The following is a 72089-nucleotide window of genomic DNA, read 5'->3' as shown; positions in this document are numbered from 1 at the left end:
CCTATCAAAAAGCCAAGGCAGTTTCTTTATTAACCAATGAGAGTCCTCCATCAGTGTAGATATTATCTTGAATCTTCCATCTCAGACTCTAAATGTCTATGTCTGCTAGTAATGTTGAGACTGAAAAACACTGGTACTTTGGAATCAACAGCCTTCATTTGAATTTGTTAGAATATTTCTGCCATCTTTACAATATAAATATATGAATGTTTCAAGTAGGTTAAAAGACATGAAATATTAGAACATAGTACCACACAATGTCTTATTTTTTATACAAAGATCTTCCCTGTACATGATTATATTATTTTCTACCTAGTGCCAAAGAACATATCTGGTAAGGGTCAAATGATGTTCAGATATATGAACATATTAATATTTAATTAGGACTCAGTTTTTCTTCCATTTAACCCTGGAAGAATAAAATATATTATTTTTATGTATGTCTGTCACCATTGTAGTCTTAGATTTCCTAATCATTATGACTGATTGAGTAATGCTTTCCATCATATAGTCATAAAAACAATATTTACTTGATTTATCTCCTGTTTTTGGGCTTTTATGATAAAAATATATCTGAAGACTTCTTTCTGTTTTCTCTTTTTCAGTCATGTAGCTAATGAGAGTGAAGAATTTTTGTCATGCTAATTTCAGGATTAACCTGTCATTATAGCACAAGTAGTCAATCCCATTTAAAGTACAAATAGTAGTGGGTATGTTAACATTCTATGATGATGAAAGTATATAGGATCTTCCAAAACAGGTTCTTTCCAAAATACTGGCAGTTGTAAGCATATTTTTTGAAATTGTCTGTCAATCTCCAGTTTTGCATTTATAGCCATAACTTTAAACAATAAAAATTTGAAATAATACACTACATGGATCTGAGTGTGAAAAAGCTTGTATCCCTTCATACTATATGGGGTTGAGTTTTACAAGCTCTCTCTTAATATAATATAAAGAAAGCATCTCAATTACTTTCAAATATATATATATATGCTTATGCATGTGTACATGTTTGAGATTGACAACGCATAATTATATTTATACAAACATATGCATGTATGAGTACACTTTCATAATGTAGTTTAGAATTTCATACATGAGTACTGTATTTATGTTATTTCACACAGGGAGTAAGAATTCCAGAACTCAGGAGCTGGGAGTATAAACCAGAAGTTATATAAGTTGCCACAAGGCCATTAAAATAATTTTGGGATATTCCTTCCCACTAATGGTCTTAATCATAATCCTTACAGGTACTTAATTTTCTATTGATTTTTTGACTGCTTCGGTGAAAATATATCTGAAGACTGCTCATTATTTTTCTTTTAGGGCAAGTAGCTCATGAGAGTGAGAAATTCTGTGCCTGTAAATTTTACTCTACTAACAAGATAATTATTGTTACAGGATTATTCTATTATATCACATGTAGTCAATTCCAATAAAGGTCCTAAATAGCAGAGGGATTTCTATTCTATGATGACATAATAACATGGAAAATTCATAATTACTATAAAAATATGTTCTTTCCATCAAATTGGGCAGTGTAAGCATATTTTTAAAATTATCTGCGAGGCTGCACTGGTTCTGTAGTCATGCTTTTGGCAAAGAAGCCAGCCAAATAGTACAATATGGCTACCTGAGTGAGAAAGTTCTCATAACACTTCATAGTATAAGGGTTCAGTTTACGCAATATCGCTCCAAATATGCAATGATGCATTTCAAGTGCTTTCAAATAATCTTATAAGTTTTTGTACATCTCTATGAGTTTGCTTATACACATGTGTAATAAACATATGTAATATGCATGTGCCTACTAGCCGACCATACTTTAATATTTCATACATGAGCAGTGTATTTAAATTATTTCACACTTATTTGCTTCCTCCTTCAATAAAACATTGGAACAAAAAATGTTAAAATAAATATGAGTAAATATTAAAATCGTTGTATTTTATTATACATGAACAAATGTATACATAACTATTCCAAATGATGTACAGAATGTGGTGGTTATATAACCAATTTTAGAAGAGGGAGGAAGGGGGTATGGGTGGAGGGGAGGGGAGGGAAAGGGAGGAGGAGGGGAGGAGATGGAAATTTTTAAATAAAAAAATTAAACCGTAAAAAAATAGAAATGACTTAGGGGGAGCTGGGAGGACCTTGGACTTAACATAGTGAAGGGAACCCTGATGGCTCTTTTTCTTGGAGAGGGGTGGAGTGGTGGTATGGGTGGAAGGGAAGGGAGGGAAGGGGGAGGAGGAGGGGAGGAGATGGAAATTTTTAATAAAAAAATGTGATACAAAAAAAAAGAAATGACATTTTGTACTTGAGTAGTTTATCTGTGTTAGCGAACTGCAGAAAAGGATCTAAATTCTTTGCTACCTCACCTCTGTGATGATTCAGTCCCTGTTGACATGGAGCAGCATACTGCCCACTAATCACAAACCCATTTAACTGGTTTGTTTCTCCCAGCAATGTCGAATTATGGTTTCCCTTCCTAAGTTTATACTGACTAGCTATAATCCATTAAGCTTTTTTATTAATCAATTCACAGTTACATTTATTTACCCTGTGTAAAGGAATATTATTGAAAACTGAGGACAATGTTCATAAGACAAAAAAGTGCCTGAACATAATTTTTATCACATTCTGAGGTCTTGTATATGGAGACTCCTCAGCATTGCTGTTGTTCAATGTTTGTGATACTGTAGAAGAAAAGCAGAGGTAATGGTATGGGTATTTGTCTGAACACACTGTAATCAGTCTAGAGGTTTTATTTTTTTAATGTCCAGATCATTCTTTATTGAAATTGAAAATGAGACAAATCTTAAACTGCTATGTTACTTGCAGATTAACATGGTTTTGCTTAGTGCATGTGCTGGTGCATGGAAATGGGGTCTGTATGCTCCTCTTGGCTCGCTAAGACCCTTGCTTCATGGCTGAGGTATCAAAGAATGATGTTTGCTACCCCACCTTTGTGATTATTCAGTCCCAGGTGACACAGAGAAGCATACTGACTACTTATCATAAATTCTATTTAACTGTTTGATTGGAGAGCCTCTTAAAAAAACCACTCCCCTGTTATTCTCAAGCACTCAGCCAAGAAGTCCTCGCTTCAAGGAGCCCTTCCTCTGTTTGCACTAGCATTATTCTTGATATACAAAAGACAATCATCAGGAAGCCCCATTTGACTCCATTTTAGGTGCTTAGAAATGTTTTAAAAGAATTATAAGTCGTATGTGAAAGGTTTGGCCCCCAATATGTATGCCAACAAGTAGGCTATTTGTTTTTCCCACCAGATAATTTAAAAATAGCCACACACATAGCTGTTATTAAGTAAAAGTTATCAGTCCATGGCTCAGAATTATTAAAAGATAACTCTTACTTCTTAAATTCAGCGATATGTCTTTTCTCTTCCCTGCCTTTTCAAATGTTACCTTTTCTTAATATAACAATTTCATCTTTTTCTCTGTTTCTTTTCATGATTCTGAGACTCCTCTTTTGTTCTTGTCAGCTACGTTGAAGTAGGTTCTCCTGCCTAAGCTTATAACGACTAGCTATAATCCATTTAGTTTTTTTATTAAACAATTCACAGTGATATTTATTAATCCCGTGTAATGGAATATTCCATATAATCTTTTTGAATTTTCACCACATACCACCTTCTTATTATATTCTCTTTATATCCTAATGGAGACATATATTTCCATCATTTTCATTTGCTTAACAAGTTTTATGTTTAAAATCTATTCAGGAAAATATTTAGGAAATTTTACTTATTTGTATGTTCAGTCTAATATGTCTGTACTGATTCCTTACATATTTCAATTATTAAGCAGGCAATTCATCTTGAATACTCAGGCCAAGAAGCTGAAAAACAGCCACATGGACAGGGAAGTTAAATCTGCTCAGGTGTTCCTTAACTTTTTACAACAGTATTGACTGTGACCTACACCTGCCTTAAGGTAATTTAAACCTATTAACAGGTCCCTTTTTTTATGATGCTGTGTTCCCATTCTTTAATGTGATGCAATCAAATCAACACAATTTCCAAAAACAAAAGCACTCTATCCCTATGACATAGAAAATCTCATAAAGGGAACTATGCCAGTATTCATTTTTTCTTTCTAGTACTTGCAAATATTCAAAAGCAAAATTACAATTACCACACCAAGTTATATTTAAAAGCTCTCTTTTCATTGATGTCTGGTTTCCTTCTAGCATAAAAGGACAGACAGATTAACAGAGGAAATTTCATTATACCTTTATTTTATTTCATACACACCATGTTTAGGTCCATTGATTTAATCTGAAATTCTTTCTTACTGTTGTACTATTTCATGGAATGTTCAGGCGTATCCTCTAGGCTGTTCTTTTTTTTTTTTTTTTCTGTGTCAGGATGATATAGATATAGGCCAGGGACTTGCTGATTTTCTGACATTAATATTTACTCTTCAGAGAATAGAATTTAAAAGTGAAGGAAAAGAAAGCACTACATGATGGTTAGGGAGCAAGTAGAACAAACTGACCTGTAGAGTGACTATCAGTGTGCTGTTTGAGTTATTTTCACTTTACTATTGTTTTATGACTATTCTGAGAAAGGAGAATAAGAAGTCCAATTCAACAGTCTACTTATTTGAAAATTTGGAAATCTATAGTATATTTTTAGATCACTCATATTTAAATGGTCATATAATGTATTACACATTTCCAGGACATTTGAGATGGTATCTGAACATACTTGGCCAGTTAGACTGGCAAATTTCATGTCCAAAGAGAAAACCTATCTAAAATCAGCGAATTTTATAAAAGTCTGCAACAAATCAGTATTTGTTTGATAGTTAGCACATCTGTACTCTTGAATTTCCAACAATTAGAACTAAATACATAATTCTTGTAGTATATCCAGTGCTCAAAAAAATCCCAGTGTAAAGAACCCTACACTCATTGGAGTCACTATTTGATTTAAGGTGCTAATTGAAAAGGAGAGCTAGGCTCCTTTTTAAAGAATGTCTGCCATGAGGAACTATTTTCGTTCTAGTAGATGGTTGAAGGGGAAGCCTAGCCAAAAACCTTGTTTTTAGACCAAGGGGGACACGCCTTTAGACCAAGGGGGACACGCCTTACAAAACAAGGTTTTTGGCTAGGCTTCCCCTTCAGATGGTGCCATACTGATGGACATAAAACTGCATTAAATGAACTTAGCTGTTACTAGAGAGTGAAAAAGATATGTTCTTCTGATGCTACAGTGGTATTGGAATCTGAAGAAGAATTTTAGTATTGAGAATATGGTAGGCTTTTTCAAAACACAATTTGTATATATACATATTAAGAAGATATATAATGGATATTAGTTACACATGAGAAACAAAATTATGAAGACCACTTTCAATGTTATCTGTGCAATCACAAATAATTCTATAAAAATGTCAAAAATAATTTATCATTGTCTTTTTTCTTAGTAGTTGGTTTTTGCTTTCCTTTTTCTCTTTTTCTTTATTGTATATAATCTGTCTGATTCTTTAAAAATAATAAACACAAACCAAATCAGCAAAATCTCTTCTGAAAATTGAGCACTGATTGTATATACCTTAGTGAAAACCCCTGTTTGAATGAGCTTATAGGATGTAACCCATCTCCTATGCATTTACAGTGGGAGTGAGCTTATGCTCACAAATCAGATGCCTGCCACCAAGATGCTGAACTCCTGGCTGGGAAGCCCAGTGTAATAGAGAGCAGTTATCTGGAAGAAAGAGAACACTTTTGTAAATTGCAAATCATGAGAAGAAATCTGAGATCATTGAATTCCATGCAGACATTTTCAAAGTAGTTTGGATAATTTCTGGGAGAAAATACTTTTCAAATGATAAGAGTATCTTCAGAGCAGTTAAGCTAATTAAAAATTTACTATATTACAAAGAAATTAGAGTATGAGTTGCATATGGACCAGTAATGGAAAGGATCCATTTCAGTTACAGTGTTTCACCCTCAGTGGAAGGCAGGTTTTTGTCTAGAAAAGAAAACATTTTACCTAGTTAAGCTGATGCAATGGTAACTAAGTTACAATGAAATTATATCACTAGAAAGAGAGTTACCATTGTTCACTATGCTGTTATGGTACTTTTGAGAGTACCAAGTAAAGTTTCTGAGAAGGTACTGGTTCTAGGGTATGGCTGAATGGCAAGAAGAATCATGCCTGTAACATGAGGGCTGGCTTTTTGGGGTTTCTGTCCTGCTCAGTTCCCACAGCCGGCAAGTCCCAAAGAAAATCACACAAAGGTCTTCATAAGTTATAAACTAATTGACCATTAGCTCAGGATTTATATTCGCTCTTATAACATATATTAACTCATTATCCTTCTCTATGTTAGCCAGATGGTTCAGTACCCTTTTCAGCAGAGGAGGTCACCTCCTGCTTCTTTGGTGATCTGGGCCAGACTGTAGAGGAAAGGGTTTCCTCCTTCCCAGCATTCTTTTGTCCAAACCTAATTTTTCTTAACTCAGAATGAATCCACAGCCTCTCATTTCCTGTGGAAACAAAAGCAAAGTCTCTTCTCCAAAGTCACATACCTTTTGACTTCAATTTTGAAGTCAACATATTTTCAAAATACCTATCTAAGATTAATTCAACAGCATTTATCAGCAAATATCTTTTAGTAGGTCTTGTTCCTTTCTCAGCATTCAAACAATTCAAAGAGAGGACTGAGAAACCAAGGACAATGGCAATGAACATGAACTCTACAGCATGGACGGGCTCACTGTGAGATTTGTCAGTTTGGTTGCTCACCTTCCTGGACTTAGGGGGAGCTGGGAGGACCTTAGACTTAACATAGTGAGGGGAACCCTGATGGTTCTTTGTCTTGGAGAGGGGTGGAGAGGGGGTATGGGTGGAAGGGAGGGGAGGAAAGGGAGAGGAGGAGGGAAGGAGATGGAAATCTTTAATAAAAAAAATGAGGAAAAAAGTAATAACATAGAGTATCAAAAGTCTCTGAGTGTTTTCCATCTTTATGCAACTTTATTTTAAACTCTATTTCATTTTTTAATTTTTTTTTGGCTTTTTGAGGCAGGGTTTTTGTGTATCTCTGTCCTGGAACTCACTTTATAGATCAGACTGTCTTTGAACTCACAGAAATCTGCCTGTCTCTTCCTCCCTAGTGCTGGGATTATAGGTGTGTGTTACCACACCTTGAAGTCACAGATATCTGTCTGTCTCTGTCTCCCAGGCATTGGGATTAAAGGTGTGTGCTACCACACCTTGAAGTCACAGAGGTCAGCCTACCTCTTTCTCCCAAGTGTTGGGATGAATGGTGTGTACACCCAACTACTCTCTTTCTTTCTTTTTTATTTTAAGGACTTAAACATTTTTTTTCCAAGCCTGCATATATTTTTTTGTTTCCAGTTTATTTATTTTTTATTAAAAATTGCCATCTCCTCCCCTCCTCCTCCCCCTTCCCTCCCCTCCCCTCCACCCATACCCCCACTCCCTCCCTCTCCAGGCCAAAGAGCCATCAGGGTTCTCTACACTATGTTGAGTCCAAGGTCCTCCCAACTTCCTCCAGATCCAGGAAGGTGAGCAACCAAACTGACAAGGCTCACACAGAGCCCATCCATGTTGTAGAGACCAAGCCCATCGCCATTGTCCTTGGCTCCTCGGTCAGCCTCCACCATCAGCCACTTTCAGAGAGTCCAATTTGGTCACGTGTTCGATCAGTCCCATTCCAAGTGGACTTGGTGGTCTCCCATTAGTTCTGTCATGCCGTCTCAGTGGGTGAACGCATCCCTCATGGTTCTGACTTTCTTTCTCATGATCTCTCTCCTTCTGCTCCTCATCAGAACTTTGGGAGCTCAGTTTGGTGCTACAATGTGGGGCTCTGTCTCTATCTCCATCCATCGCCAGGTGAAGGTTAAAGCTCACAGTGAGCCCTTCCATGCAGTAGAGTTCACATTCATTGCCGTTGTCCTTGGTTTCTCAGTCCTCCTCCACTGTCAGCCACATTCAGAGAGCCCGGTTTGTTCCCCTGTTCCATCAGTTCCATTCCAACTGGACTTGGTGGTCTGCCGTTAGATCTGTCCCACCATCTCAATGGGTAAACGCACTCCTCATGGTCCTGACTTTCTTGCTCATGATCTCCCTCCTTTTGCTCCTCATCGGGACCTTGGGAGCTCAGTCCGGTGCTCCTATGTGGGGCTCTGTCATTTTCTCCATCCAATGCCAGGTGAAGGTTCTATGGTGATATGCAAGATATTCATGAGTATGGCAATAGGATCTGGACATTTCTGGCACCCTCTCCTCAGCTGCCCAAGGACCTAGCTGGGGGTGTCTTCCTGGACACCTGGGAACCCCTCTAGAGTCAAGCCTCTGCCAAACCTAGAATGGCTCCCTTAAGTAAGATATATAATTCCTTGTTCCCATATCCACCCTTCCTATATCCCAACCATCCTATTCCCCCAAGCTCTTCCCATCCTCAACTTCACACTTTTCTCGCCCCATCCCCCCTTCCCACAACCCACCCCACCCCTATGTTCCCATTTTTTGTCCGGCAATCTTGTCTACTTCCAGTATCCAGGAGGATAACTATATGTTTTTGTTTGGGTTCACCTTCTTATATAGCTTCTCTAGGATTTTAACGAATTATAGGCTCGATGTCCTTTACTTATGGCTAGAAACCAATTATGAGTGAGTACGTCCCATGTTCGTCTTTTTGGGCCTGGGTTACCTCACTCAGGATGGTGTTTTCTATTTCCCTCCATTTGCATGTAAAATTCAAGATGTCATTGTTTTTTACCGCCGAGTAGTACTCTAATATATATATATATATATATATATATATATATATATATATATATATATATATATTCCACACTTTCTTCAACATTTCTTCCACTGAAGGGCATCTAGGTTGTTTCCAGGTTCTGGCTATTACAAATAATGCTGCTATAAGCATAGTTGAACAGATGCTTTTGTAATATGATTGGGCATCTCTTGGGTAAATTCCCAAGAGTGGGATTGCTGGGTCCTGGGGTAGGTGGATCCCAAATTTCCTGAGAAACCTCCACACTGCTTTCCAAAGCGGTTGCACAAGTTTGCATTCCCACCAGCAATGGATGAGTGTACCCCTTACTCCACATCCTCTCCAGCAAAGGCTATCATTGGTGTTTTTGATTTTAGCCATTCTGAAAGGTGTAAGATGTATCTTAACGTTGTTTTGATTTGCATTTCCCTGATTGCTAAGGAGGTTGAGCATGCCCTTAAGTGTCTTTTGGCCATTCGCACTTCTTCTGTTGAGAATTCTCTGTTCAGTTCAGTGCCCCATTTTTTAATTGGGTTCATTAGCATTTTAAAGTCTAGTCTCTTGAGTTCCTTATATATTTTGGAGATCAGACCTTTGTCTGTTGTGGGGTTGGTGAAGATCTTTTCCCAGTCAGTAGGCTGCCTTTTTGTCTTAGTGACAGTGTCCTTTGCTTTACAGAAGCTGCTCAGCTTCAGGAGGTCCCATTTATTCAATGTTGTCCTTAATGTCTGTGCTGCTGGGGCTAAACGTAGGAAGCGGTCTCCTGTGCCCAAATGTTGTAGAGTACTTCCCACTTTCTCCTCTAACAGGTTCAGTGTGTTCAGATTGATATTGAGGTCTTTAATCTATTTGGACTTGAGTTTTGTGCATGGTGATAGACACGGATCTACTTTCATTCTTCTACAGGTTGACATCCAGTTATGCCAGCACCATTTGTTGAAGATGCCCTCTTTCTTCCATTGTGCGCTTTTAGCTCCTTTATCAAAAATCAGGTGTTCATAGGTTTGTGGGTTAAGATCTGGGTCTTCTATTCGATTCCATTGGTCGACTTCTCTGTTTTTATGCCAATACCAAGCTGTTTTCAATACTGTAGCTCTGTAATAGAGTTTGAAGTCAGGGATGGTAATGCCTCCAGAAGTTCCTTTATTGTATAAGATTGTTTTGGCTATCCTGGGTTTCTTGTTCTTCCATATAAAGTTAATTATTGTCCTCTCAAGATCTGTGAAGAATTTTGATGGGATCTTTAAGGGGATTGCATTAAATCTATAGATTGCCTTTGGTAGTATTGCCATTTTTACTATGTTGATCCTCCCAATCCAAGAGCAAGGGAGATCCTTCCATTTTCTGGTATCCTCTTCAATTTCTTTCTTCAAAGACTAAAAGTTCTTGTCAAATAGGTCTTTCACTTCCTTGGTTAGAGTTACCCCAAGATATTTTATGCTATTTGTGGCTATCGTGAAAGGTGAAGCTTCTCTGATTTCTTTCTCTGCTTCCTTATCTTTGTATATAGGAGGGCGACTGATTTTTTGGAGTTGATCTTGTAACCTGCCACGATACTAAAGGAGTTTATCAGCTGTAGGAGTTCTTTGGTGGAGTTTTTTGGGTCGCTTATGTACACTATCATATCATCTGCAAATAATGAAAGTTTAACTTCTTCCTTTCCAATTCGAATCCCCTTGATCCCCTTTTTTTGTCTTATTGCTATTGCTAGAACTTCAAGTACTATATTGAAGAGATAAGGAGAGAGTGGACAGCCTTGTCGCGTTCCTGAATTTAGTGGGATGGCCTTGAGTTTCTCTCCATTTAATTTGATGTTAGCTGTCGGCTTGCTGTAAATAGCCTTTATTATATTTAGGAATGACCCCTGTATCCCTAATCTCTCCAAGACCTTTATCATAAAGGGGTGCTGAATTTTGTCAAATGCTTTTTCTGCATCTAATGAGATGATCATATGGTTTTTATCCTTCAGTTTATTTATATGATGGATTACATTGATAGATTTTCGTATGTTGAACCAGCCCTGCATCTCTGGGATGAAGCCTACTTGATCATAATGGATAATTTTTCTAATGTGTTCTTGGATTCTATTTGCCAGTATTTTACTGAGAATTTTTGCATCGATGTTCATAAGTGAGATTGGCCTGTAGTTCTCTTTCTTGGTTGAGTCTTTGTGTGGTTTAGGTATCAGGGTAATTGTAGCTTCATAAAAGGGATTTGGCAATGACTGTTCTATTTCTATATTATGAAATACCTTAAGGAGTATAGGTATTAGGTCTTCTTGGAAGTTATGGTAGAATTCTGCATTGAACCCATCAGGTCCTGGGCTCTTTTTGGTAGGGAGGTTTCTGATAACAGTTTCCAATTCTTCGTGACTAAGAGGACTATTTAGAGCATTTACCTGGTCCTGGTTTAACTTTGGTATATGGTACTTATCTAAACAAGTGTCCATTTCTTTTACATTTTCCAATTTTGTGGCATACAGGCTTTTGTATGTATGTAGTAAGATCTAATGATTCTTTGGATTTCCTCTGTGTCTGTGGTTATGTCCCCTTTTTCATTTCTGATCATATTAATTTGTGTGTTCTCTCTCTGCCGTTTGATTAGTTTGGCTATGGGTTTGTCAATCTTGTTGATTTTCTCCAAGAACCAGCTTTTTGTTTAATTGATTCTTTGGATTGTTTTCTGTGTTTCTTTTTTGTTGATTTCTGCCCTCTGTTTGATAATTTCCAGTCTTCTACTCCTCCTCGGGAGTATGCTTCTTTCGTTTCTAAAGCTTTCAGGTGTGCTGTTAAGTCTCCAATGTGTGCTTTCTCCAGTTTTTTTAAGTGGGCACTTAGTGCTATGAATTTTCCTCTTAGCACTGCTTTCATAGTGTCCCATAAGTTTGAGTATGTTGTGTCTTTATTTTCATTAAATTCAAGAAAGACTTTAATTTCTTTCTTTATTTCTTCCTTGATCCAGCTGTGGTTCAGTAGTTGACTGTTCAGTTTCCATGAGTTTGTAGGCTTTCTGGGGGTAGCATTGTTGTTGAATTCTAATTTTAATCCATGGTGATCCGATAAGATGTAGGTGGTTACTAATATGTTTTTGTAACTGTGGAAGTTTGCTTTGTTACCGGGTATGTGGTCAATTTTCGAAAAGGTTCCATGAGCCGCAGAGAAGAAGGTATATTCTTTCCTGTTTGGGTGGAATGTTCTATAGATGTCTGTTAAGTCCATTTGGTTCATTACCTCTATTAAGTCTCTTAATTCTCTGTTAGATTTCTGTCAAATTTACCTGTCCATTGGTAAAAGAGGAGTGTTGAAGTCTCCCACTATCAGTGTGTTTGGTTTGATGGCTGTCTTGAGTTCTAGTAATGTTTCTTTTATATAAGTGGGTGCTTTTGTATTAGGGGCATAGATATTAAGGATTGAGACTTCATTCTGATAGATTTTTCCTGTCATGAGTATAAAGTGTCCCTTTCCATCTCTTCTGATTGATTTTAGTTTGAAGCCAACTTTGTTAGAAATTAGTATGGCCACACCGGCTTGTTTCTTAGGTGCATTTGCTTGATAAACCTTTTCCCAACCCTTTACTCTGAGTAGATGTCTGTCTTTGTGGCTGAGGTGTGTTTCTTGTAAACAGCAGAATGTTGGATCCTGTTTTCGTATCCAATCTCTTAGCCTGTGCCTTTTTATAGGTGAATTGAGTCCATTGATATTAAGTGATATTAATGACCAGTGCATGTTAACTCCGGTTGTCATTTTTTATTTGGTAGTAGAGATTGTGTGTTTCCTTTCTTTGCGATGTGCTGGTGAAGGGTTGCTAGATGTCTGAGTTATTTTGGGCAATGCTGGACTCCTTTGTTTGTGAATTTCCTTCTATTACTTTCTGTAAGGCTGGATTTGTGGCTATGTATTGTTTAAATTTGTTTTTATCCTGGAATATTTTGTTTTCTCCATTTATAGCGAATGAAAGCTTGGCTGGGTATAGTAATCTGGGCTTGCATCCATGGTCTCTTAGTTTCTGCAAAACATCTATCCAGGACGTTCTGGCTTCCATGGTTTCCATAGAGAAGTCAGGTGTTAGTCTGATAGGTTTACCTTTATATGTTACTTGACCTTTTTCCTTTGCAGCTCTTAATATTCTTTCTTTCTTTTGTATGTTTTGTGTTTTGAATATAATATGGCGAGGGGATTTTTTTTTTGATCCAGTCTATTTGGTGTTCTGTAAGCTTCTTGAACCTTAATAGGAATATCATTTTTTAGGTTTGGGAAGTTTTCTTCTATAATTTTATTAAATATATTTTCTGAACCATTGAGCTGTATTTCTTCTCCTTCTTCTATGCCTATTATTCTTAGGTTTGGTCTTTTTATTGTGTCCCAGATTTCCTGAATGTTTTGTGATGAGGATTTGTTGGATTTGCTGTTTTCTTTGATCAGTGCATTTATTTTCTCTATGGTATCTTCAGAATCTGAGATTCTTTCTTCTAGCTCTTGTATTCTGTTGTTTATGCTTGTTTCTGTAGTCTCTCTTCGTTTACATAGATTTTCCAAATCCAGTTGGCCCTCGGGTTGTGTTTTCTTCCTTGCCTCCATTTCAGTTTTCAAGTCTTGCACTGTTTCCATTATCTGTTTGATTGTTTTTTCTTGGTTTCCTAGGATATCGTTTATGGATTTACTCAGTTCTTCAAACTTTTTGTTATTCTTCTCGTCCATTTCCTTAAGGGAGTTTTTCACCTCCTGTTTAAGGGACTCTATTACTTTTATAAAGTCAATTTTTTTCTACTTCTTCTTGCTTAGTGTGTTCAAGTCCTCCTGTTATAAGTTCGCTGGGTTCTGGTGCTTTCATGTTTTTTTTCAAATTGTTGGAGGAATTCTTGCATTGGCGCCTGCCCATTTGTTCCTCTGAATAATCCCCTTTGGGTCTTCTTTTAGAAGTTCAATTCACCCCAATGAATTCAATTCACTCACCCCAATGAATGATGGATCCTCTGGCAGACTGTCAGGTCTCCTTGCAGGCCAAACAGCTCACTGACAAAGGGCCTACCTTGCTGCAGGCAGTCTAATGAAGGAGGGGACCTCCCAACGGCCTGGGTGCACTCAATTCCAGGTCCCCAGCACCCAAACAGGCTGAGCTGTGGGATTTTGTGGCCCCAAAGACAGGAGGATGAGGGGGGGATTCTGAGTGCAAGCTGGGAGGGGACAGGAAGAGAGAGGCAGTATCCGGGGAGAATAACCCCTGCAGGAAGAGCAGGAAGTGTGCTGGTGGCAGGGGGAGTTGTGGAATGTCAGTGTTCCCTCTCTGGGCAGCTACCGTGGTTCGGGCACTCACTCCTCACTCACCCCAAAGAATGATGGATCCTCTGGCAGACTGTCAGGTCCCCTTGCAGGCCAAGCAGCTCTCTGACAAAGGCCTATCTTGCCGCTAGCAGACTAATGTAGGAGGGGACCTCCCACCGGCCTGGGTGCACTCAATTCCAGGTCCCCAGTGCCCAAACAGGCTGAGCTGTGGGATTTTGTGGCCCCAAAGACGGGAGGATGAGGCGGGGTGAGGGGGGAAGGATTCTGGGTGCCCTTTGTTTCTTTTTTGACAGGGTTTCTCTGTAGCTTTGGTGCCTATCTTGGAACTAGCTCTTATAGACCAGACTGGCCTCGAACTCATAGAGATCCACCTGCCTTCTGCATGCATATATTTTTAACACACTGTAAACATTTAGAGGTTTGCTTCATCTTTGAATCTCTCTTTACTGTATATATCTCTTTTTCTGACTACACAAGTATTTAATTTTCCACATAATATAGGTAGGATTAAAGCCCTGGCTTTGACTAATGGATCCAGTCCTTCCTTATCTTTTTGAGATTCTAGGCTCATGGTCGAGGTACCAGCTTGAGCCATGTTTATTGCCACAACTCTATGGTGTTTCATGGTCCTTGCCAGCAAGCAAGATGCAACAGCATGTCCACAAACAACACTCAAATGCTCTTTGTAGTAGGATCACCTGCCTCAAAGAGTCAGAGTTTGCACTGGCAGGACAGCCCAGAAAGCTGGCATTTTAAAACAGTGCTGCAGCTTTTTTCTTCTGAGGCTGAAAACCGAAAGGCATACAGTCAGGTTTTTATCAACACTATTTAAGTGTTTCTTGGCAGAACCTTTTAAAAGAGCTGCAATGCTTTACAGCTAAAGCTAAGTTAGGAAACTTCTCATAAATGAGAGCACATGGTTGCCTCTAGGAAGCAGAACAAACCCGAGAAATAGCTACTACCAAGAAACCATGAATAATGCTACTATTTTTTTTCTAGAATTACTTGCCAAGCGGTCTCAGGCTTTATTTGGATGCAGTTGTCCACAGATTGGCACCATTCTGTAACTTACAGGCCAGCTTGTGGGGGGTTTCTGTCCTGCCCCATAGCCTGTTCCCATAGCCAGTAAGCCCCCCCCCCCCAATCACACCGAGGTCTCCATAAGATTATAAAGTGATTGGCCCCTTAGCTCAGGCTTCTTTGTAACTCTTATAATTTATATTTAACCATTATTCTTATCTATGTCAGCCACATGGCTCGGTACCTTTTTCAGCAGGCCTGGTCACATCCTGCTTCTTTGCTGGTATGGGCAGGACTGGAAAGGAATGAGCTTCCTGCACCCCAGCATTCTCCTACTTTCATTGCACCACCTCTACTTCCTGTCTGGTTTTCCTGCCTGGACAATCAGCATTTATTTAAAGCATGATTGACAGAATACAAACATTTCTACTGCACCACATGCCCACTGTGACTGACACACAGACAAAACACAAAGGTTGATAAATAAAAATTTTAATATATTTTAAAAGTTTTCTACAACATTTTATCACAAGATTATAATTATAAATAATGACCCATAAAGAAGCAATTTAATGCTAATTTATAAGTCTGAATCACAATTTTTCTTATTTTTCCATTTTTGCTACCTTTTTATAGAATCCTGTTGTAGGCTAGTGTCTCCTCCCTGCTTTTCTTTCAATGACTTTTAGTTTAACTTTAATTAATTTCTTTTTTATATTCTGACATGACTTCAACCTTCACTCCACATCTATTTCCTCTCTTTCATTTAGTCTCAGCTTTCACTCTGCTCCTCCACAATATTCTCACCATATGATGCAACTTTCTCATCGGCACCAGCAGAGCTTGGCATTAGGAGTTGCTATAACACCAGACACTTCAGCTATACTTTTTGGGGATAGTAATCCCATATGAGGAACAAATTTCAAAGTATCACCCAAAGCCACCTGGACAAATTATTCTCCAACTGCCAGTTCTTTCACACATTAATCCATTATCACAACTGTCACAAATAAGCAGAGGGTCTACGTGGGTCTTAAGAAGCCACAGTGGATGTTGGTATATTTCCCAAGAATTACTAATAGTCACTCAAGGTTTGCCATATTTCTCCTTAATTTCCAATTTCTGAGGTTAAATTTCTTTAATATAAAACATATATCCCAAATATTAAAAGACAGCTGTATTTGTGCTTTCTTTGGTGCAATAAGAAACCCTGCAATTCAGGACTCTGCTGAAGCTGACAATATATTTAAAATAAACTTAATTCATTTATATGGACAAGCAAGAAATCATCTATTAATGGATGCTATAAAATTATGAAAACTGATCTCTAATAACTTATATAAACTGAGCCACAGAATTCTGAAATAATATTACATATTTTGCTATACCCTGAGGCAAGACATTCCAATGATGACTTCTAACTGGTTCTTTAAAATTAACTGATGAAACACTAAATGAAATCTTTGACAATCTTGGGGAATTGAGGGCATAATGTAAAAATAATCTTTTATATATAAAATAATGCTTTAGTTATCTTTGTTATGGAAGAAAGAGAAAGCAATGCAAGCTGTTAAGCTCTGATTAGATCTTAAGTTTCTTATATCAAATTTTATATTCATCTCCATTTTCCAGATTTCTTTGTGGGGAGAGATTATCTTTAACTGTTTTTCCATGTAAAGCAGAAGTCATAGTTAGTCCCTGGGTATATGATCAACCAATATCTGAATAAATTCAAATATAATCAGAGATGCTAACTGTCTTTATAAAAGGTCTCCAAGAAGCCTGAAATACTGCATTAAGATTGATGAAGGCTTGCTTTTTAACATTCAAAAGTCCAGCTTTTGCATCCCATATTAATCTAATTGCTGACTGCATCATCCTGAAACAACTCATCAGGTCCCTGCAATACTGGAAATAAGTCATCATTTTGCTATCCTGAAGAGAGAATTGTATTACAAGCATTCTTATAATTGCATGAATTTGGGTGCATGCTGTTATTTCAAAATTTAATTGCTGATCTCTTTCTCTATGAATGCCTTATGTAGGTGTGTCTTCTATCTATCTGATGATTTCATTGGTTAATTAATAAAGAAACTTTTGCCCTGATAAGTTACAACATAGTTTGGTGGAGTAGACAGAACAGGATGCTGGGAGTGAGGCAGATGCCTCAGGCAATCGCTATGCCTCTCCTCTCTGAGAGAGATGCTATGAAGCTCTGACCCAAGATGGACATAGGCTAGAATCTTCCCGGTAAGCCACCCCTCGTGGTGCTACACACATTACTAAATATGGGTTAATCAAAATGTGAGAGTTAGCCAGTAAGAGGCTGAAGCTAATGGGCCAAGCAGTGTTTAAGTGAATACAGTTTGTGTGTTGTTATTTCGGGGCATAAGCTAGCCAGGCGGTCGGGAGCCAGGTGGTAATGCAGCCCGCTGCAAATCACTACAAATGCCCTCAATGGTAAGCATATAAAAAGAAAAGGGAATTTGTTGAACCTGATTTCTCTCATCTGTGGCATGACTTTGTTCTGCATGTTTGGTTTTCCACAACAGTCTCCTTTTGATAGGCAAGCTTTGCTCATCTATTTGTACTTCCCAGGAAGTAAGGCTTCTAAAATTCCTTTACTCTGCCAACATTTGCATAAAAGGGCATTTGGGCCATCCTGAGCTTGGGTTGCATTTAATTCTTTGAGTTGTTTGAATGGGCTCAGGGCACCTAACCTATTATTTTTTCTGTGTATCCTTTTGCTCTGTTACAAATAACTTTTGAAATGCTTGCCCTTTCTCTCCTCAGCTTGTACATTGTACATTCTCTGAACCTAGCTGGCTTGGAGATGCACAACAAATTCTGATTATCTCTGTAGGTCGGGGAAGTTGTTGGATCAGTGCCGACTACTATTAGACTGTTTCCCATTGTTCATTAACCTTATTTAAGTTTTCTATCAAGAACCTCATAAAAGAGCTATACATGTGTTAGTTAGAAGCACTCAGCCTAGAAGCTGGCTCTTATAAGAGCCATTTCTCTGTTTGCCCTTAGGAATGAGTTTAGCCAAGGAAAGTTGTCATCAAGAAACTTCTTTTGGCTCCAGTTTTGTTTGGTTTGTCTCTTTCTTAATAGTTTTTTTAATGTCTTATGTTGAATGTCTGGCCCTTAGTAGGAGTGCCATTTGTAGGTAGAATATTTTATCCTACCAGATGGTTCCCAAATAACCATAAAGAGACTGTTATTAATTATAATTGCTCTTTTATTGTATTAGGTTTGTTCCTGGTTCCACCCTAGATTGTAAACCCTCCTTTTCATATTTAGGCTATGCTATGTGAGTTATTAACTTTCTCAGCATAACTCGTTCATGTCCTTGTCTCTGTAACACCTCACAATACTGAGACTCCTTCCCTTTTTCCCCAGGAGACTATTATTCTGGTTCTCTCAACTAATTTTTCATTCCTAGGTATGAGCCATGAAGCTTATTTATTAAACCTGTCCATGAAATATATGTTCACACTTTTTAAAGGAATATTGCTCACCATGGTCCTGACTTTTTCATGCACATGCCCTTTTTATTGAATTATATTTATAAGCCTACTGAGACATACATTTCCATTCTTGCCTCTATTTAGCAAGTTTTATGATAAAATATGTTTATAAAAATACTTGGGTAATATTTTATGCATATGTTTATTTTAAAATGTCTGTAATTATTCCTTAAGTATTTCATTTATCAAGCAGTATATGCTAAATTTTATGCTACAGGTTTAAACTCAATCTAGAGCTGCCTTAATATATAGGATGAAATTTGGATTATATCATGTTCATTTGGAAGCATATCAACATGAAAAATTTGCTATGTACTCTCAAGATATTATAAATATCACTTTACTTTATTTGGTAATGAATATAAGGAGGATAGTTGCCTCTGACTAAGAAGCTTTGAACAAATCAGTTTCAAATGACTTTGCACTTAGATGCTATGCTAAGTTTCATTGAAGAACCAATGTTTTAACTATATACATAAAATTGCTATGTGTAGTTTGAACTCAAAATATAGCAACATTTAAAATATGCATTTATATTCCTCAACATTTATATCAAATGCTTTCTCTTAAAATGTCCACTAAAATCTTTTATCTTAGTCATGCTGCCCCACCCATTTTGTAATATGATGTAAACACAGCAACACAATTTCAAAGAGTAAAATTCCCCTGATGATAAATATATAATGAAATAAAGAAAACCTGGTAACTGAAAAAAAAAACTGTCTAACTCCTTGAATTATGCAAGGAAATCACAGTTCAATAACAGAAAGGTGTATGAAAATATTGTTTTTGGCTTTATATGTGGTTTACTTGGTACTTTAAAATGACACACAGATTAACACAGGTAATAATATTCAATATGTGCATGCCTTAGCTCCATTATTAATTACCAAAATTTATCTGATTCTGAGTTGGCTTATAGGGGAGTTTACTTTATATCATTCTTTGTCTATTGAATGTGTAGGGATGTTTAAGGAATAGTACTGTCTTTTGCTCATTTCTGATATTTGTACAGCTACTATTCAGAAAATAGAATTGAAAACTGGAGGAACACAGAGGACCATATAATAAATAAGAAGGAAAGATAATACAGTGAACTTCAGAGTAAATTGTAGTGTTCTATTTGGGTTATATTCAAGAATGCTATTTTATGTTTTGCTTTTAAGGATTTACTTTGGACAGTAAGGCAAAGTCCAGTCTTTAATATTCTTATTTGAAAATATGTAAGCCTAGAATATATTTTTATAACACACATATTCCTAGGCATGCATGTCCGATTCCAGGACACAAGAGCACTATGGTAACAGGAAGTTCTCCAAGCATACACTATCAGCTAGGCTAGACTGGCAAATCCCAGCCAAAGGAAAAACAAACATACTCAAATCTTATAGTTTCAATAAACAACTGCATCAAACTAGCTGTAAATAAACTATTTTTGAAAAGCATCTGAGCCGTGCGGTGGTGGCGCATGCCTTTAATCCCAGCACTCGGGAGGCAGAGGCAGGCGGATCTCTGTGAGTTCAAGGCCAGCCTGGTCTACAAGAGCTAGTTCTAGGACAGGCTCTAAAAAAAAAAAAAGCTGCAGAGAAACCCTGTCTCGAAAAAAAAAAAGAAAAAAAGAAAAGAAAAGCATCTGCATCAAACCAGTATTTTAATGATATCAAGGTCTCAGGTTCCTGGCTGACATGTTTGTCCATACTTTAAAGAAATGGTGAAAATTAAGATAGAAATCCACAAGAGACAACAGATAGAATTGGGAGGTCATCCTGTGAATATGTGATCTGCCTGAAATATATTATTCAAAGTTCTTATGTACCCCAGTCTAAAATGGAGAGAAGAAGAATGCAAGAGACTTACTTGCCATGATACAAAGAATTAACAAAATAATCTTCTCCCTACAACTTCAAATATCAAGAAAAAACACCTTAGATCAAACTTCAGTTTTGTCTTAGCAAAACAGTCACCACATTGTAGGTCAAAAAATGCTGTTGTGTAACCTTGAAGAAGCTAAACTCAGTCTGAACTCTTTTGAATTTAATTAATAATGCAACAGGACAAACATCTGTTTGTGTTTTAGTTTGTCTTCTTCAACATTATATAACTACCCATCATTGGTACACACATTCTGTCATGTATGCCCTTTCTTGTTTGCCTAGATTGAGAGATATTATCTATCATTTATTACCAGACTCTGTTTAAAAAGGGTTAAGGGAGAATGTGTAACTTCATTTAACAACCATCTGAGCCAAATTTCCTTTGAGATTTCACAAATATCTTGATAAATATAGGCAAGCCAATAATGCCTCTCAATACAAATATTTCTATACCTATAATACCTTCAGCTTCTCATGGCTATAAGAAAAACCTGAATGTACATTGTCCCAGGAGAGGCAGAGTGTTCCTGACATATGTATGAGACAGATCCCATGGAAATTAGAGAAGTCAAATATTTATAAACAATATGCACTAGAGGGTTTATTTTATTATTTTTTATTATTATTACATATTTTCACCTAATCCCATCCTCCCATTTCCCTCCCCCTTCCCCCTCAATCCTCCTCCTCCACCTTCTCCAGTCCAAAGAGCAGTCAGGGTTCCCTGCCCTGTGGGAAGTCCAAGTTCCTCCCCCTCCATCCTGGAGGAATGGAGGAAGTTGAGGATCCAAACAGATTAGGTTACCACACAGCCAGTATATGGAGTAGAATCATAACCCAGTGCCTTTGCCCTTGGCTTCTCAGTCGGCCCTCCATGTCAGCCACATTCAAAGAGTCCGGTTTGATCACATGCTCCATCAGTCCCAGTCCAGCTGGCCTTGGTGAGTTCCCATTAGATCGGCCCGACCATCACAATGGATGGGCACACCCCTTGCAGCCAGGACTTCCTTGCTCATGTTTTCCCTCCTTTTGCTCCTCATTTGGACCTTGGGAGCTCAGTCCAGTGCTCCAGTGTGGGTCTCTGTCTCTATCTCCATCCATCGCCAGACGTAGATTCTATGATGATAGGCAAGATATTCATCAGAGTGGCTATAGTATAGGGCCAGTTCAGCACTAGAGGGTTTAAATAATGTAATCATATGCCATTTTTATTATCAATGTTACATATGCTGTTGTTTCCTCCTAAGGCCTTCACTACATTGTTTTTTGTTTTGTATTGTTTTGTTTTATTTTGGTCATACTTTAATTATATACTTTTTCCTTGGTAATTTGGTTTTGCTTTCCTCCTTTTTTCTTTTTCTATGTTGTGTATAATCAGTTTGATTCCTTTAAAAGTAAAGACCCCAAACAAAAGCATCAAGATCTCTTCTGAAACCCCGAGGACTGATTGTGTACAACTTTATCCTAAAGCCCTGGCTGAAGAAGCTTATATGATGTAACACATTTCCTATGCTTTTCTGGTAGACAGTGAGCATATGCTTGAAAATTCAGATGCCTGCAACAAGATGCTGAACACCTAACTGGGAATCCAGGGTAGTAGAGAGCAGATATCTGAAGGAAAGAGACCATTTTTGCAAATTATGATGCATGGAGAGAAGAATGTGAAGTTTTTGAATTCCATGCAGATTGAAGAAGATACAAATTAGTAGAGATAATATCTGGCTGAAAGTACTTTTCAACTGTAAAGAGTATATCTAAGGCAGTTAACATAATTAATCCTTTACTACTTTACAAGTAAATTAGAGTATGAGATTCATGTGGACCTGTAATAGAGGAGCAATTTCAGTTACAGTGTTTCTTCTTCAGTAGAGGCTGATTTTTGTCTGGGAAAGAGAAACTTTAACCCTAGTTAAGCTAATGCAACCTTAACTAGGCGACAGTGAAATTATAGCATTAGAAAGAGAATCACCATTGCTTAGAATGCTGTCAAAGTCCTTTTGAGAATTCCAGGTAAAGTTTCTGAGCAGGTACCTGTGACAGCATAAAGAAGAAACATTCCCACAGTGACTGACACAAAAACAAATCAAAAGGTTCACAAATAGAAATTAGTATATTTTACAAGTTTTCTTCATCAATATATCACAAAATAATCATTATAGTTATTGGATAATACTAAGAAATTTAATATTGATTTATAAGTCTGAATGACTAATTTTTATTATTTTACCATTTTCACTATCTTTTTATAAAATCACTTTTCTTTCTAGTGTTTCCTCTCTATATAGCATTCCCTCATCTTTATTTAAATTTAATTAATTTCTTTTATTATTTTCCAAACTGACTGCATCCTCCACCCTGCCTCCTCTTCTACTCCCTAACTGAGGCGCACCTCTTACTCTGTTCCTCCACTCTATTCTCACAGTATGAAGGAGGCTTCTCATGGACGCCAGCAAAGCTTGTCGTAACAACTTGCCATAGCACCAGCACCTCGCCCTATATCTAGGCAGAGAAATTAAATCGTGAATGAGGACCAGGTTTCTAAGTATCAGCCAAAGCCACAGGGACAAATCATTCTCTCACGGCCAACTGTCTCACAAATAGATCAAACATCACAAATGTTACAAAATAAGCAAAGGAATTGGTGGATCCCATGAAGCCACAGTGGGTTTTTGTTTTTTCCGCAGTAATTTCTGAAAGTCATTCAAATTTGTCATCTTTCTCTCTTGATTTCCAATTTCTAAGTCTTAATTTCTTTTGGATACAATATATATTCCAAATATTAAAATATGGCTTTATTTTTATTTTTATTTTTTACTTTCACTGGGGTAATTACTAGCCCTGCAAGGACAGGATTCTGCTGAAGCTGACAATATATTACAAACAAACTTACTTTTATTTATATGGACAAGCAAGTCACCATCCTTTAATCGATAATGTAAACTTGTTGCACTTGATCTCTAATTATTTTTTGTAGCCTGAGAAACAGATTTCTGGTATAATGTAAAACTTTTTGCCATATCCTGAATCAAGATATTCCAATGATATCTTCTAATTGGATTTTTGAAATTAACTGATGAAACACTAAATGCAAATCTTTGACTATTTGGGGACCCAGGGAAAGGTATAAAAACAATCTTTTATATATAAACAATATTATAGGTATCATATTTATGGAAGAAAGAGAGGGAGTGTAAGCAGCAATTAACTCTACTTAAATATTATATCCATCCAATTTCCAGAATTCGTTGTTAGGGATAACATCTATAACTATCTTTTTCCTGTAAAATAGAAGTCATAGCTAGCCACTGGCTACATGAGAGTCCAATCTCTGAAGATATTAAAATGTAATCACAAACATTACTTTTCTTTCTAAATGGTCTCAAAGCATACTTAAATACTGCAATAGTATTGTCATGGGCTTGCTATTCATCTCTCAGATGTCTAGCTTCTGTGTTTCCAGTTAATCTGCTTGATTAGTACGTCATCGTGAAAAAATTCATCATGTACCTGATTAAATTTATAGAAGTCTTCAGTCATCTTACACCTGTCAGATTGGCTAAAATCCAAAACACCAATAATAACCTTTGCTGGAGAGGTTGTGGGGTAAGGGGCACACTCATCCATTGCTGGTGGGAATGCAAACTTGTGCAACCACTTTGGAAAGCAGTGTGGCGGTTTCTCAGGAAATTCGGGATCAACCTACCCCAGGACCCAGCAATTCCACTATTGGGAATCTACCCAAGAGATGCCCAAGCATACAACAAAAGCATATGCTCATCTATGTTCATAGCAGCATTATTTGTAATAGCCAGATCCTGGAGACAGCCTAGATGCCCTTCAGTGGAAGAATGGATGAAGAAACTGTGGAATATATACATGCTAGAATACTACTCAGCGGTAAAAAACAATGACATCTTGAATTTTGCAGGCAAATGGATGGAAATAGAAAACACTATTCTGAGTGAGGTAACCCAGACCCATAAAGATGAACATGGGATGTACTCACTCATATTCGGTTTCTAGCCATGATTAAAGGACATCGAGCCTATAAGTTTGGGATCCTTGAGAAGATAATAAGAAGAACCTCCACCTGACGATAGATGAAGAAAATGACAGAGCCCCACCTTGGAGCACCGGACTGAGCTCCCAAGGTCCTGATGAGGATCAGAAGGAGAGAGAACATGAGAAAGAAAGTCAGGACCGTGAGGGAACCTCCAGCTGGCGACAGATGGGGAAGGTGACTGAGCCCCACATTGGAGCACTGGACTGAGCTCCCAAGGTCCCGATGAGTAGCAGAAGGAGCGAGAACATGAGGGAGAAAGTCAGGAACGAGAGGGGTGCGTTCACTCATGGAACGGTGGGACAGAACTAATGGGAGATCACCAACTCCAGTTGGAATGGGACTGATGGATCATGCGACCAAACCCGTCTCTCTGAGTGTGGCCAACAGCGGGGGCTGACTGAGAAGCAAAGGACAATGGCTCTGGGCTCTGATTGTTCTTCATGGACGGGCTCTGTGGGAGCCTTCTCAGCTTGGTCGATCACCTTCCTGGACCTGGGGGGAGTTGGGAGGACCTTGGTCTTAGCATAGAGTGGGGAACCCTGATGGCTCCTTGGCCTTGAGAGGGAGGGAGGGGAGGTATGGGTGGAGGGGAGGGGAGGGAAGGGGGAGAAGGAGGGGAGAGAAAGGGGAGAAGGAGGGGAGGGAGGGGGGAGGAGGAGGGAAGGAGATGGAAATTTTTAAATATAAAAAAAATAAACCATGAGAAAAAAAAAAAAAACAAAACAAAAAAAAAAAAAAGAAGTCTTCAGTCTGCTATTCAGGAGACAGAGTTTCTTTCAGGCATTCTTTCCAATTGAATTAACTTCGTCATATGCTGCTATTTCAAAATTTAATTGCTGATTTATTTTTCTATGAAGTCCCTCACCAGTAAGTATATAAAAAGGGAAGGGAATTAGTTGGGTCAGATTTCTCTCACCTTTGGCCCAGTATTTTTTCTGCATGTTTGGTTTTCCACAACAGACAGTCTCCATTTGAAGGCAAGCTATGTCCAGGTTACTTTTAATTCTTTGGGTTGTTCTAATGGGCTCAGGGCACCTAACTTATTTGTCCCACACATATCTTTGCTCTATTGCTAGTAATATTTTTGCTTTCTCTCCTCAGCTGGTACCTTCTCTGAGACTAGCCTTTAAAACAATATCTATAGTAAAACTGTCAAAATAAATCCTGCTACATAATAAAATCATTGTATATTATTAGGTAATGCAATTGTATACATCAGTATTCCTACTGAGTAAACACTGTTGTTATTTTGTATAACCAATTTAGCATTTATCTTTTCTATCTCAATGGCCTAACTATAACTATACAGTAAAAAATGATCCTTTCTCTCTTAGACTCCAATATTTGTTAGTGGCTCGTCTGCTAATTGTGTTACTTTTAGAGAGTTTCCCACCGTTTTTGACATTTCAATAAGGGATGTTATTACACTAAGAATTTTTCCTTGTTTCTTTGCTTTTATTTGATTTTAATTGGCATTTAAGATTTCTAAAATTTTGCTCTTTAATACCTTAAATTTATCTTTTTTATTTTTTTCTGGAAGTTAGAGCCAATACTTTTTGTGGGTCAATGGACAATATATTTAGGGCAGAGTTAGAAACGATATTCATTCAGATGAAGTTTCTGGTTTTGTTATTACTATCTCACTAAAAATATAGAGTAGGCTCGATTGTTGCAACTGGCATATTTTTCATTCTGTCAATTATATATCTACATTTCCTAAAAAATCTAAGAGCAAAAATTTAGGCTTGCCTATGAATATTAAACCAGTAATATGCTGTGAAGTGTTAATTTTGACAAATTATGACATTTGAATTAGCTGAAGACATCATGCATTTTACCTTGATATGTTGTAGTACTGTTAGTTGTTGGTTTGACTTTAACATAATAGGATGAATATAATTATAGCTATATTAATGGTTTAAGAAACTGACTCTAAGATCTAGATCGTAATAGTGTAAAATATTGATCAAATACCTTATTTTTTAGATATACACCAAAACATAAATTTATTAATTCTTTGTAGGTTTGTATGGGAGTCTACTAAATGTTGCTCTTCTTTGATATATTTGTGGATTATATAAAACATCAAAAACACTGTAGTAATCCTATGGTTTTAGTTAAATCTGTAGCGATGCAAATTATACAATCATAGGAAAGAATGTAGTAGTTAGTTACATATAAAAACATCAGTGTCTACTCTAAATAATAACCCTTATGTTATTTTCTGCTTTTATGTTCAAAAAATTTACAGACTCATAGAGAGCTCTGTCCATGAACTGGTACTTTGAAATATTAACAACTGGATCTATTTCAAATATATACATCTGAAAAAACTGGTATACAACATTATTATGTTTTCCTAGTATATTAAGCAGATACAGTGAATGAAGGAGCTATGAGATTTATTGCCTGTTTTCATACCACATGTGGAAAATTCAGGGCTGTGGCATGATATTATACATTATGTATATGTACACAAAAACAGAACTGAATGCAGGGAGAAAAAAAGCAGAGGAGAGAGCTGCCATGGAGCCACCAGAGTCAGCCATGCTGAATTTTTCCTGGTAAGCCACTGCCATGTAGCAATACACAGATTGATAGAATTGGGTTAAATCAAGATATGAGAGTTAGCCAATAAGAGGATAGAGCAAATGGGCAAGGCAGTGTTGTAATTAATATAATTTCTTTTTGGTTATTTCAGGGCTAAGCAAGCCAGGTGGCTGGGATGAACAAGCAGCCTTTCCTTGAAACAATTGGTGATCAATGTGATCAACTAAATCAATAAAATATATGAACTACATAAGGTCTGAATAAAACAACTGCTTATTAAAGTTATTTTATTTGTTGCAAATAGAAATGTATACATAACTAACTCATACTCTATACATACTGCAGGAATTATATGTTTCCATTTTCATCATTATTCTTGTGAAATTGAAAGACTATCAAAGTTATTGTAGTTTAGAATCAGATTATTTCTATTCTGAATCTGGTATTTGTTTTTGGCTCTTCTCCTAAATGTAGAAAATTGAGAAAGTTCTCCATCAGTGTTGAAATTACAATTTGTGATGTCATTGTGATAACCTGTTGAGTTATTTATTTTTTTTTTTTTTTACTTCTTGGTTTCATTTAAGACTTCTGAAATTGCTTTTTAATACCTTGTTCTTATTAGAAGACATTGTTGTCACACAGATATCTTATTTCTTATGACATAAAATTGTGTCTGACCTTTACTGGCAATATTTTTGACTGTAAGAAAAACGGTGATTTGTTTGGTTTGATCTGGTAAAAATGGAGGAAACATTGAAATTTTTTTCTATTTGAAAAGATGGAAAATTTTGCAATATTACTATAATATCATGGGATTTTTTCTGGGAAGTAGAGCTAATGTTGCCTGTGGGTAAAACAAGAAATATTTATAACAGAGTGAGAAAGCATATTCCTTCATAGAATTGACTGTTGAAATATTGCTTGTTGACTCACTATCTACTTGGCCACATAGATTAGGTTAGCTTATTAGTTTGGGCATAGATTGCCTTCTTGTCCATGATATATATCTGCATTACTAGAAAAAGTTAGAGTGAAATTTGAAGATATCTTTTGGTATCTAACCAATCATACCCTAGGTAAGGATAAATATTGATAAATTATGACTTTTGAAGGAATGGGTGAAAGTAACAAAATTGAGTTGATATTTTATATTCCAGTTACCTGAAGTTTTGACCTTAAGAATGTAGGATGATTAGAATGAGATAATAACTATATTAATGGGTTAAGTACCTGTATCTAGGATACTAATAATATAAGAAATTGCTGTAAGTCCCATATTTTTTTTTATTTTTTATTTTTTATTTTTTTAATATTTAAAAATTTCCATCTCCTTCCCTCCTCCTCCCCCCTCCCTCCCCTCCTTCTCCCCCTTCTCTCCCCTCCTTCTCCCCCTTCCCTCCCCTCCCCTCCACCCATACCTCCCCTCCCTCCCTCTCAAGGCCAAGGAGCCATCAGGGTTCCCCACTCTATGCTAAGACCAAGGTCCTCCCAACTCCCCCCAGGTCCAGGAAGGTGATCGACCAAGCTGAGAAGGCTCCCACAGAGCCCGTCCATGAAGAACAATCAGAGCCCAGAGCCATTGTCCTTTGCTTCTCAGTCAGCCCCCGCTGTTGGCCACACTCAGAGAGACGGGTTTGGTCGCATGATCCATCAGTCCCATTCCAACTGGAGTTGGTGATCTCCCATTAGTTCTGTCCCACCGTTTCCATGAGTGAACGCACCCCTCTCGTTCCTGACTTTCTCCCTCATGTTCTCGCTCCTTCTGCTACTCATCGGGACCTTGGGAGCTCAGTCCAGTGCTCCAATGTGGGGCTCAGTCATCTTCCCCATCTGTCGCCAGCTGGAGGTTCCCTCACGGTCCTGACTTTCTTTCTCATGTTCTCTCTCCTTCTGCTCCTCATCAGGACCTTGGGAGCTCACTCCGGTGCTCCAAGGTGGGGCTCTGTCATTTTCTTCATCTATCGTCAGGTGGAGATTCTTCTTATTATCTTCTCAAGGATCCCAAACTTATAGGCTCGATGTCCTTTAATCATGGCTAGAAACCGAATATGAGTGAGTACATCCCATCTTCATCTTTATGGGTCTGGGTTACCTCACTCAGAATAGTGTTTTCTATTTCCATCCATTTGCCTGCAAAATTCAAGATGTCATTGTTTTTTACCGCTGAGTAGTATTCTAGCATGTATATATTCCACAGTTTCTTCATCCATTCTTCCACTGAAGGGCATCTAGGCTGTCTCCAGGATCTGGCTATTACAAATAATGCTGCTATGAACATAGATGAGCATATGCTTTTGTTGTATGCTTGGGCATCTCTTGGGTAGATTCCCAATAGTGGAATTGCTGGGTCCTGGGGTAGGTTGATCCCGAATTTCCTGAGAAACCGCCACACTGCTTTCCAAAGTGGTTGCACAAGTTTGCATTCCCACCAGCAATGGATGAGTGTGCCCCTTACCCCACAACCTCTCCAGCAAAGGTTATTATTGGTGTTTTGGATTTTAGCCAATCTGACAGGTGTAAGATGATATCTCAAAGTTGTTTTGATTTGCATTTCCCTGATAGTTAGGGAGGTTGAGCATGACCTTAAGTGTCTTTTGGCCATTCGCACTTCTTCTGTTGAGAATTCTCTGTTCAGTTCAGCGCCCCATTTTTTAATTGGGTTAATTGGCATTTTACCGTCTAGTCTCTTGAGTTCCTTATATATTTTAGAGATCAGACCTTTGTCAGTTGCAGGGTTGGTGAAGATCTTTTCCCAGTCAGTAGGCTGCCTTTGTGTCTTAGTGACAATGTCCTTTGCTTTACAGAAGCTGCTCAACTTCAGGAGGTCCCATTTATTCAATGTTGCCCTTAAAGTCTGTGCAGCTGGGGTTATGCATAGGAAACGGTTCCCTGTTCCCATTTGTTGTAGAGTACTTCCCACTTTCTCCTCTATCAAGCTCAATGTGTTCAAATTAATATTGAGGTCTTTAATCCATTTGGACTTGAGTTTTGTGCATGGTGATAGATATGGATCTACTTTCATTCTTCTACAGGTTGACATCCAGTTATGCCAGCACCATTTGTTGAAGATGCCCTCTTTCTTCCATTGTGTACTTTTGGCTCCTTTATCAAAAATCAGGTGTTCATAGGTTTGTGGTTTAAGATCCGGGTCTTCTATACGATTCCATTGGTCAACTTCTCTGTTTTTATGCCAATACCAAGCCGTTTTCAATACTGTAGCTTTGTAATAGAGTTTGAAGTCAGGGATGGTAATGCCTCCAGAAGTACCTTTATTGTATAAGATTTTTTTGGCTATCCTGGGTTTCTTGTTTTTCCATATAAAGTTGATTATTGTCCTCTCAATCTCTGTGAAGAATTTTAATGGGACCTTGATTGGGATTGCATTGAATCTATAGATTGCTTTTGGTAGAATTGCCATTTTTACTATGTTGATCCTCCCAATCCACGAGCAGGGGAGATCCTTCCATTTTCTGGTATCCTCTTCAATTTCTTTCTTCAAAGACTTAAAGTTCTTGTCAAATAAATCCTTCACTTCCTTGGTTAGCGATACTCCCAGATATCTTATGCTATTTGTGGCTATTGTGAAAGGTGATACTTCTCTGATTTCCCTCTCTGCTTCCTTATCCTTTGTGTATAGGAGGGCGACTGATTTTTTGGAGTTGATCTTGTATCCTGCCACGTTACTGAAGGAGTTTATCAGCTGTAGGAGTTCTTTGATGGAGTTTTTGGGGTCGCTTATGTATACTATCATATCATCTGCAAATAATGAAAGTTTAACTTCTTCCTTTCCAAATTGAATCCCCTTGATTCCCTTATGTTGTCTTATTGCTATTGCTAGAACTTCAAGCACTATATTGAAGAGATAAGGAGAGAGTGGACAGCCTTGTCGTGTTCCTGAATTTAGTGGGATAGCCTTGAGTTTCTCTCCGTTTAATTTGATGTTAGCTGTCGGCTTGCTGTAAATAGCTTTTATTATATTTAGGAATGACCCTTGTATCCCTAATCTCTCCAAGACCTTTATCATAAAAGGGTGCTGAATTTTGTCAAATGCTTTTTCAGCATCTAATGAGATGACCATATGGTTTTTTTCCTTCAGTTTGTTTATATGATGGATTACATTAATAGATTTTCGTATGTTGAACCAGCCCTGCATCTCTGGGATGAAGCCTACTTGATCGTAATGGATAATTTTTCTAATGTGTTCTTGGATTCGGTTTGCCAGTATTTTATTGAGAATTTTTGCGTCAATGTTCATGAGTGAGATTGGCCTGTAATTCTCTTTCTTGGTTGAGTCTTTGTGTGGTTTAGGTATCAGGGTAACTGTAGCTTCATAGAAGGAATTTGGCAGTGACTCTTGTGTTTCTATATTATGAAATACCTTAAGGAGTATAGGTATTAGGTCTTCTTGGAAGTTCTGGTAGAATTCCGCATTGAAACCATCTGGTCCTGGGCTCTTTTTGGTAGGGAGGTTTCTGATAACAGTTTCTAATTCTTCGCGACTAACAGGACGATTTAGAGCATTTACCTGGTCCTGGTTTAACTTTGGTATATGGTATTTATCTAAAAAACTGTCCATTTCTTTTACATTTTCCAATTTTGTGGCATACAGGCTTTTGTAGTAAGATCTAATGATTTTCTGAATTTCCTCTGTGTCTGTGGTTATGTCCCCCTTTTCATTTCTGATCTTGTTAATTTGCGTGTTCTCCCTCTGCCTTTTGATTAGTTTGGCTAAGGGTTTGTCAATCTTGTTGATTTTCTCCAAGAACCAGCTTCTTGTTTCATTGATTCTTTGGATTGTTTTCTGTGTTTCTATTTTGTTGATTTCTGCCCTCAGTTTGATTATTTCCAGTCTTCTACTTCTCCTAGGTGAGTCTGCTTCTTTTTTTTCCAGAGCTTTCAGGTGTGCTGTTAAGTCACCAATGAGTGCTTTCTCCGTTTTCTTTAAGTGGGCACTTAGTGCTACGAACTTTCCTCTTAGCACTGCTTTCATTGTGTCCCATAGGTTTGAGTATGTTGTGTCTTTGTTTTCATTAAATTCAAGAAAGACTTTAATTTCTTTCTTTATTTCTTCCTTGACCCAGGTGTGGGTCAGTAGTTGACTGTTCAGTTTCCATGAGTTTGTGGGCCTTCTGGGGGTAGCATTGTTGTTGAATTCTAATTTTAATCCATGGTGATCCGATAAGACACAGGTGGTTACTAATATTTTTTTGTAACTGTGGAAGTTTGCTTTGTTACCAAGTATATGGTCAATTTTCGAAAAGGTTCCATGAGCCGCAGAGAAGAAGGTATATTCTTTCCTATTTGGGTGGAATGTTCTATAGATGTCTGTTAAGTCCATTTGGTTCATTACCTCCATTAAGTCTTTCAATTCTCTGTTAGGTTTCTGTCTGATTGACCTGTCCATTGGTGAGAGAGGAGTGTTGAAGTCTCCAACTATTAGTGTGTGTGGTTTGATGGCTGCCTTGAGTTCTAGAAGTGTTTCTTTTACATAAGTGGGAGCTTTTATATTAGGGGCATAGATATTCAGGATTGAGACTTCATTCTGAAGGATTTTTCCTGTTATGAGTATAAAGTGTCCCTTTCCATCTCTTCTGATTGATTTTAGTTTGAAGTCAACTTTGTTGGAAATTAGTATGGCCACACCCGCTTGTTTCTTAGGGCCATTTGCTTGATAAACCTTTTCCCAACCCTTTACTCTGAGTAGGTGCCTGTCTTTGTGGTTGAGGTGTGTTTCTTGTAAACAGCAAAATGTTGGATTCTGTTTTCGTATCCAGTCTCTTAGCCTGTGCCTTTTTATAGGTGAATTGAGTCCATTGATATTAAGTGATATTAATGACCAGTGGTTGTTAACTTCAGTCATTTTTAGTAGTAGAGTTTGTGTGTTTCCCTTCTTCTAGTTGTGCTGGTGAAGGGTCGCTAGATGCTTGAGTTATTGTCGGCGTTGTTGGACTCCTTGGTTTGTGATTTTCCTTCTATTATTTTCTGCAAGGCTGGATTTGTGGCTGCGTATTGTTTAAATCTGTTTTTGTCCTGGAATATCTTGTTTTCTCCATCAATGGTGAATGCAAGCTTTGCTGGGTATAATAGTCTAGGCTTGCATCCATGTTCCCTAAGTGTCTGTAGCACATCTATCCAAGCTCTTCTGGCTTTCATGGTTTCCATTGAGAAATCAGGTGTAATTCTGATAGGTTTCCCTTTATATGTTACTTGACCTTTTTCCTTTGCAGCTCTTAATATCTGTTCTTTATTCTGTATGTTTTGTGTTTTGATTATTATATGGCGTGGGGATGCTTTCTTTTGATCCAGTCTATTTGGTGTTCTGTAGGCTTCTTGTACCTTCATAGGAACATCCTTCTTTAGGTTGGGGAAGTTTTCTTCTCTAATTTTGTTGAATATGTTTTCTGGGCCTTTGAGTTGTAATTCTTCTCCTTCTTCTACCCCAATTATTCTTAGGTTTGGTCTTTTCATGGTGTCCCAGATTTCCTGAATGTTTTGTGTTAAGAATTTGTTAGATTTGTTTAGTTCTTTAATCTGTGAGTTTATTTCCTCTATAGTATCTTCAGAGTCCGAGATTCTTTATTCCATCTCTTGTATTCAGTTGGAAATACTTGTCTCTGAAGTTTCTGTTCGTTTACTCAGAGTTTCCATTTCCAGTCGTCCCTCAGATTGTGTTTTCTTCAATACCTCCATTTCATTTATCAGGTCTTGTACTGTTTCCCTTACCTGTTTGATTGCTTTTTCTTGTTTTTCTTGTTTTTCTTGGGTATCTTTGAGAGATTTATTTATTTCGTCTACCTTTTTGTTTGTCATCTCCATTTCTTTATGGCAGTTTTTTACCTCCTGTTTAAGGTCCTCTATTATTTTCATAAAGTACTGTTTAATGTCGGTTTCTTCTATATCTTCTGGGGTAGGGTGTTCAATTCTTGTTGTTTCGGGATGTCTGGATTGTGGTGATGTCATGTTGCCTTTCATGTTGTTGGAGGAGCTCCTGCATTGGCGCCTGCCCATCTCTTCCCCAAAGAACGATGGATCCTCCTGCAGACTGTCAGGTCCCCTTGCAGGCCAAGCAGCTCTCAGACAAAGGCCTACCTTGCTCCGGGCAGTCAAATGAAGGAGGGGACCTCCGACCGGCCTGGGTGCACTCAATTCCAGGTCCCCAGAGCCCAAACAGGCTGAGCTGTGGGATTATGTGGCCCCAAAGACGGGAGGATGAGGCAGGGGGAGGGGGGGAGGATTCTGGGTGCAAGCTGGGAAGGGACAGGAAGAGAGAGGCAGTATCCGGGGAGAATAACCCCTGCAGGAAGAGCAGGAAGTGTGCTGGTGGCAGGGGGAGTTGTGGCGAGTAGGTGGTCCCTCTCCGGGCAGCTGCTGCGGTTCGGGCACTCACTCCTCACTCACCCCAAAGAACGATGGATCCTCCTGCAGACTGTCAGGTCCCCTTGCAGGCCAAGCAGCTCTCAGACAAAGGTCTACCTTGCTCCGGGCAGTCAAATGAAGGAGGGGACCTCCCACCGGCCTGGGTGCACTCAATTCCAGGTCCCCAGAGCCCAAACAGGCTGGGCTGTGGGATTTTGTGGCCCCAAAGACGGGAGGATGAGGCAGGGGGAGGGGGGGAGGATTCTGGGTGCAAGCTGGGAAGGGACAGGAAGAGAGAGGCAGTATCCGGGGAGAATAACCCCTGCAGGAAGAGCAGGAAGTGTGCTGGTGGCAGGGGGAGTTGTGGAGAGTCGGTGGTCCCTCTCCGGGCAGCTGCCGCGGTTTGGGCACTCACTCCTCACTCACCCCAGAGAACGATGGATCCTCCTGCAGACTGTCAGGTCCCCTTGCAGGCCAAGCAGCTCTCAGACAAAGGCCTACCTTGCTCCGGGCAGTCAAATGAAGGAGGGGACCTCCCACCGGCCTGGGTGCACTCAATTCCAGGTCCCCAGAGCCCAAACAGGCTGAGCTGTGGGATTATGTGGCCCCAAAGACGGGAGGATGAGGCAGGGGGAGGGGGGGAGGATTCTGGGTGCAAGCTGGGAAGGGACAGGAAGAGAGAGGCAGTATCCGGGGAGAATAACCCCTGCAGGAAGAGCAGGAAGTGTGCTGGTGGCAGGGGGAGTTGTGGCGAGTCGGTGGTCCCTCTCCGGGCAGCTGCTGCGGTTCGGGCACTCACTCCTCACTCACCCCAAAGAACGATGGATCCTCCTGCAGACTGTCAGGTCCCCTTGCAGGCCAAGCAGCTCTCAGACAAAGGTCTACCTTGCTCCGGGCAGTCAAATGAAGGAGGGGACCTCCCACCGGCCTGGGTGCACTCAATTCCAGGTCCCCAGAGCCCAAACAGGCTGGGCTGTGGGATTTTGTGGCCCCAAAGACGGGAGGATGAGGCAGGGGGAGGGGGGGAGGATTCTGGGTGCAAGCTGGGAAGGGACAGGAAGAGAGAGGCAGTATCCGGGGAGAATAACCCCTGCAGGAAGAGCAGGAAGTGTGCTGGTGGCAGGGGGAGTTGTGGAGAGTCGGTGGTCCCTCTCCGGGCAGCTGCCGCGGTTTGGGCACTCACTCCTCACTCACCCCAGAGAACGATGGATCCTCCTGCAGACTGTCAGGTCCCCTTGCAGGCCAAGCAGCTCTCAGACAAAGGCCTACCTTGCTCCTGGCAGTCAAATGAAGGAAGGGACCTCCGACCGGCCTGGGTGCACTCAATTCCAGGTCCCCAGAGCCCAAACAGGCTGAGCTGTGGGATTTTGTGGCCCCAAAGACGGGAGGATGAGGAAGGGGAAGGGGGGAGGATTCTGGGTGCCGTCCCATATTTTTTATTTGAAAAAAGGCAACACAACCTTTTATTGCACAGTATGATTTATATATTATTTTGACCAACATTATTAAAAACCATGTAGCTCCTAACATATTTATTGAATATTATTTAAATCTTTATGTTAATATGTTAATTGTATAGAACAATGGGTTACATTATGGCATTGTTGTATATACACATACCTTAAATATTAAAATCCCTCTATTAAGCTCTCTCATCCACTTCCCTCTACCATTTTCACACTCCATATCCCTGATTGTCCCACTCCTGCTTTCATGTCATTATACCTAAGCTCCAGCCTCACTTATAAGGCAAAGTACTTTTCTTTGAGAGTCAGGTTTATATCTTCTGAGGTTAGGATAGCCAGTTCCACTACAAACATATTCAAGGAGTATTCTAGAGAACATCTGATATTAAGTTTTTAGTTCAATTTTTGCAATTAGTTTTTCCATTTAAAAACATATATATTGATTGATATTTATATTTATATATATAACTATATGTTTTATATATAGACAAAGATAATATATAGCAAGGTAACATCTAGTATTCAAACCCAGTTGTCTCATAACAGTTAATTTCAATAACATGCATGTAATATATCATGCCCATTTTAATTTTAACTTTTCTCAGCTCTTATAGATCTACTTTATTTCTATAATAAAAGTGTGATATAATTATGTAATATAATTTTTACTATCTGAATAAGTAAGATTCTAATTAAACTTCAAAAAATTGGGTTAGAGCTCAATTCAGTCAAATGGTCTTTATTCATTAGTTAATGCTAGGCCTACTAAATGATAGACATTTTGCTCAGCAAAAAACATGTGTAAGCACAACAAATGCTATACATCTATTTTTATAAATACATAACACATAAATACATAAATACAATGCAATATATTGTAAACCATATACTGCTTATTATTCCCAATTTACTCTTTTGTATCCTAAATAACAGCTAATGTGGATAGTTTAAAAATAATATTTAGTATATTAATTATAACATTGTTTTGAATCCAAGCATATTTTATATACTATTATATTAAGATAAAGGAAAAGATGAATATACATACAGGAAAATTGTGCACTTATTCTTAGGCAAAACAATCCATAGTCAAGAACTCATTTTGAAAAATACTATTTAAATCCAAACTGAATGACTATTACGGCATAATTTACCTAACATATTCTCATTTATCTTTTATAAGGATTTTATAGTAAAGGTTGCAGGCAATAGGCTTAGTGGTTCATTTTTAAATTAATATATTTTTTAATGTGTATGTGTATATGTCTGCATGATTTAATGTGCATGATGTGTGTGCAAATGCTCTTAATCTAGGGTTGAGGATAGTGAGATATCTCTAGTCCACACTGGTCATTTTATATGTCATATAAATATATATTTAATTATATATATAATTAAAAATTTCCACATCCCCCCTCCTTCCACTTCCCTCCCCTCCCCTCAATGTTCCTCTCCCTTCCCTCTCCAGTCAAAGGAGCAGTCAGGGTTTCCTACCCTATGGGAAGTCCAAGGTCCTCCCCACTCGACCCAGGTCTCTGAAGGTGAGCATCCAAACAGACTAGGCTCCCACAATACCTGTCCATTCAGTAGAATCAAAACCTAGTGCCATTGTCCTTGGCTTCTCATTCAGCCTCCACCATCAGCCACATTCAGAGAGTCCGGTTTGATCACATGCTCCATCAGTCCCATTGCAAACGGCCTTGGTGATCTCCCATTAGCTCCGTCCCACCGTCTCAGTGGGTGGATGCACTCCTGGTGGTCCTGACTTCTTTGCTCATGTTCTCCCTCCTTCTACTCCTCATTTGGACCTTGGGAGCTCAGTCCAGTGCTCCAATGTGGGTCTCTGTCTCTATCTCCATCCATTGCCAGATGAAGGTTCTATGGTGATATGCAAGATATTCATCAGTGTGACTATAGGACAAGGCCAGTTCAGGAACCCTCTCCTCTGCTGCCCAAGGAATAAGCTGGGGACATCTCCTTGGGCACCTGGGAACCCCTCTAGCATCAAGTCTCTTGCCAATCCTAAAATGGCTCCCTTAATTAAGATATATACTTCTACCATAAGCAATCTATAGATTCAATGCAATCCCCATCAAAATCCCAACAAAATTGGTCACAGACCTTGAGAGAACAATAATCAACTTTATATGAAAAAACAAAAAACCCAGGATAAGCAAAACAATCCTATACAATAAAAGTACTTCCGGAGGCATTACCATCCCTAACTTCAAGCTCTATTACAGAGCTACAGTAATGAAAACAGCTTGCTATTGGCACAAAAACAGAGGTGTTGACCAATGGAATCGAATTGAAGACCCAGATATTAATCCACAAATCTATGAACCCCTGATTTTCGACAAAGGAGCTAAAATTATACAATGGAAGAAAGAAAGCATCTTTAACAAATGATGCTGGCATAACTGGATATTAACCTGTAGTACCATATTTTTAAGGCGAACAATGATATAACAAAGTTGTTCTGAAGCTTTCTATACCTGGGATTCTTGTTTAATGTTTGTGTGGATTATAAAAGAATGGTAAAGACATTGGCATCTGTATATTTTTAATCATTGAGTATCCAGTCTAGAGATTTTTTGCTGTCTGGATCTTTGTTTTTATGGTACTTTCTTGATCATGGGAGACAAATCTTAAAATACAGTGAAGTTTAGAGTAGATAGCAGTGTTGTGTTTGGGTTATACTCAAATTAGTTGGAATTTAACAGTACACAGATTAACATATGTGTTGACACAAGGCATTACTTGCTGGATCCTTCTCTCATAGTCCCTGAGAGTCTAGCTGTATGCCTGACATATCAGGAGTCCTGATTACCTCTGTAGGTCAGGGAAGCTGTGGAATCAATGCTGACTACTAATAGACTGTTTACCATTATTCATTAACCCCATTTAAGTTTTCTATCAAGGGAATCAAAAAAGAGCCATACATGTTTTAGTTAGGAGCACTCAGCCTAGAAGCTGGCTGTTATAAAAGCCATTCCTCTGTTTGCCCTTAGGATTGAGTTTAGCCAAGGAAAGTTGTCATCAAGAAACTGCTTTTGGCTCCAGTTTTGTTGGTTTGTCTCTTTTTAAATACTTTTTTGTCTTATGTCAAATGTCTGGCCATTAGTAGGAGTGCATTTGTAGGTAGAATATTTTATCCCACCAGATGGTTCCAAAATAACCACAGAGAGACTATTATTAATTATAAATTCTCTTTCAATGAATTATGCTTATTGCTGGTTCCACCCTAGATTGTAACCCCTGCTTTTCTTATTTAGGCTATGACACATGAATTATTAAATTTCCAGGTATAACAAGTTCATATCCTTCTCTCTGTATCACCTTACAATACTGACTCTTCTTTTTCCACAGAAGACACTTAGTCTGGTTCTCCCAACTAATTTTTCATGCCTAGGTATGAGTCATAAAGCTTATTTATTAAATCAATACATGCAATAAACTTAGACACTTTTTAAAGGAATATTATTCACCATGGTCTTGCCTTTTTCATGCAAATGCCCTTTTATTGCAATTTATTTATAAGCCTACCTAGATATACAATTCTACTCTTGCTTATATTTAACAAGTTTTATGATGAAAATATATTTATAAAAATACTTGGGAAATACTATTTTATGTGTATGTTTAGTTTATCATATCTGTAATTATTCCTTAAATATTTTCTTTATAAAGCAGGAATGCTAAATTTTATGCTACAGGTTTAGACTTGATTTAGAGCTGCCTTAATAGATAGGAAAAAATTTAGAATGTATCATGTGCATTTGGAAGCATATCAACATGAAAAATTTGCTATGTACTCTCAGGAGATTATAAATATTACTCCACTTTATTTGGGAATAAATATAAGGAGTGTAGGTACATCTGACTAAGAAGCTGTCAACGAATCAATTTCAAATTGCTTTGCAGTTAGATGCTATGCTACATTTCATTGAAAGACCAATGTTTTAACTATATCTATAAAATTGTTATGTGTAGTTTGAACTCATAATATATCATTACCTAAAATATGCATTTTATATATTCCCCAAACTTTTATATCAAATGCTTTTTCTTAAAACATCCTCTAAAATCTTTTGTCTTGCCTATGTTACCCCTCACATTCTGTGATATTATGTAAACACAGTAACACAATTTCAAAGAGTAAAATGTCCCTTGATTATAAATATTTAAATAAGATAAAGATAACTTAGAAACAGGAAAAATTACATTACTAAGTTTTCTGTCTACTACATGTAATATTGCAAGGAAATCAGAGTTCACTAGTACTAAGGTATATGAAAATATTATTTTTGTCTTTATGTGTTTTACTTGGTACTTTTAAAATGACACACAGATTAACAGAGGTAATAAAATTCAATATGTGTATGCCTTAGCTCCAGTATCAATTTCCAAAATCTATCTGATGTTGAGTTGGCTTATAGGGGAGTTTACATTATGTCATGATTAGTCCAGTGAATGTGTAGGAATGATAGTGTAATAGTCCTGACTTTTGCTCATTTCTGAAATTTATATATCCACTATTCTGAAAATAGAATTAGAAACTGAAGGAACACCGAGGACTGTATAATAAATAGGAAGGAATGGTAATACGATGAACTTTAGAGTGAATACCAGTGTTATGGTTATGTTTGGGTTATACTCAATTATGCTACTTTATATTTTGATTTTAAGGATATACTCTGGACAGCAAGGCAAAGTCCAGTCTTTAATATGCTTATTTGAAAATGTGTAAACCTATAATATATTTTTATTATACTCATATTAGAATGCATGCATCCTGGTATTATCTGATTCCAGGACATAAGAGAACCATGGAAATAGGAAGTTCTCCAAGTATTCATTGCCAGATATATTCGATTGGCAAATCCCAGCCAAAGGAAAAACAAAACATATCTCACATATGATAGTTTTAATAAACAACTGCACCAAATTACTTGCAAATAATCTATTTTTTTGAAAAATATCTGCATCTAACCAATATTTTAATAAGTTTCAGGATCCTGTCTGACTTGTTTGTCCATATTTGAGAGGATGATTAAGATTAAGAGACAACAGCTAGAGCTGGAAAGTCATCCAGTGCATACTGCCATCTTCCTCAAATTATTATACAAAGATCTTATGTACCCAAGTCTGAAATGTGGGGAAGGGGAGTGCAATAGACTTTCTTGCCTTGATACAGAGAATTAAAAATGTAATCTCCTCCACACATCTCGAAATATCAAGTAAAAACACCTTGGATCAAAATTCAATTTTGTCTTAGCAAAACAATCAGTCACCACTCCATAGGTCAAACATGTTGTCATGTAGCCTTGAAGATGGAAAACTCTGTCTGAACTCCTTTAAATTTAATTAATGCCACGGGACAAACAGCTGTTTGATTCTTTGATTGTCTTCTTCAAAATTATATAACTACTAATCAGTGATACACACATTCTGTCATGCATGCCCTTTCTTGTTTGCCTAGATGGAGAAATATCTTATTCATCATTTATTACCAGACTCTGTTTAAAAAGGGTTAAGGGACAGTGTGTAACTTGATGCCACATACACCTGAGCCAAATTTCCATTGTGACTTAACAAATAACTTGATAAATATAGTCAAACCATTAGTGTCTATCAATACAAATGTTTCTATAGCTACAATACCTCCTAGTAAAGAAGTAACTAAAAAAAGTAACTAAAGAAGTAAAGGGTAACAAAGTTGGAATGTCCTATTTCCAAATTGATCTAGGCTGTCTTTAGCTGGATATTTGTTGTTGTTTTCTGCTTTTTGAAAAGTGATTTCTCTGTAGGTTTGGAACCTGTCCTATAACTGGCACTTATGGATCTGGCTGGCCTCAAACTCACAGAAATTTCTCTGCCTCTGTTGATGTACACGGGTCAAAGACACCCAGGGTAACTCCAAGATATAACAACTATATTTTCTTATTATAAGTGTCCAACTCATGAAACAGGAACAAAAAGATCAAACTTTGTTGTGTAGCATGGGAACCACGGAGAGAGGAAACCCTGAGCAGGCAGGCAGTTTTTTTCTAGGAATGCAATCTTCCATACCTAACCATTTTCGAAATGATAACACATTTTCATGGCGAAAAGAAGTAATTTCAAACATTTACAGGTCAATACCAAAATTTGTGTATGAATATTAACAATAAAACACAATAGGTTAAATTACAATTCTTATAACTTCTTTGTAATGAAAGGAAATGTTTTTCTGATGGTGAGATAAGGATCTTTTTCATCTGATAGAATCCTAATGCATGCTGCTATCATTATTGAAAGATGTCTTTCAGCTGCTACAGTCCATGACTCTGAATATTAGCAGGAAAGCCTATTTTTAATACCTCTTTATATGCTGAAGTGTGATTTTATTCACTCATTACACCTAAAATAATGTTTAATTACTTTATCAAGTTTCTATCCAACAGAAGGGAAATTTCTGAATCTCAGTTCTCCAGGACCTCTAGTTCAGCAGCAGATAAAACAATGAACTGGAAAAGTTAACTTCTGTGTCCCAAGATATATTTGATATACATGACCAAACATGCAGTCAACGATCCTTCGATGGATTTAGATTAATAAAACTCACAGATGTCAGGGTGGTCTATGCAGCAGTTCTACCAAGAAATTGTAATTGCCAACCATCTCTCTATCTTCCTTTATTTGTCAGATTGCAATATGATGACATCAGAGTTTCAGGAACACAATTTTAACAATCTCCATCCATTTGCTCTTCGTGAGCACTAGCAGCTACAATATCATCCAGTTTGGTATTCCTCTGGTCAATCCACAACACCAAACTTTCAGGAAACCATTGAGGTTCATTTTCTTCCTATAAGCCCCCCCAAACATGTACTTGACCCTATATTATAACAGGGTTTTATCCTTTCCATAATTCATAGCAATGTTCTTTCCATTTTGCTTTAGACAAAAGTCTCTTCTACACCATCATGCCAAAATCTATGCATGGTATAATGCTTGTGGGAATCCACATTTAGAAAATTTAGAATAAAAAGGGCATGATGTTATGCCTTATGTGGTGATTGAAGGGTATCTCTCATTTATTTATTTGTTTGTTTGTTTGTTTGTTTATTGAGATTTTTTATTCAAGAAGCCAGGGGAACGCTCCACTTGAGTCAACACTTGAATGTCAGCATCAATATAGAACTTGTGGAAAATAGGGTCACTTCTCCCCTTACAAATCTCACTGCATTGCTCAAGATTTTCCGTAGACAATATTAAAATATGCACAGTCACTGAATATTTACCAGTCATTTCTGAAATTCCTTCCAAGTTTGCAAGCTATCTTTCCTAATTTCCAATTTCTGAATCTTAATTTCTTTAGGATAAGACACATGCCCTGAAAATACGAAAGGTGGCTGGATTTGTATTTTCTTTGGGGAATTAACCACCCTTAAGAGCAAGGCTCTGTGGAAGCTGTCCAAGTGTTGCAAGCAAATTCCTTCATAGTTCATGGAGAAACAAGATCCATAATGGATAATATAATCTTGTTGAAAAATATTTTGAATATTTTTATTGCATCAGCTACATATATCTGCCATATTATTACATTGTTTGCCATTACTTGAGGCAACACTTATCATTGATATGTCCCAATTTGCTCCTTTAATTGGCTGATGTAACACTACATGAAAATCTTTGAAAATATTTTGGAGCCAAAGGGATGGTAAAATCAATCTTAAATCTAAAATATTTTATAGGTACCATTTGGACCATACCTTAATGTGACGGTAATCCAGTCTAGTCTCTAAAGCTCAATATAGGAGCATGGTCTCATTAACTATTCCTAATTCTTGTATCAGTTTCCATTTTCCAGATGTCTATGTTGTAAGAGAACATATTTATCAGTTTTCCTTTGCAAAGCAGCAGCCCTAACCAGTCCTTGGTGTATAAGGTTAAAATTCCTCAACAATTTTGAATGTGATCAGAGATGACACTTTTCTTTCTAAAATATGTCAAAGCAGCCTGATATATTATATTAGTAATCTCATAGGCTAGCTGTTTAAAATCAAAAATCTTCCTTCTTGATCCCTAATTATTCTTATTGATGGCTGCATCAGTATGGAGACAAAATCCTTGAACAACTCAACAGGTCCCTGTATTATTTAAGGTAAGTCCACTGTCTGCTCTCCTGAAGAAAAACGTTTGTTCCAAGAACTACTTGGGCCAGATTACTCACAGCTGTGGCCTGCCTTTGTTCTGAAAACTCAGTTTTCCTCAACAGGTAGATCTTTTCCTTTCAGGCAAGCTTTAACAATCTATTTCCTTAAACCTTGAATGTTTATCAGTAAACTAAGATCCATACCAATGCAAAGTCTTCATCTTTCTATATAATATCCCAGTTTAAATAAAGATCAACATAAATTATTATTTGCGAATTTCCATGTAGTTTTCTCCAATATGGTTCCTGCTGCTTATTGGGAAACGTTTTATAGGGTTTCTAAAGACCTTTTGGGGGTCTTGCTCCATCAAATTACATTACCCAGGAAACAATCCACAGGGTCTCATCTTAGGTGGAAACAAAAGCAGGACATCTTTTCAGAAGTAACATATGCACCACATGGTGATGGTTCAAACCTTTAATCCCAGCACTTGGGACTTGGGAGTCAGAGGTAGGTGGATCTCTGTAAGTTTGAGTTCAGCATGGTCTACAAGATCTAGATCCAGGACAGGCTGCAAAGCAAGAGAGAAACCATGTCTTGAAAAACTGAAAAACTAAAAGAATATATTTAGATACAAATTTTGATGCTTATAAAATGTATGTTATCATATACCATAGGAACCCATGAATCAAATGTCCCTCTGCCATCAAAAAATTTAAAGGAATCACAATAATAAATACAATTCATACACTTTGTAAACATTCTTTCTTTACATGGCTTACTTTTAATGATATTACTTTATCATTTGTTTTATTATCTTTACTCCTTTAATCTATGACAGTCTCTACTCGTTTATGTTATATTTACTGTCTCTGAAAAGACTTTTTTAAAATTTTTAAAAGCTGTTTCATTATATACCTGCCTATATCAATTTTATTCTCAAGTCTATGAACATTTTATTTATTTATTTATTTACTTTTAAACTCATTTTTATTGAAAATTTCCATCTCCTCCCCTCCTCCTCTCGTTCCCTCCCATCCCCTCCACCCATACCCCCACTCCCTCCCTCTCTAGGCCAAGGAGCCATCAAGGTTCCCTACTCTATGTTAAGTCCAAGGACCTCCCAACTCCCCCCAGGTCCAGGAAGGTGAGCAAACAAGCTGACAAGGCCCATACAGAGCCCGTCCACGCCTTAGAGTTCAAGCCGTAGAATCCAAGCCCATCGCCATTGTCCTTGGCTTCTCAGTCAGCCTCCACCTTCTGCTACATTCAGAGAGTCCGGTTTGGTCGCATGCTCCATCAGTCCCATTCCAACTGGAGTTGGTGATCTTCCGTTATTTCTGTCCCACAGTCTACATGGGTGAACACACCCTTCACGGTCCTGACTTTCTTTCTTATGTTCTCCCTCCTTCTGCTCCTCATCAGGACCTTGAGAGCTCAGTCTGGTGCTCCAATGTGGGGCTCAGTCATTTTCTCCATCCATTGCCAGGTGAAGGTTCTATGGTGATATGCAAGAAATTCATTAGTATGTCTATAGGATCTGTCCTTTTCCGGCTCCCTCTCCTCAGCTGCCCAAGGAACTAGCTGGGGGCGTCTCCCTGGATACCTGGGAACCCCTCTAGAGACAAGTCTCTTGACAACCCTCAGATGGCTCCCTTAATTAAGATATATGCTTCCCTGCTCCCATATCCACCCTTCCTATATCCCAAGCATCCCATTCCCCCAAGCTCTCCCCATTCTCCCCTTCACACTTTTCTCTCCCCATCTTCCCTTGGCCGGGTCCCACTCCACCCCCAAGTTCCCAATTTTTGCCTGGTGATCTTGTCTACTTCCAATATCCAGGAGGATTACTCTATGATTTTCTTTGGGTTCACATTCTTATTATCTTCTCAAGGATCCTGAATTATAGGCTCGATGTCCTTTAATTATGGCTAGAAACCGATTATGAATGAGTACATCCCATGTTCATCTTTTTGGGTCTGGGTTACCTCACTCAGAATAGTGTTTTCTATTTCCATCCATTTGCATGCAAAATTCAAGATATCATTGTTTTTTACCGCTGAGTAGTATTCTAACATGTATATATTCCAGTTTCTTCATCCATTCTTCCACTGAAGGACATCTAGGTTGTTTCCAGGATCTGGCTATTACAAATAATGCTGCTATGAACATAGTTGAACAGATGCTTTTGTAATATGATTGGGCATCTCTTGGGTAAATTCCTTTGGTAGGTGGATCCCAAATTTTCTGAGAAAACTCCACACTGCTTTCCAAAGCGGTTGCACAAGTTTGCATTCCCACCAGCAATGGATGAGTGTACCTCTTACCCCACAACCTCTCTAGCAAAGGCTATCATTGGTGTTTTTGATTTTAGCCAATCTGACAGGTATAAGATGGTATCTCAAAGTTGTTTTGATTTGCATTTCCCTGATAGCTAAGGAGGTTGAGCATGAGCATGACCTTAAGTGTCTTTTGGCCATTTGAAATTCTTCTGTTGAGAATTCTCTGTTCAGATCAGAGCCCCATTTTTTAAATGGGTTAATTAGCATTTTAAAGTCTAGTCTCTTGAGTTCCTTATATATTTTAGAGATCAGACTTTTGTCAGTAACAGGGTTGGTGAAGATCTTTTCCCAGTCAGTAAGCTTCCTTTGTGTCTTAGTGACAGTGTCCTTTGCTTTACAGAAGCTTCTCAGTTTCAGGAGGTCCCATTTATTTAACGTTGCCCTTAATGTCTGTGCTGCTGGGGTTATACATAGGAAGCAGTCTCCTGTGCCCATATGTTTAGAGTACTTCCCACTTCCTATTCTATCAGGTTCAGTGTGTTCAGATTAATATTGAGGTCTTTAATCCATTTGGACTTGAGTTTTGTGCATGGTGATAAATATGGATCTACTTTCATTCTTCATCAGGTTGACAACCACTTATTCCAGCACCATTTGTTGAAGAGGCCCTCTTTCTTCCATTGTGTAGTTTTGGCTCCTTTATCAAAAATCAGGTGTTCATTGGTTTGTGGGTTAAGATCCGGATCTTCGATTCCATTGGTCAACTTCTGTGTTTTTATGCCAATACCAAGCTGTTTTCAATACTGTAGCTCTGTAATAGAGTTTGACATGTTTAGAGGTTTATTAATAAATCTATCTTTATGGCATATATGTAATCATTTTTTTCACAGGAGAATTTTTTATTTTTCATGTTTATCAGGTGTGAAAAGATCATCCCGGCTCCTTTGCCTGTTGAATCCATCCAGTGCATAACCTACACAATCAATGATAATTTCCTAGTTCTAAGGATGCTTGGGGTCTATGTCAACATAAAGCAATTTGTAGCATACTGCTCACAAACCCCATTTAAAAGCTCTGAAACTGGACATTCTACAAGGTCCAAAGCAGTTTGTGCTTCCAGTATGAACCAGGAAGTTGTCTCCTTAGTGAGTCATACTTCTACTCACTGTCAACAACAACAACAACAACAACAACAACAACAACAACAAAATGCCTTTCTGAAAATTGTGGCTACCAAGAAGCTGCAATTGACTCCCTTTTGGGGGGACTAAATTCCTTTCTGTAGTATTCTTAGCCTTTATGTTGATGCTCATTGTCAAACATAGGGCACCATGATGAAAGCAGAGACTCTGCTTTATGTTTCCCATGCACCCAGTCCCAAATAATCACACAGAATCTACAATCATAAAAACAGCATATGGCTAATGGCTCAAGTGTATTTCTAGCTAGCTCTTACATCTTAAATTAATTAATTTCTGTTATATCCACATGATGGTGGCCTAATGCCATATTTCTGCTTCAGTAGCTACATGGTATCTCCTGATCCTGGCTACTCTCTATATCTCTGTTCAGATTTCCTGCCTGATTATATTTGTCTCTGTCATAGGACAAAGCAGGTTCTCTACTAACCAATAGGAATAAAACATAGTCATTGCATACAGAGTAGAAACTCACATCAAGAGATGAGTCAACAACTCTGAAGGAAATAACAAAATTTACCGTAGGATTTGTTCCCATTTATAGAATTGAGATCATTCTCTTTTTTCCATATTCCAACTATAACTTGAATGCACACACTCTGTCAATCAGATTCAAAGGGAGATAATACAGTTATCATTAAAGTGAGATGCTACCTGTCAGTCTCTGGCTATGTCCCAGTTTTCAGCTCCTCATGGTCATGAGAAAAACCTGTAGGTATGTTGTCCCAGGCAAGGCAGAATGTTACTAATAACAGTATGGTACAGATACCATGGAAATTAGAAAACTCAGGTATTTAAAAACTATATTCACTAGAGGTTTTAAATAATGTAACCATATGCCATGCTTAGCACCACTCTTACATATGCTGTTGCTTCCTCCTAGGGCCTTCACTTCTCAGGTTTTTATTTTTATTTTGCTTTGTTCCATTTTGGTCATACTTTAATCTTTTTTTTTCTTCTTTAGTCATCAGTTTTTGTTCTGTTCTTTTTACTTTTTCTATGTTGTGTACAATCTGTTTGATTTCTAAAAAAAAGATTATCTCTAAAACAGTTAACCAAATTAAACCTTTTCTATGTTACAAATAAATTAGAATTTGAGATTCATGTGCACCTATAAAAGAAAGAAGCGATTTCAGTAACAGCAATCCCCCCTCAGTAGCAGCCTGATTTTGACTGGGAAAGAGAAACGTTAACCTAGTTAAGCTAATACAACATTAACTATGCTACAATGAAAATATAGTATTAAAAATAACTCACCATTGCTCAGAATGCTGTCAGATTTCTTCTGAAAGTGCCAGGTAAATTTTCTGAGCCAGTACTTGTGACAGGGTATGGCTTCTTAGTATGAAAAAGAAACATGCCTAGAGTGACTGACATACACATAAAGGACAAATGTTTACAAAGAGAAATTTGGGGATATTTTACAAGTTTTCTTCAGCAATATATCACAAGATAATCATTATAGTTATTGGATGATAAAGAAGCAATTTAATGTTGATTTGTAAGTCTGAATATTTTTAATTATTGTATGATTTCACTATCTTTTTATAGAATCCTTTTTCTTGTTAGTGTTTCCTCCGTGTATGGATGGCATTTAGTTATTTTTATTTTAATTTAATTATTTTCTTTGTTATTTTCCAACATGACTCCAGCCTCTACTCTGCTCTTCTTCAACTCACTCAGATTGGACAACCTCTTACTCTGTTCCTCCACTGTATTCTCACAGTGTGAAGGAGGCTTCTCATGGACGCCAGCAAAGCTTGTCATAACAACTTGCCATAGCACCAGGCACCTCTTCCTATATTTAGGCAGAAAAATGCAATCCTGCATAAGGAACAGGTTTCAAAGTATCAGCCAAAGCCACAGGGACAAATCAGTCTCTCACTGCCAGGTGTCCCACAAATAGATCAAGTATCACAACAGTCACAAATAAGCAGAAGAACTAGGTTAGTCTCATGAAGGCATAGTGGTTGTTGGTATATCCCACAGTAATTTCTGAAGGTCATTCAAAGTTTGTCATCTTTCTCTCTTAATTTTCAATTTCTGAGGCTTAATTTCTTTTGGATACAACATATATCGCAAATACTCAAAAGATGGCTGTCTTTGTACTTACACTGGGGCAATTACTAACCCTGAAAGGACAAGATTCTGCTGAAGGTGACAATATATTACAAACAAACTTTCTTCATTTATATGGACAAGTCATCATCCTTAAATGATAATATAAACTTGTGGAAATTGAAATATAAGATTTTGTGTAGCCTGGAGCACAGATTTCTAACACAATATAAAACATTTTGTCATACCCTGAGCCACGATGTTCTAATGATATCTTCTAATTAATTGGATTTTTGAAATTAACTGATGAAACACTAAATGCATATATTTGCCAATTTCAGTGAGCCCAGGGGATGGTATAAAACAATCTTTGAAATCTAAAACAATATTATAGGTATCTTTTGTTATGGAAGAAATAGAAGACAATGCAAGATGTAAAGCCCCCATTAACTCTCATTAACATTTCTTAAATTTTATATCAATCTCCAATTTCTAGATTTCTTTGTTGGGGGGAACAACTTTAACTGTTTTTTTTTTCCTGTAAAGCATAAGTCATAGCTATCCACTGGGTATATGAGTGTCCAATATCTGAGGATAATCAAATAAAATAAGAAATATTCATCTTATTTCTAAATGGTCTCAAAGCAGACGTAAATACAACAATAGTATTGTCATTTGCTAATTTTACCTTTCAAGCATCCAGTTTCTGTGTCTCCAATTAATCTGTTTGGTTACTGCATCATCCTGGAACAATTCATCAAGTTCCTGAATTAATTGACATAAGTCTTCAGTCTGCTCTCCAGAAGACAGAAGTTTATTCCAGGCCTCTTTGTCATTGAAGTAACTTGGGCATATACTGCTATTTCAAAATTTAATTGCTGATTTCTTTCTCTATGAAGTTACTCACCAGTAAGCATATGAAAAGAAATGGGAATTTGTTGGGTCAGATTTCTCTGATGTGTGACCAAACATTTTTCAGCATGTTTGGTTTTGCACAACAGATAATCTCCATTTGGCAGGCAAGTTTTGTCCACTTGTTTCCATTTCCCAGGGAGTATGGCTTCGAAAATCCTGCACTCCAGCAGCATTTGCATCAAAGGAGCTTTTGGGCCATACTGAGCTCCCGTTTTTTTTTAATTCTTTGAGTTGTTTAAATGGGCTCAGGGCAACTAAGTTATTAATTGTCCTGTACATAACATTGGTCTATTGCTAATAACATTTGTACTTTGTCTCCTCAACAGGTACCTTCTCTGAAACTAGCTTGCTTAAGAGATACACAACCAATTCTGAGGTTTGCTCTACTCCAGGACATCTCTGCATCATTGCTTGATCTAAACCAGCACTTGTGTAAGAAGAGGAGTGCTTTTGTGATAAGAGGAGATTTACAGATTTTCCAGCTTCTGAGAAGGTAATATTACTAAATTCCTCAAGCTTTTTAGATCCTGCTTAATTTCTCTACCAGTTTCTACTTCTTAGCATTGCTGACCAGAAGCAAAGGACTTGAAAACTCCCTATTCTTGTACTTAGCAGTTTCTACCTATAGCTCTCTAGGCACAGGCTGATCATAATCAAACAGTAATATAAATATTTCATCATTTAACAATTGCTGTGGTGGATAGGAGTGTCCTGTCTCACTTCTAACCATTGCAGGCAAAACTACGCTTTACCTATTAAGTGCTAATACAAACTCTCCCTTATGGGCCCCCACAAATGAAAAGAATACTTTGTGCTAATTCCAGGTTATAATGTTCTTGGTTTTTCTCCTCAATTTTTATGTGTTCAGAGTACCATGCTTGGGAAATCAAAGGTCAAGCTTCTCTACAAATTCTAAAAATTTCTGTTTTTGAAACTGATCCACCTAAGCTCCTCTAGCTTGTAAATTATCTTCAAAGCAATTTCATAGTCAGTTAACTATTTATTTTCTGTCCCACTACAAATTTATTTACAATTATACTCCTTTATTATTCAACCCATGTTCACTTTTCCTTTTTTTCCCAAGCAATTACTCTTTGCTTAACACCTGTGGTATCCTTGACTTTTTGGTATCTGTCATGCAATACCTTCATATTCCAGTTTCACTTCTGAGGAGCCATCATTTATTGTCCTGACCTACCCATTTCCATACTTATGGATGGGATAAGTATTAAGATCAAAATTTACAAGAGAAAATATATAGATATTGAAGGACATCCAGTAATACTGTTATATGTCTCAAGTCTATGATTCAAAGTTCTTATATAACTCTGTCCAAAAATGGGTTGGGAGGCAAGACTCCCTTGCCATGACACCAAGAACAAACTAAGTAATTTTCTCTCATAATCACAAACAGGGAGCAACCACACTCTAGGTCAAAATACCAATTTGTCTTCTCACAATGTTCTGTAACAACACTTTAGGTCAAATCATCCTAGCTTATACCCTTGAAAGAGCAAGTGTAGATATGAACTACCTGATCATTAGAATGATTGTAAAAGATTTATATAAGCACATGTGAATTCATGAATTCCAAGTAATAACTCAAAATGCTTATTCTTGTGATATATCAAAATTCATATCCAATATGCTTAATGGCAAGACTACTGATGCCTGATCCTTTTGAAGTGAGATCACTGAGAAGAAACATTACATGGTTTCTCCATGATGTTTGCCAAAATTGGCTACTAACGTACCAACAGGTGGATTCATACTGAATGTCATACACCTGGCTTAAAGGAACTCAGTTCTTATTAAACAGACAAAATAATACAATCTTTAGGTGTAATAGTGATTTTGGAAACTGTGCAGTAGTTTTAAAATCAGGGATGTGATGGATTTTTCCAAAAATGTTGGTATATTAATATAAGCAATATATTTCTGGATAGGGATTGCATCAAAGAATGAAAAGTAAAAGAAGAAAATTAAATGTACTGTGAAATTGGATATAAGGCCTTATAAACAAAAAAAATTACTCATGATAGCATAAACATAATAAAAATTTTTAGTGAAAGCATTTGATCTTATTTTATTTATCTTGAGCACACTGTGAGATGATGTTTTCCAGATGGGTCTATTTGGAAAAGGGCTCAAAATCAAAATTTCTTTCTTCAATCTCATCATTTTTGGAGGTACAATATTGTAAATATAAATATGTATTATATCCATCTTAATGAAAAATACTAATATACATAAGAAATATTATATATTATACATAAAGTTATTTAAAATTATAATTCAGCTACATTAACGATATAGAAAAATAACTAAAACAGATCAAAAACAGTAAGCAGTCGGAAGTATGTGAAGCCCAGATATACAATCAGAGATGTTGAGAAAAAAATGAAAGCTTTTATTTATACAGCTCTAATCTAGAAAAAACAACCTGAAACTCACTCAGCTAGCACACAGTGAGGAGAGAGACACAGATGAATCAGCAGCTATTGTGGAGATCTCTATGTAAACTTCAGACCTGTGCAATGTAAATATCAGGATCATGTGTACTGAATAAGGACCAGAAGCTAAACTGATCAATGAGGGGTAGAACATCACAAAAGAGTGGAAATTCAGACTTTACAAAAGACTGTAGTAAAAAGATTTGAAATATTGAGAAAATTATTTGAACTGATAGGCAGGGAGAGAAAATATAAAAACAGGCTTTAGCATCACCAGTCAAAGTCAGTGATGACTTAACCAGAGGTTTAACAGCTTATCCAGTTATCTCCATTGAGAAGCCATCTGGTACAAAATACCCTAAGGTAGTCAAATAATATAAGTGACAACTTATAAGAATGAGTGATCCAAAGGAAATTAAGCAAGCAATAGTATCTTATGGATTGTACTCACTTACAATTTGTTAGGGATAGGATTCAGGAATCAAGCAAGAGAATTGAATATTGTACCAGGGTTAAACAGCTCAAGAGAGAGTCCTATAGTGACTTTTACAAAAACTAAGACTGTACAATTAGGAGTAACAGATCCTGAAGTAAAATGTGTACTTTTAGAATCTCTGGCCTTTGAAAATTTGAATTTATAATGCAAAAAGATACTTGGGCCTTTAAAGGTCAGATCAGCACCAATAGGTGAACTGATCTTGCATACAATGAATTTTGAGACATTAGAATATAGTATTGAAGCCTGGGTAGGAGAAATAATTTTCAATGGTATGAGGAGATAACAAAATGTCAAATGAGCAGGAATCACAGAAGCAAGGGAAGTTGAAAATCCTAAGAGGGAAACTTACAGAGAACTAAACCAAGGTCATGGGAAATCATGAACTCTACACCAACAGCTGTGAAACCTGTATTCCACTGAATTGTGCCATCTGTATGTGGGAGACAGATGTGCAGCTTGGTGAATTTAAGGGGCCTGGGAGAGAGGCCAGGGTTTGTTTCTGGTTCAAGATCTAATTTTTGGAGAGAATTCCGTAAGTTGGGATGTCTAACTCATCTTGTTATGGTAGTGTTTAGGAACTGCCTCAGCTTAGTGTGCCAGGCTCCTCCCCATAGGTGGCTTTACCTTTGGAAGGAATTAATGAGACTATGCTTTAGGGGGGCAAGCATAGGGAAGAGAAGTCAGTGTGAGAACTGCAAAATATAAAAGGAATAGAAAATGAATAGAAAAAGCAATTAAATAAATTCTACCTTATCAGTGATTCATCAATATTATTGCATTTAAATTCATAAATTACATATAAAACACCAATAAAGACCTGCAGAAACACTGGTACCTGCATAGTAACAAACACACAGCAGTCTTTCTAGAGTCTTTTTTGTCCCGATCTTCCTGTCCTGAACATTACATTGTTCTTTGATCAGATGAAACAAAAATTAGCTAATATTAATTGCAATTTACACTCTTCAGAGTAAGTAATGTGTTGTTACATGGCTTTTGTTGCTGATTCTTTGCCTTGAGATTCCTCAGAGTCTAGCTAAGGTATTAGGGAGCCATGATTAACATTGCACCTCTGGGGCATGATTGGGTCCATTCTTACACTGAATTACATACAGCCCTTACTTAATATACCTTATTAAGTATTTAGATGGAGGGAAACTTAATAGAGTTATGCTCCTGGTAGTAACCAGCACCCAGCACAGAAGCCATTTCTTAAAGAGCCATTCCACTGTTTGCTACTACCATTGATCTTAGCTGAATAAAGGAACTTATTCAGAAGCCACGTTTGTTTCTATTTTTTGATGGTTTAGAATTTTTAAGATATATACTTTTATTAGTTATACAGTAATTTGTTTCCTACAACAGAATATCATTAGTCAGAATTTAGTGTCCCAATGAAAAGTTTCTGAATAAATGCAGAGAAAATTATTATTTCTTCTAAAAACATAGCAAATAGGGCAGGCTTGTTACTAGCTAACTTGTATTTTATATTAATAATAATTCTTATATGTGCTCTGTCATGTGGAATGGTACCTTTTCCAAGTATAGAAAGTTCATCTCCTTACCACACCTTCCAGACTCCTCCATTTTTCCCACCTACTTCTTTGTCTGGTTCTTCAACCTAAATTTATCTTGCCCAAACATAATCCAGTCAGGGTTTTTTCTTTTTTTAATTAATATTTATTTTTTATTTTTATTATTAAAATTTTTCACCTCCTCCCCTCCTCCCAGTTCCCTCCCGTCCCTTAACCTGTGGAGAGTTGTCAGGATCTTTCTTAATCAATCAAAATGACATATAATCCAAACTATAGAGAAATGTTACATAACCTGTTTTTAATATTTAATACACACTCCCTTTTTATTACATTTTATTTATATGCTAATGGAGAAATAAATTGCCATCCTTGCTATCTGCTTGAGAAATTTTATGTTTAAATTTATCTACAATAATGTTGGCATATTCTATTTTATATGTGTATTTAGTCTGAAGTATTTTATTATTCTTTACGTATTTCACTTACTCAGCAGTGATTGCATCCTGAATGCTCATGTCTAGAAACTGAAGAACAACTACATAATCATAGAAGTTGAACCTGCTGAGCTGATGCTGAATATCTTACCACAAGCTGGGCTGTGATGTACAAGTGCCTTAAAGTAGGGGATTAATGAACAGGCCCATTTTCTCAGTCAGGCTGCTAGTCCCATTCTGTGACATGAAGTAAGCATATAACACAATTTTAAAGAGTAAAAACAAAGTGAATTTAATTGTTTCCAAGGATATTAAGAAAACCCAGTAAAGGGATAAATTCCAGTACCCATTGTTTTCTGCCTATGAATTGCAATTTTTTAAAAGAAAATCACACTTAAATAACAATACGTTATATTTAATGGCTCTCTTTTGCTATTTTATGTATTTTTAATGCTTGATATATATGTTTTACCTGGTACCTTAAAAAGACACATTGGTAATACAGGCAATTTCATTATGTGTTTATTTTATTTCATATTAGCATTTCATAGTTCCATTTTTCATTTTATTTTTATTTTGCTCTCACTATATCTAGACTTTGCTAGGTAGTTTTCCAGAGAATGTGTTCCCTAAAATCATAAAAAAGCAAGATGGATAAATCCAGGTCCACTGCCCAGTCCCTACAGTCTGCTCAAGCAATACCTGTTTCCCCCACATTCAGAGCACTTAGTTTAATACTATGCTGGTTCCCTTACTGTCAGGCCAGAGTTGTTAGGCACACATTAGCCCATGAAAACTGTTTCAGGGGGTATTCCAATCACGACATAAATCTCTTTGCATGTATTCTCACTCCTCCCATTCTTCAATTGGACTTTGGAAGCACAACTCTGTAATTGTCTGTGTATCTCTGTATCTGCTTCCATCATTTGCTGGATATAAATTTTATGATGACATTTAAGATAGTCATCAATCTGACAACAAGGCAAAAAATATTCAACTACTCCCTCCACTAATGAATAGGTTCTTAGTTGGGGTCATTCTTGTGAATTCCTCGAAATTTCTCCAATTCCATCTTTTAGCTATTCCCCTAATGTTTCTGTCAATGACTGTAACTTTTTCCTCATACTCTCTTTCCATCCCCCATTTTGACAATCCTGTTCCTTCAAGCTTTTTCCACTCCTTTTCTCTCTTTGCCCTTAGTTTCTGCATTCCCTTTCACCGGACCCATATTGTCTCATTTTTGTCATGATATTTGTCTTTTTCCCCTTCCCATGGTTATCAATTTTTCCTCTTAATGTCCCCCTTATTACTTAGCTTCTCTGTGTTCATGGGTTATATATTCCCTATTCTTTGCTTTATAGTTGTTTTTCACCCATGATTAGGAACAAACCATCCTCATCATTCTGGACTGAGTTACCTCACTTAGCATAAAATTTTCTAGATTCTCATTTGCCTGCAAATTGCTGAGTAGGTCTCCACTGTGTAAATGTGCCCGTATTTTTTATTCATTTTTTGGTCTATGGGCATGAATTTTAATTAATGCTGTTCTTATTACATTATATGTTTAAGGCTTATAGAAGAAGAACCCAGCATTCTCCCCTGGTCCAGGAAGTGCAGTACAATGGCGGTTTTTATGTTTCAGTAGGAGAACCCTGGCCTCTGGAGTTCAGCGCAGAGACTTCTTTGCAGATCCCTGGCTCTCTACATATATAGCAACCGAAGACTCAGTTCCTGCCTTTGCACATTGACGGGTGGTACCATTAGTTAGAGTATCCTGGTTACATATTCTGGTGACTCTGTCATACAGCTTGGGAACCCTCTGATCCATCAAGATGAGCTTCCAGGCCACACCCACACTCCTGCATCTGGCAGTGCAGAGCCTGCTGACGGACGAGGCCTTGGCCGTCTCTGGCCTGCAGGACCTGCCCATGGAGCTCTTCCCTCTGCTCTTCAAGGAGGCCTTCACCCAGAAACGGTTTATGGTCCTGAAGGCGATGGTGCAGGTCTGGCCCTTCCCTTGTCTCCCACTGGGAGGTCTGATGAAGATGAAGGCATCTTACCTGGAGAACTTACAAATCATACTGGATGGAATTAATATACTGCTTGAACAGAAGGTTCACCCCAGGAGCCACAAACTGAGAGTTCTGGATTTACGTGCTATACACAAGGACTTCTGGAACGTATGGGCTGGAGATGAGGCAGCTGCTGGCTCTCTAGAGGTCAAGCATAAGAAGAAAGCACAAGACAGAGGTGAAAGGATAGTGGCCAAGCAGTCGTTGAAGGTGTTTATAGACATATGCCTCAAGCCAAGAGCCCTGGATGCATGCATGTCCTACCTCCTGCTGTGGGTGGAAGGGAGGACAGGCTTGCTGGGCTGTAAGAAGCTGAAGATCTCCACAATCGCTCTCCAGAAGATCGTGAAGGTTCTGGAAATGCTAGAGCTGGACGATATTGAGGAAGTGGAAGTATGGTGCACCTGGAAACTGTCCACCCTGGCCAGCTTTGCTCCCTACATGGGCCAGATGCGCAATCTCCGCAAGTTCCTTCTCTCTGATGTCTGTATCCCAGTCCCTATTTCCCTCGAGGAGAAGGAGAAGTTGATGGACCAGTTTACCTCGCAGTTTCACAACCTGGAGTACCTCCATGAGCTCTCGCTGGACTCCACCTCCTTCTTTGAAGGTCAACTGGACCGATTGCTCAGGTGCCTGAAGGTCCCCTTGGAGACTCTGTCTATCACTGACAGCCAGCTTTTGGAATCAGATTTGAATTCCCTGACCCAGTGTCCAGGCATCAGTCAGCTCAAACATCTGGATCTGAGTGGTGTCACACTGACCAACATAAGTCCCAAGTGCCTCCGAGTCCTGCTAGAGACAGTCGCAGCTACCCTGAAGACGCTGAACCTGGAGAACTGTAGAATTATGGACTCCCAGCTCAGTGCCCTCCTGCCGGCTCTGAGCAGCTGCTCCCAGCTCACCACGTTCAACTACGTCAAGAATCCCATCTCTGTGGCTCTTCTGAAACGCCTGCTCTGCCACACTGCCAGGCTGAACCACTTATCCTTGGAGATGTATTCTACCCCGTGGGAGATTTATGGTGGCCCGGTTGCTTTCCACCACAAGAGGCTAGAACAGTTACGTGAGGAGCTGAGAAGGACAGTGGAGCCCCTGAAACCCACCAGGACTGTGTTGATCAGGATCATTTCCTCTTCACCTTTTGGCTACTAGGCCATGTGAGTCAGAACCCAAGTTGCACCAGGGCCCTGGTCCTATCCAGCTGGGTACTTGTGTACCAAATGATTCCCTCTAGCTCTTAAAAGCAGGTTTCTTATAGTATAGGTGAATCCCGAAGACCACAGAATCTGTGGTCTCAGTTTGTGTTGGGGTGCGGGGGTGGGGCAGGGATGGGTCTAGCAACAAAGGCTACCTCAGAGAGAGAAATGTTGACCTGAGAATTGATGGGACCTTTAGGACACATACATTCAGAAATAAGAGGTGAAGTTTCTAGAATCTAGATGAAGAAATATTATGGTGTGGACCTGAGTAAAGAAATGGCCATTGTATCCTTCTCTCCTTGATGTTACAGGGTGAGTGGAATACACTATGATTGTGGTAGCTTTGCAGGCCTCAGTAGCCACCAACTGCAACCACAAAGTAGCAAGGGATAGGCTTAAACTTTAAATACGCAACAGCCATACATCATGCTTGAAAATCAGTAAAGCAGGGCCTGATGTTGGCACATGTCTTTAATCCTAGCATTCGGGAGGCAGAGGCAGGAAGAGCTGAGCTTGAGCTTACCCTGGTCTACAGAGTGATTTCTAGGACATCCAGGCCTATACAGAGAAACCCTGTCTTGAAAAACCAAACAGATAAACAGTAAAGCAGACAGAGTAATTAAGAAACATCTTTGTTAGTCTAAAGGTACCTAGGTCACAGTTAACCACCACCAGCAGATCTGTTCTTCATCTGACCTGTGTTTGGTCTACAACTGTTACAAACCTCTTGACTAGTCCTACTGCACTGTGGGTAGGTGGTTATTAGTAATACTACTGGAGGATTAAACGTAGGGCTCAGCATGCTGGGCAAACGCACTATCGCTATGAACCTTTATAGCATTGCACTGCTCTGGATATATGTTGGATTTAGGGGAATTTTCGTTGTTTAAATAAATGTGTGTTAAAAAAAAGAAAAAAAGAACCCCGACATTTGCCCACTTCTTGACCTTATTATCTAGTCTTAAAAAAAGATAATTTAACATTGGTGTTTACAGAAGACCATATCATATTTGGTGAGTAAGTAGAATACAATGACCTTTAGAGTGGTTAACTGTGTGGTCTGTGATTTATACTCATTATCTTAATTTTTTTTGCCTTTATGGTTACATTGAAATCTGAGATAGTCTGGTAGCACTCTCAGTCAGGAATATGCTCATTTGGAAATTTGTAAACCTGGAATTCATTTTTAGAATACTGCAGGCATGCTGGTTTTTTTTCTCGTTTTTTTATTCAAGATTTCCATCTCCTCCCCCTTCCCTCCCCTCCCTTCCACCCATACCCCCACTCCACCCCTCTCCAAAGACATAGAGCCATCAGGCTGGGAGGCATGCTGGTTTTATACAATTCCAGGACATTAGAGAAGTGTGGTAGCAGGAAGTTTTCTGAGTATTCATGGCCACCTAGGACTGAATGGCACGTTTCAGTCCCAAGAGGAAGCTTATCTCTAATGTGCATATTTTAATAAATAGCTACATCAAACTACTATTTGATTAATATGAAAGCACTTTTACCCTAATTAATTTCCAACAACTGTAAATATATACATAATTCTTGTTGTATATCCAGTGCTCAAAATCACAGTATGCATAGAGGAAGCACAATGAAGCCCAACCCTTATTAAAGTGGCTATTGATAGTATTTAGATAATTGAGAAAGAAATTTAGAATTATATTCAACATATCTTGCCATGTAGGGCACACATGTACCAATAGATGGTTTCTTACTGATGGACATACAACTTCCTTAAATATATTCTCTATATATTAAAGATAGTAAAATATACTTCAGAGTTAATAATGATTATGAAATTTTGACAGGAATTCAAGTATTTGGAATCTCGTGGAATTTTAAAACAAATACTTATAAATTTATATTAAAATATTTTATGTATATTAATATGATAAGAAGAATTATGAAAGTCGCTTGTTGCAAAGGTGGGGGTGCAAATGCTTATAAGGACTTTAAACAGTCAAACATAAATGTTATGATTAGAAAACTATTCAATTTTTTCCAGATATCAATTAATTTGAATTCATTTTCTATCTTTAAGACATAGTGGGATAGTTTATTACAGTCGGCTCTATTTTCAAGAGGGCTTGAAATCAACATGTCTTTCTACAATCCACCCATCTCCTTATACAACATTATAATGGACTTAAATATATTATGTATTGTAATTCAACTATATGAATGATTATAATCATATATTGTATTTAGATATAATACATACTACATGTATTTTATACATAACATAATTAGTTAAAATATAACTGACAAAAACATAAAAACATTAAAAACAAATCACTAAGAATCAGAAGCCAGATGCACTTGACAGTGCAAAATCACAATCAAAAAACAAAAGAAAGGAATGGATGCTTACATGTATACAGCTAGCATGTAAGCAAAAGCATTTGCAAGGTTGCTGTGGCAACCACTCATAATTAGCCAGGTTTCTCTGTTGTTAACTGGAGGCAATATAAAGGCTAAATTATATTTTATTTTCTGTTTCCCTTTAAATGGCTCTGCTTATTTTTACAATGTACAGGGAGGAGGGAAACACAGAAGAATCATCAGCTTTGGATGAGATCACCATGTTAAATGCAGTCCTGTGCTTTCCTGTCCTTGGTTTGAGAATGCTCTCTTTATTGGTTCCTTGATGGAATAAAAAGGTCTGCACAGATGGATTTTACCAGCTATGCTCCTGGCTAAAGTCCAGCTGGACTTTAGTCAGAAGTCTGGCTCTAAACAAACCCAGAGAAGGTTTTCTGTTACAGAGACCTGCAGTAGACAGAAGCAATAGCAACCTTGAAAATCGGAATTTCTGAGATTCCCCCTGCTCCTACTGAGTTACCTGTTCCTGTTTGCAGTACAGGAAGTGTGCATGAGTCTCTGAAGTCACTCCTTTAACCTTAATATCTGTGATTCCTTGGTTTGTTTTTGATTCTGCATTTTCTCTAATCAAATTTTACTTTAGCAGTCAATAGCTGACAGAAACTGGGAAGATTCTAATCATATGCACCATTGGAGGACCCACTGTGATAATTGCTATGTCAGGGAATAGCTTCAGGTATCTTGGATTCTCAAAATTTCAAGTGGCAGATTCCACAATCACTGTGTTTAGGAAATACAACGTGGCATTTCTGAATATGATATCAGTAAGCTGCAATTGGGCAGTGAAGAACAATAACCAGTCATCTGCAGGCAGAAATGAAGGATTTCAGGAAGATAGGCACAATACAGACCCAAGAAGTGGGATATTTAATCATCTCCTAGATCACTCACAATGCTTTCCTCTTTTGATCATTGCACTCTGGTCTGAGGTAAACTGCAATTTTTTGTCATCCACTTTCACTTTCATATTTTATGCTGGACCACACATTGAAATGGGAGGGAGAAATGAGTCAGCAGCTCTGATGGAGATCTCCAAGGGGACCACAAGATTTGTTCCTGTTGGTGTAATTGAGATTTTTCTCCTCATTGGTTCATATTCCAGGAACAATTTGAAAGCACACACTCCTGCTGTCTGAGGCAAGGAGAGCCAATAACACTTTCAGCACAGCAGGTCCCTACTAGTCATGCTTTGGCTATAGTCCATTTCTCAGCTGCTTATCCCTATAACCAAAACCCAATTGAATAGCACTAAGTAGCAGTCAATGTTGATATATTACATATCAGCCATTAGGCATGTGTTTGTTTAACCAGAAATGGTTCTCTTGGATGTCACAATATGTATGCTGGATGTGTGAGGGAATGAGGTATGTGAAGAAATATATACATTATCTGGGTCACTTGCAACCATAGTATACAATAAGCAGATGTTTAAGAAAGACTCAAATATTTTCTGGATCTTGATACTGGCAGAGAAAATTCATAGTTTTCCTACAATTTTTGGAACAGGGTATTTATAAAGTTGGAGACTTTTGAGAAGATCAAATTAACTAATTGTAGTGCAAAAACTGTCTCTAATGTGGATATGCTATGTTGAACAGATAAGAGAAAGACAAGAAAAGGAAGTAGTGAAACTGAGTTACTAGAAAATAATGGTGACAAGATTTGAATGGATCCTTAGTCATTGCAGAAAAATTCTTGAAAGAAATACAGTATTTGTGTGGAAGTTATTGGGGAAAGACTTAAAGACAGGTAGGAAGTTCATGGAAGGTATCCATCATAAAGCAATCTAGGGAAAGACAAGTTTATGACTTCTGTGGGTAAATATCTACTGCAACTTTTCACTATGCTGCCAAATTTAACATGAGCTTCCTAGAAATAACCACATCCTTATTCTATTATGAGAAAAAACCAAGAGCTGAAGAGCTGACGTTTTGTACAATTAGGATCTAGGTAGCAAACTGATAGATATTCAAGAATTAGAGGCCTAATGTCATCCCTGGTGTGGATTGACTATCTTTAAGGTAGAGAGGGTAGTAGTTTTTTCATGTCTTTTCTAAATACATAGGTTTATAGCATAGCTGTAGGCATTAATAAGTTTACTTTTTATGCTAAGAAAAGAATAAGTTTAAGATTTACAAAAGCCAAACTACATAGAAAAACTAGAGGTAAGCTGAGGGATCTAACCCGGATATACAAATGTAATTAAAGGAGTGCAGTCACATCCAAATCTATCAATTCATGTGTTGTTGGGAGAAACAAGAAGTTCCATTGATGTGGTCTAGGTGATGGATTAGTGTCAAATTGGAGGATCATATATTCATTTGTAAATAACACTTATATGTCAGAGATTTTAATGGCGAGAATAAATCAGAAATATATATCGTCCAGAAGATCATGCCTATATAAAATTTAATTTGTAATTACTTTTGAATATTCTGACACTTCTTCAGAACAGGTGACAATGAAATTCACAAATCTTATCTATCTTTTTTTTTAATCAATGCAGGCTTATTTTAAATTTTTTTAAAATTTTATTTTTATTTTATATGCATTAGTGTTTTACCATGGGTGACCTTCTCTTCACATCACTGAGTATTTCCCTTCTATTTTCAGAAGTAATATTTCCAGTGAGTTTCTGCTGATGAACAAATATATAGGTATAAGAATTTATGATTAGGAATCAGATTATATGAAAATGATTCTAACTGAAAGAAAAAAAAATTCTGTATAGTTTTGTAATCATTTTAGTCTCAGTTTTTAGTTCACTAAAGACGTGTGGGGTATTCTTTCCAAACCAGGCTCTTTATCATAATCCTCATAATTACTTCATTTGACCCATGATTTTTGGACCACATTGCTAAAAAATATCTGAAGTTTGTTCTTGATTCTCATTTTTGTGCTGTGTTGCACATGAGAACAAGAAATTTTGTTACTTCTAAATTAAGCCATATCATGCAGATATGAGATATTCAGTCATTCTCATGTATTCAATTCCTGTGAGGCTTCTAATAGCAATAGAGGGATTTTTGTTCTATGAGACATAAGTGTGTAGGAACATAAAAATAGATGCTTTGCCTCATATTGACAGGTGCAAATATATTTTTGATATGCTCTTTTAGCTTGAGAGTAGAATTATAGGAATGCCCTTTCCCAAGGAGCACATTAGATAACAATGTATTGACACCTTTGTTAAAATATTCTCCTATTCTTTTTTTTTAATGATATTAATTGCTTTTATTCTTTTTTTTTCTCATGGTTTATTTTTTTTTATATTTAAAAATTTCCATCTCCTTCCCTCCTCCTCCCCCCTCCCTCCCCTCCTTCTCCCCCTTCTCTCCCCTCCCTCTCCCCCTTCCCTCCCCTCCCCTCCACCCATACCTCCCCTCCCTCCCTCTCAAGGCCAAGGAGCCATCAGGGTTCCCCACTCTATGCTAAGACCAAGGTCCTCCCAACTCCCCCCAGGTCCAGGAAGGTGATCGACCAAGCTGGGAAGGCTCCCACAGAGCCCGTCCATGAAGAACAATCAGAGCCCAGAGCCATTGTCCTTTGCTTCTCAGTCAGCCCCCGCTGTTGGCCACACTCAGAGAGACGGGTTTGGTCGCATGATCCATCAGTCCCAATTCTTTCATAATAAAGAGGGTTCACTTTTCATAATATCTTACCAACTGTATTGTGACATTTTCAGTTCCATTCAAATATTTATATGTTTACATATTGCATATGTATTAGCTTTTTCATATATTTATACATATATATGTATATAATTTTTAAATTTATTAATGGACATAATTTCTGTTATACTTTAGAACTCACGTGTAGTGCAGTATTTATATCACTTTACAATTTTTCCTGCTACTTTCAATAAAATATCTGCATTAGAAAATGTCAAAATAAATACAATAGGAAAGTTATTTTATATTTTTCTGCATATGCAAATGTATACACAACTCTCACAAACTGTATAAAGAATGGTATGACTATATGTAACCATTTTAGCTTATCATTTTGAAGTTTAAAACTATCAATATTATTTTACAGTAAAAGCAGTTCTTTTCTGTTTTCCCATGAAATTTTTGTCCATGACATTATTGCCATGTATGGAAATTTGAGGTCATTTCCCATCTATGTCAGCAATACAATTTCTGATGTCATTGTGCTTACACTAGTTTTGATTTTAAATTTTTTTCTTTAGTTTTTTGTTGGTGTTCTTATTTTCTAAACTTATTTTTTCTTTATAATATGCTCTCCTGCAGCGAGTGGTGATGTATGCTGAGAGTTGGTTTTACTGCCATTGGCTAATTATGAAGATGCTTTCAATCAATGCCTTTAAAGAGTAAAGCCAGGATGAAAGAAATGAATAGAGAGAGTAGACAGATTCTGGGAGAAGCCATACAGCTACTGCCATAGGCAGATTCCTCCACTGGTGCCTGCTGAAACTTTGCCAGTGTTTTAGGTTGTAATGAACAGATTTTTGAATATTGGTTAGTTTAGGATAAAAGAGCTAGCTATATCACACATAAGGGAAGCAACTGGCCAAATAGTGCCGCAAATAATATAGTTGCTTAGTTACTATTTCAAGTCCTGGCATTTATGAAATGAACTAGAAGTGTGGTCAACTATATCCATGCAAACTCTGAGAAAGCTTAAAAAGGAATACTAGACACAGAAGGACAGAGTTAAGCATGGTTTTTTGGTAGTATTTTTTTTTGGGAGGGCTCTTTTTGCTAGTAGCAAGGGGAGGCATTATTTTATTTTCAGAGAAGTCTTCCTGACTCAGTGACAGCAACAAAAACTTCAAAACTCTGTTAAGAAAACTCTCTGGTTCATGAAAGTTGCAGGATTAACTATGATACTTTCTGGCGGACTGGCTGCAAAGCATTTAAATGGGGTTTGTGATCAGAGTGCTACAACTTACTTAATCACAATACAGACCTGGTGAGACCCAAGCCTGGATATGGGTCTGATGTTAATGCTTTCAGAGGCAATAAACACGTCTTCACCATGAAGGACTTCTTGGAACTGCCAGGCATAATTGCAGAGTTAGACCTAGCCATGCCTCCTAAGCATTTAAAAAATGCTTGTGCTCAGAAAACAGTCATAGCTATAAAAAGAAGCAACTGGTTGAAAAAATAAAACAAAGTCTTTAAATAGAGAAATTATAGATAGCCATAAATTAAAAGTAAAGAAATATAAGTCATATAAAGATGGAAAATACACAGAGAGACTGGATTATGTTCATTATTGTGTTTTCTTTTATTTTTTGACTGTTGTTGCATGGAGTGTGGGCCCTTTTGTTCCAATCCAGCCAGCAGTTTAGCTTTCACCTGAAATAATCACACATAAACTGTATTCATTTAAACACTGCCTGGCCCATTAGCCTTAACTTTTTTTTTTTTTTTTTTTTTTTTTTTTTTGGTTTTTTTGAGACAGGGTTTCTCTGCAGCTTTAGAGCCTGTCCTGGAGCTAGCTCTTGTAGACCAGGCTGGTCTCGAACTCACAGAGATCCACCTGTCTCTGCCTCCTGAGTGCTGGGATAAAAGGCATGTGCCACCACCGCCCGGCTAGCTTTAACTTCTTATTGGCTAACTCTTTACATATTAGTTTAGTTTAATCCATTTCTATAAAAATCTTTGTATCACCACGTGACTGTGTCTTACAAGCAATATTCTCACCAGCATTGTCTCGGGCAGTAGATCAATTCTGCCTACTGTCTGCCTACCTAAGTTCTGTACTATCAGAATGGCTAAAATCAAGAATACCAATGATAGCCTATGCTGGAGAGGATGTGGATTAAGGGGAACACTCAACCAATGTTGGTGGGGATGCAAACTAGTGCAACCACTTTGGAAATCTGTGTGGCAGTTTCTCAGGAAATTCTGGATCAACCTATCTCACGACCCAGCAGTTCCACTCTTGGGAATATACCCTAGAGATGCCCAATCTACAAAAGCATTTGTTCATCTATGTACATAGCACCACAATTTGTAATAACCAGAACCTACATACAACCTAGGTGTCCCTCAATAGACGAATGGATAAAGAAGGTGTAGCAATATACATATTAGAGTTCTACTCCATGGTAAAAAAAAAAATGACATCTTGAATTTTGCATGCAAATGATGGAAATAGAAAACACTACTGAGTGAGGTAACTCAGACACAAAAAGAGGAATATAGTATGTTCTCACTCATAAGTGAATTTTAGCCTTTATTAAAGGACATTGAGCCTATAATTCATGATCATAGAGAAGCTAAATAAGAAAGTGAACCCAAAGGAAAACATAGTTATCTTCCTGGATATTGGAAGTGGACAAGATTGCCAGACTGGGATTGGGAGCACAGGGGTGTGGGTGGGGTGGGGATAAGGAGAGATGAGGAGAGAGATGGGAGAAGGGGAGGATAGGGAGAACTTTAGGGAATGGGATTGTTGGGATGGAGAAGGGCTGGATATGGGAGCAGCATAGTAGATATCTTAATTAAAGGAGCCATTTTATGGTTGGCAAGAAACTTGACTCTAGAGGGATTCCCAAGTGTCTAAGGAGATGTCCCCAGATTGTTCCTTGGGCAGCAGAGGAGAGGGTGTCTAAACTGGTCTTGTCCTATAGTCACACTGATATATATCTTGCATGTTACCATAGAACCTTCATCTGGCGATGGATGGAGATAGAGACAGAGACCCACATTGGAGCCCTGGACTAAGCTCCCAAGGTCCAAATGAGGAGCAGAAGGAGGGAGAACATGAGCAAAGAAGTCAGGACCGCAAGGGGTGCGTCCACCCACTGAGAAGGTGGGACTGATCTAATAGGAGATCACCAAGGCCAGTTGGAATGGGACTTATGGAGCATGTGATCAAAACGGATTCTCGGAATGTGGCTGATGGTGGAATCTGACTAAGAAGCCAAGGACAATGGCACTGGGCTTTGATTCTATTACATTGTTGGGTTTTGTGGGTGCCTTGTCTGTATGCTCACTTCCCTGGTCTTGGGGGAGCAGGGAGGACCTTGGACTTCCCATGAGGTAGGGAACCCTGACTACTCTTTGCCTGGAGAGTGAAGGGAATGGGGAGTGGGGGGAGTGGATGGATGTGGGAGGAGTGGAGGAGGTGGAAATTATATATATGTATAATATATATATATATAAAATCTCCTACAACAAAAAGACTATATATGAGTCAAGTACAGAGGGAAATGAGTTAAGTACAGAGGGATTTGAGTTAAGTACAGAGGGATATCATTTCATAGTATGGTGTTCTAATATAAATCAGCATATATGTTTTAAAGATATCTTGACTTCAAAATTTGGTTCTAGTTGTGTATTATATTTGTATATCATTCATTCTAATTTATTATATGTAACATTTAATTATAATTTTACTGCATAAAAACCATATATATAAACAGGCAAAAACTGATCACAAAAAATCAGAAGACAGATACATTGGCAGACAGATATACAATCAAAAATCTCCAGACAGGAATGAAGGCTTTCATGTATATAGGTAGATTCAAGGCAAAAGCACCTCCTGGCTCTCTCAACCTGTCCCATCTTACAGTTTTGTAGGCTGTTAACTGTAGGCAAAACCCAGGGTAAATTAAATTTTATCCTGTGTTCCACTGTGAATTTTTCTGCTACTTTTCACAACTCACAGGAAGAAGGGAGACACAGATGACTCATCAGCTCTGGATGAGATCACCATGTTAAATGCAGTCCTATGCTTTTCGGTTCTTGATTTGAGATCTCCCTCGTCATTGGTTCTAAGATAGCATAAAAAGGTCTGCACTGAGGGATTTTGCTAGTGGGGACTTGACTAAAAGTCCTGCTAAAAACTGAAGGTTAGTCAAAGCCTCACTGTAACAACTCCAGGGGGAAAAATGTGTTGTAGAGACCGGCAGGATACAGAAGCAATAGGAAAAGTGAGGAATTTGTGAGATTCCTCATGCTCCTATGAAGAGTCATGCATTTCTGTTTGCAGTACAAGAAATGTGCTCGAGTCTGATGCCACTGCTTCAGCCATCAAATCTGTGATTCCTAGGTTAAGCTTAGGTTCTGTATTTTCTGAAATGAAGATTTTCTTAAAAACACTATACCAGAAAACAAACAGGTTGTACTGATATTATGCATCTTTGGAGGTTCCACTTAGATAATTGCTATGGCAGCAAATAGCCTCAGGTATCTGGGAATATGAAAATTTCAAGTGTCTGATTCCCCCAGCAGTATGCTTAGTGATTCCAATATGACATTTCTGAATGTGATACCAGGAAGCTGCAATCAGAAGCACAGCAATCAGCAATTAGCAGGGAGAAACGGTAATTTTCATGTAGATAGGCAGAATACAGACCCAAGAAGTCATATATGTTCTAGTTAACTCACAATGATTACCCCTTTTGATAATTGGATTCTGGTCCTACATAAATTACATTTTTTTCCTGTCATCCACTTTACTTTCATTTTTGTTTGTTAGAGGGAATATTGAGATTGGGGGAGAAATGAGTCAGCTGCTCTAATGGAGATCTCCAAGGTAACCACAGGCTTTGTTCCTATTGGTTGAATTGAGATCACACTCCTCATTGTTCAGGGAAAAATTTAAATGCACACACTCCTTCTGTCAGCGGCAAGAAGAGCTAACAATATTGCCAGCATAACTGGTCCTTCCTAGTCAGCGTCTGGGAATATGCGAGCTCTCAGCTACAAATTTTATACCAGAAACCGTAATGTACATTGGCCCACAGGGAAATTAGCAGTCAGGTAATGGGTTATTACCACTATTACAGTTCTGAGTCACCTGTTATGATCTGTGCATCAAGTCCATCCCTATTTCTGAAAATTCTCCTCCTTAAACTTGTGTACCATTGTCTCTGTCTTGAAACACTGCAGTATCTGCAAGGAAATATTTCAGTTCAGGTTTTAGTATCTGACAGCATCAAGGGGAGTTATACCCTTTACTCTATTCACTGAGTATCATTGTGAAAATGGGTATGACATTGCAGGATTTTTTATATATAAAAATTTATACTCATTGAAAATATTATGTAGTAATGTATCAAAACACTTCTGTATCTGTCACCATAGACTCTGAATTTAGAATAAGGTATAGAAAAGGAAACATACTTCTTACCATCCTATTGCATTTATGTTCTCACACGCTCAAATTTGCTGTTTTTGTAAAATAGTCTTTGTGTTTTTGCATAGAAATACTCATGTACATTCCTAATTTGGAAATCAGATAGCCTGAGCTTTTTTTGGAAATCAAGTGTTTATTTATGGTGGCAGCTAGGTACTACATATTCCCCTTGAATATAATTAACCCAATGGATTTCTTTGTTATTATGTGTCTTGTTGTTGTTTGCCTGAAAAAGTGCAGATCTTATCTTGTATCTTCCATAGCAGATTCTAAATGTGTATGTCTGCTAATAATGTTGAGACTGGAAAACATTGGTACTTTTGAATCAAAATCCTCTATTTGAATATGTCACAATATTTCTGCCATCTTTAAAATAAAAATGTATGAAGCATTCAAGTAGTTTTAAAGGCACGAAACATCAAACATAGTAACACACAGCCTTTTATTTTTTTATAGAAATATCTTCCCTGCACATGTTATTTTCCTACTACTGCCAAAGAGCATCTCTGATCAGGGTGAAATTATGCTCAGATGTATGAACATATCTATATCGCATTAGACTATGGAAGAATGTAATATATTATATCTCTGAAAGTCTGTCATCTTTGTAGTCATATATTCCTAGCCAAAAAGGCTATTTGAGTTATGCCTTCATTCATATAGTTTTAATAACAATATTTAATTGATTTCTATCTGGAGTTTTTGGATATTATGACAAAAATACTTCTGAATACTTCTTACTATTTTCTCTTTTTGGCATGTAGCTAATGAGAGGATTAATCTTCAATCATAGCACAAGTAGTCAATCTCATTTGAATTACTCATAATAGGAGATGTATTAACATTCTATAATTTTGAATGTATGTAGGAACTTCCAAAGCAGTTTCTTTCCATTGTACTGATGTTGTACGCATATTTTTGAAATGGTCTGTGAATGTCTAGTTTTGTACCTATAGCTATGACTTTGACCAATAAACAGATGAAATAAACTACTTGGATCTGAGTGAGAAATAGCTGATATGCCTCATAGTATAAAAATTTAAGTTTTCATACCCTAGACAACTGTTCTATGTTCAGATTGCTGTTCATGTCCTTCCTTATTGAACATTTTCTTTGGCACCCTTTCAGAGAGAGGCTTTCAAATACCATTAAATCCAAGAACACTAAGGTGTTTTTAAGTTTATTTCCCTTTAGTATAATCTAATATTATCTAAGATTTCCAGATTAAAAGAATTTTTCCAGAATGACTATACAATAAGTGGTTTTGTTAAAAAAGCTGTGGACAAAAATGTAGGATGTTCTTGTACAAAAATGGAGCATGTTTTAGCCATTTCAATTTTAGATGGAATACAGTATTCTTAAAGTCAAAAAAAATAGAAAAACAAAAAAGTTCAGTTTTACAATCTTTCTACTTATATACTATGGAGCACCTCAATTTCCAATATTTATATAAGCTTATGTATGTATACATGAATGAGATTGAGCATGCATAATTACATTTATACATACATATGCATGTACGTGTATCCTTCCTTAATAGAGTTTAAAATTTTATTCATGAGTACTGCATTTATGTTATTTTACATTCAATTCTTCTTTTTTCTTTCAAAAATATATGTATACTAAAACTATCAGAATAAATCTTTCTATATAATAAAATTTGCAATGGTCCATAGGTAAGTCAAATGAGACCCTAGTTGGGACAAAGACACAAGAGATGAAGACAAGACAGGATTCTGATAAAATTTTGTTTATTCAAGGGAATAATCCAGGTAAATATAGGGTAAGGGAAAGGAGAAATTTCTCCTTGTACATGGGTAAATAGGCAACTTATTGGCAACCTAACCAAGAT

General features: G+C 37.6%; 1 protein-coding gene across 3 annotated transcripts; it reads left to right on the top strand.

The window, feature by feature from the left end:
* The first annotated feature begins 27273 nt into the window (after positions 1-27273).
* Positions 27274-67811, top strand: LOC119802867 (PRAME family member 12-like). Of its 3 annotated transcripts, none has more exons than XM_038314056.1 (4): positions 27274-27371; positions 50861-51027; positions 57101-58684; positions 67755-67811. In XM_038314056.1, exon 3 carries the CDS (start codon positions 57288-57290, stop codon positions 58677-58679), a length of 1392 nt encoding a protein of 463 aa, XP_038169984.1. In that variant the 5' UTR covers positions 27274-27371; positions 50861-51027; positions 57101-57287; the 3' UTR covers positions 58680-58684; positions 67755-67811. The 3 variants fall into 3 exon arrangements, with proteins under 3 accessions (XP_038169984.1, XP_038169983.1, XP_038169982.1); XM_038314055.1 differs by having other exon boundaries at positions 57098-58684; XM_038314054.1 differs by having other exon boundaries at positions 57025-58684.
* Positions 67812-72089: the final 4278 nt, after the last annotated feature.

The sequence above is a fragment of the Arvicola amphibius genome, chromosome 12, assembly GCF_903992535.2.
Source record: "Arvicola amphibius chromosome 12, mArvAmp1.2, whole genome shotgun sequence".
Taxonomy (NCBI): Eukaryota; Metazoa; Chordata; class Mammalia; order Rodentia; family Cricetidae; genus Arvicola; species Arvicola amphibius.
This window is presented reverse-complemented; position numbering and strand designations above follow the sequence as displayed.

Bases quoted from the DNA above. Each gene is read 5' to 3' on its own strand.
- LOC119802867 (XM_038314056.1), top strand. From the start codon at position 57,288: ATGAGCTTCCAGGCCACACCCACACTCCTGCATCTGGCAGTGCAGAGC.